Below are 72,089 nucleotides of genomic sequence, written 5' to 3' on the forward strand. Positions count from 1 at the left end.
AGTGCTGACGTCATCCACCTATTCCTATGGAAAACGCATGAGGCCGGAAATATTTTAATTTGAAGCGTGCCATATTCCTGAATGGGGCTGTTGACTCCATGCTCTCATCTGGGTTATGTATGATGTTTTAAATATATGTATTTCAGTCCTTGACTAATAATGTTCTGTATTATGTCATGTTTCATGTGCACCCCAGGAAGAGTAGCTGACGCTTTTGCTGGGTCTACTGGGGATCCTAATAAATACCAAATAGCACACCACACCCCCTTTAGGTGCATGTGCAAAGAGGGAGCCTCCTCGTAGCCTGCCGGTCTGTGATTGGTCTATGTCAGCACGTGGTCCTGTGTGACGACAAAAATTTGTCAGAATGGATCAAATAAATATCTCAATTTGTATCGAACATTAAAATAATTTACTGTGGGGATCGAAGTTAATCATAATAAACACATTTTAAAGCCCAAAACAGTCATCTAAATGTTTGTGTTGATCGGAATTTACTTAGGCTTTCTAGGACAGGCCATGGCTTTTGGCACCGCTAGGTTGCTACGCACTAGCCGACTTCACGCTCCAGACCGGACACTGGGGGCCTTTTTTAATGTACCATACCTACAAGCCCTTTATATGTTCTGATGCAATTACAGTGAGGAAGTCTGACTTTCAATTTGATTTTGTTTGTCCCACTGTCCCCCACTATATGTTTGTAAACTATATTTCAAACCAGGCTTTTTCTCTCACTCAAAACCTTGCCCTCAAGCACAGATAATTTACCAAACAACACAAACACGCACAGCCTCACACAAACATCCAGACATTGAAAAAAAACATCTCCCATTCTGATCTATGCCTGCCTGCACAAACACACAACTCCTGTCTCATGCAGGTTGAAGCCCGACAGCAGCCTCTGAGAGACACTCACACACACACTCGTGTTCCTCAAACACACACACACTCTCTCGCACACACACACAGAGATGTTTTCTCTCACATACAAACAAACACACTATGTCTCTCACAAACACACACTCACACACTCACACCCTCACCCTCACAGCCTCACCCCTCATCTGATCACTCTTCTTTTTTTCGGTGCTGAGAGTCGGTGCTCTCTCCACCCCCCCACCCCTCTCTCTTTAACAGCGCAGAGGAGAGGTCAAAGGTCAGATTAATATTTATTTTGCGTGTTGCCTCGGAGAGCGCCAGGCGGCACACCTTTGAAGGGGTGGGGTCCAGCCAAGTGGCCCTGTAGCGGGTACAGTAAAACCTGCTTTTGGGGTAAACTGAAATTTTTCTCTTCCGTCTTGGTCGGTCTACATTCTCGGCACAGTCCCACTCTGTGCGCTGCACGGTGCACCAGTCTGTCAAAACACAGCGACCAGGTGGGGCTGTGGGAATTCAATTTGTGTTTTCCATTCCCTTTGTGGTTTCGCTCAGCGTTAACATAACAAAAGAGAGTCGACACAAACATCTCTCCAAATGGCACATGCTCATTTCCTGGTGATGATGATCAGCTCATTTGAAATCCTGCACCTGTAGTTCTCTTTCCTGTCATTCAGTACCTGCTTTCCCTTGTATCCTGTGTCTCTTCTCACCCCGTCTGTGTTTCAGTCTGCAGACAGAGACGCAGGAACACCACAGTAGTCTGGCTCTGATTCATAGCACTCAGCAGCTCTGCATAATCAGTTATGTTTGCTGCTGTTGACAGGCACAGATAGCATTTACTTAAGCTGTGCCCCTAATGCACCCACCACACAGAGTTAAGGCTTATTCACCACAGGATACTATCACCCACCTACTCTGTCACTCTGTTGTCATCAGCGCATAGAATAGGCCTCCCGATACGCTGTTCTCTCCCCTCTTTACCCCACACTCATCAGTGTTTCCATATCAGGGTGCAAGGGGTTAATAATGGCCCGTCCGGCTCTATGGTGAGTGGGTCCTTGTTATCGTCACTCTGTAAGCCTGTGCTGGGCTGTCAATCAAAGCCCTGGGTGATCAGCGATAAGTCACCTCCTGTTAAGAGGTGCTGGTCTGAGGCCCCATTAGTGGAGCAGCAACTCAGCCAGACTGGTCTCACCGGCCCGGGCCAAAAGCTGATGAGAAACAGGGTTAGAGGAGCAGAGGAGGAGAGGTTAGAGAGAGAGGTGGACGGGGGGATTGAATGGGGGTGTTGGCTGGTTGTTGGGTCCGTTGAGGCAGCTCTGTTTTCTATTTGTGAGGATTAGGCTGACAGATCTGTATTTGGTTTCTTTGGACTAACTTCAGCTAATCCCCCTCACCTGCACTGAGTGCAGCCCCCTCCCTCCCTTGTCTCCCTTTCCTCTAACCTTACAACCCCCCCACATGCTTCCCCCTTCGCCCAATACAAACACTCCTCCTGTGACGAGCACATGACTCACTGCACTCACTGTCTCCTCAGGTTAAGGCCTCACACTCAACACAAATTTCTCGCCAAAGGAACCAGTGGGGGTCCCTGCTTCTCTGGACTAGGGGGAAGAAAGAGGACCCCCACATCTTGTAGGCTTTCACAGATTTCGTTTTTTTAGGGCGGGCGGGTGAGGGGTGGTTGCTTGTCACCTAGAGATAGCAATTACTTTGTGATTAAGAGCCAATATTGCGGAAGCAGGTTGTCACAGGCCCTCAGGAGTGAAAGGTAGACCTCTGCTAAAGCAGCACGTTGAGAGACATTCAGGGTCAGAGACCTCTTCCCTTCCTGGCTCCCACATCTAGAACAGATTACCTGCGGTAACAATACAGTGACATGGATTTCATGCCTCTAATTGGTTGCCAGATGAAGGGATTGGCCCTAGGCAAATATTAGCACATTTTAGCTGCAGACAGACAGAGACAGACAGAGACCAACAGACAGACAGACAGACAGACAGACAGAGAGAGAGAGAGAGAGAGAGAGAGAGAGAGAGAGAGAGAGAGAGAGAGAGAGAGAGAGAGAGAGAGAGAGAGAGAGAGAGAGAGAGAGAGAGAGAGAGAGAGAGTGTGTTATGGGTGTGAGGCTCTCTGTTTAGTGAGAGATTAAAGCTTCCCCCACTCAGCCCTATGGTGTTGTGAGGAAGGAAGGAAGGAATTTGAGGCTCAGGGGGGATTCGCTGTTGGGGTCACAGAGGTACCAAAAAATGTTTGGAGGGTCTTGGTGTGGAGTGCATGCAGTCTGCTGCTGGTGAAGCGATGGCACAGTATAGAGCGACACACACACACACACACACACATCCCTTCTAACACACTCCCAATGGAAAGCAGTCACAGAAAATTACAGCCATTTCCTGATCTGTCAGGCACTGCTGTCGCTTTGTGTTTCACAGAAAACACACATGTTCACTTACTCCAAGACAGCTGTTTAGAGTGTATGTGCTTCTGCTGCACAGCCTTAACACACACAAAGGCAAGCATAAATAAATTATGGATAACACATTCACAATTTAGCACAAGCATATGCCAAAATCAAAGTCCTCAATTTCTCAATTTCAGTCAGACTAGATTAGCCTATGATTTGCATCTGCCCACACACTGTAATAACACACACACACACACACAGAAAGGAAGGATTATTGGTCAATTTGCAGCAGGCCTCATGTCAGGCCCCCATTAAACTCCCAGTTATCAGCTAAATGCAACTGGAGGTGCTAATGAGGTCTAGTGGGGCGCAATGAAGTGCTAACTGGCGCACACACTCACTGGGAAAATTACAAATGAAAATATCATCAATCAACGTACACCTAGGCTACTACAGCAGCTTATTATCGGGGGTTGTTCAACATAATATATAATATCAACACCTTCCTAAAATTGAGCCTCAATTCTTCGGGGCATGTACTCTACAAGGTGTCAAAAGTGTTCCACAGGGATGCTGGCCCATGTTGACTCCAATGCTTCCCACAGTTGGCTGGATGTCCTTCGAGTGCTGGACCATTCCTGATACACATGGGAAACTGTTGAGCGTGAAAAACCCAGCAGCGTTGCAGTTCTTGACACACTCAAACCGGTGCGCCTGGCACCTACTACCATAACCTGTTCAAAGGCACTAAAATATTTTGTCTTGCCCATTCACCCTGTGAATGGCACACATAAACAATTCATATCTCAATTTTCTCAAGGCCTAAAAATCATTCTCTAACTTGTCTTGTCCCCTTCATCTAAACTGATTGAAGTGGATTTAACAGGTGACATCAATAAAGGATCATAGCTTTCACCTGGATTGAAAACAAGGTATACTCAGTGTACAGTGTATACAGAATCATTGTACGATCTAAACAGCTGTGACGAAAAAAATGTAACTTAAGAATAGGAAGCATAGAAATAGCGGACATAGAACATATGTAACGCTTCTTAGACTTGCTTCAATGATAATGACAGATCTATAACTCACATTTCTATGTGAATTTGGTGGGGTCGCCCAAAATGTTACATATTGCAGCTTTAATTAACAAAGAAAGTGTCAACTGTAGCCACTTATTTCCCTTCATAGTTCGTTTCCCTAAGCATGACCATCATCCACATAGGCTACCATTTTTATTTACCAAACATAGCTGTTTTGTGTCAGCAATTGGACATTGTTCTGGACATTGTTCCACTTTACCCTACCATAAGAACAAAAGGGTGCATTTAGGTTACTCACTCCATGGAAGGGAAGACTGCTGCTACCTCGTTCGCTCTCTTTGGTCTCCAACCAAGTTGCATGAATAAATTGATGAGCAAAAAGAAGTGTATAGGACATTCATCTCTTGGAGGACAGTGGAAGTTGATGATCATATAAGTGATTCTTTATTTTGAAAAGTAAAACCAACGCATTTTGGCCCTAGCTTTAGGGTTATACAGAGTAAAAAATGAATAGGAGACTGGTTTAAAAAAATGATCACTTGACTGGGGGCCATAGCCCGGTGCACCAGCTCCTGGTTCAGTATAATCTTACTCTTAACTGTTGAACATTGTGGGCATACTGAGTACTGACACATTTTACCACACATGCTACGAAAGGGAGTCTTTGAGCAGCTCACAGACCCCGCCAATCTTGGGTGCGTTCGTAAATTCGCTCTGGCGAGTGAGGTGTTCTCTCGTTCGTGAACTGGAAGTAGCTAGCAAGCTAGCCAACATTAGCTAGTTAGCTTGAGTGCATGACTCTCGTTGTGGTTCAGAACGCTCGGATCAACCCTACTCACTGGCCAGACCGTCCAGTGTGCGCTCGGAACGCCCCGAGAGCGAAACGCTCTGAATTTATGAATGGACAATCTGACAATGCTCTGAATTTACGAACGCCCAGAGCGCACTCCGATCTCACTCTGGCACTCTAGATTGAATTTACGAACACACCCCTTGTGTGTGGATTTGATTTCGCGCCAAACAACATTATTCCACGCGCGAGTTTGCTCTCGGTAAACATATACTTGTACGGACGTCCTATTCATATTAATTAAATTCCGTTGTAAGTCCCTCCACAAGAATGGAATCAAACATGTCTGAACAGTTCGTTGAAATTGACAATTTCGGCCTTGAGTTGTTGGAAAATGTTGATATGATGATGGAACCTCAACACAGCCATGAGGAAGTCAACAGGTAGGCCTATTTTTCTTTCTACACCGTGTGATTCATAGACAGCCCTTGCGGATGTGTTATCCTTGCCTAGGCTAGGTCTATCTACAGCACAGTTTGATAAGGCTGGTGTGGGCCAGAGCCCATAGCCTAGGCTATTAGGTTACATATAAATATCTTATTATAATCTAGACAATATCAAGCCTAGTGGTTAGAGCGTTGAGCCAGTAATCAAAAGGTTGCTGGATCGAATCCCCGAGTTGACAAGGTAAAAATCTGTCCTTCTGAACAAGGCAATTAACCCACTGGGGCATGTTTGTAAATAACAATTTGTTCCTAACTGACTTGCCTAACGTTAGTGCTTGTAGTTTTTACTATGCCGTAGTCTTTATTTTCATAATTGAGTTGAAACTTTAAAGGATACATTTTATGCTTATGAAAAAATGATAGGATTGTTTGAATTTGTGGTCAACCGATTTTCCCATTAGTTACTGGCTACTACTAATTAGACCTATCACCAAGGTTTATTTCGTCATTTCTTATGTTCAGCCAGGAAGTTTTAATCCTCATTGAAAAGGTGATTCTAGAGATAGTCACCAGTCTGTCCAAAGATGAAGCTCCAGTTTTGGTCCTACCCAACCGATCCAGCTGGGCCAATGTAAGGTAAGCCACTCACTTTGTTACTATAATGTCTAGCTTTTGGGCCATACTCACTCTGTTTGACCTTTAGCAAGATAAACATGTAAATCTGTACAACAGATGTCTTATTTATGTTATGTAAATACAGTATAACCCAGTAACGTTACATTTGAAATAAGTGGTCATGTTGTGTAAACTGAACTTTGCACTCAATTTGATAAGTCAGTTCCTGCAACTGGTCTAAATTGCTGTTAAATGCATTTGGAGAAAATCCTTTAGTTCTTTGATCTCTCATTCTATCTGAATGTGTAAGAGAGCTAAGAAGTCCAAAGGGATTTGTGGGGTAGAAATTGTGTCAATAGAATCACCTAAAGTTTTGAACCGTAATCCTTGAAGCTGAAATAACTTCCTGACTGAATAGGTGTCAGTTTGATTAAATATTTAAAAAGCACCAGCTACACACACAAACACACACACAAATCTGGCAGTTTGTGGAGGTCTTTAATGTGCACAGGCTGTGGAGATTTCATGCTTAGAACAAAGTGAACTGTCTGGTTGAGTCTACATCAAACCTCCTGACAGCTTAAAGCACATTCTGGCTCGGCCCTTTCAAATGTGAGAATCCCACAGATAGGGAGGCAAAGGTTTCACAGAGGAAATGCAGTCGAGGTATGGGGGAGGCCTATCACAGGTAGCCCCAGGGTTTGGGATTCTTCTAGGAAGGATCATAAAGGTAGCGGGCTCCTTTACAAAGCTGATCAAAGATAGGAGACCAAATGTTCAGATTTTGTAAATAATGAATCATTTGTTTGTCTTCATTCCCAACTTTGAGTTTTGACAACGCCGTTGGCCTTCAAATGACTTCAGGAAGTTCTGTCACCACAGTTCGGAGCAACTGTTCCTCGTCTGTCACTAAATTTGGTGAGAAGAAAGACACACCACTGCCCCCCCTCTCTCTCTCACTTCCCCCTTCCCTCAGCTGTGCACAGAACAAGTTACATTATTTAAATTCACAAACTTTAAACTACTCTAAGGAATTTAATCAGCCCTACTTCATGTGGCTTTCATTCTTATCCTATCTGGGCTTACATGAACTAATTGCAAAAACTGCAACGACATGGTATGTCTTATGCCGCTAACAGAGAGAAATATTATGGTCAGAGAAGCTTTCCTGGATCAGTGTTATTCACTATGGATTTCATTATCCATCCTAAAGAAAATCCTGAATTGACTACTTTGATGATGAAATTACCTATCATCAGATATCATAGGGGATTGATTGAAAGGTTTCCTAGACTGTACTGGTATATTACAATATACTGGTAGCCTATAATACAGATGTTTAAGTGGGTTTTCTATGCAGGGCACATTCTCAAGGTTCTATCCACCATCTACAAACTTGTGCAGAGCAACGTATATGCCACAAAAAGGTAATGTCTTGTCAGATAGCCAATGCATAAAAAAATACTTTCTTGCCTTAACACCAGTACTTTGAGAAGTAGTTCTCTTGTTTCCACAGGGACATCTATTACAACGACACACAGCTTTTTGGTTCACAGAGGACTGTCGATTCCATTGTGGATGACATCTCCTGCATGCTCAAGGTTCCACGCAGAAGACTACATGTGGTGTGTATATAGTATGTGAGTGTGTGTGTGCGTTTGTGAGAGTACAATTTCAGTTCAAGAGGAGGCAACAATGGCCTGATATTGAATAGAATCATACTAAAACATTTGGAAATACCTTTTGATACGACATGTTATGATTAGTTCAGGGCTAACACATGAAAGCACTCAGTTATTTTCATATTTTTTGCCTATTTTCTGCCTTGTACAGGAAGCAACTGTGTATAAATTTTCCATGATTTCCATGATCAAAGAGCAATGAAATTCAACTTGACTCAAAAGCATTGTCGTTTGTGTGTGCACGTGTGTGTGAGTTTATTAACGGTCTCCAGCTAGCTACGTCCAAGGGCTTCATCTCAGGTGATCTGTGTTACCTGGAGGAGGACAGCACCAAGGTGGACTGCCACTCCAACTCCACTGTAAATCCCACTAACACTAAATATATTCCCCCAACATCTCAGCATCGTCACAGTAACAGGTCATATGCCTGTTGAATATGCATGTCAGGGAAAGGGAAAGGGGGTTACCTAGTCAGTTGTACAACTGAAATGTGTCTTCCGCATTTAACCCAAACCTTCTGAATCAGAGAGGTGTGGGGGGCTATTTTAATCGACATCCACGCCTTCGGCACCCGGGGAACAGTGGGTTAACTGCCTTGTTCAGGGGTTAGATACCTATAATGTTACAATATACAGTATCATCATTCGCCATGAATGTTTAACAGTGCTAAACCTCTCCCATTTCAATTACATAACAGAGGTCTCTAGTCTCAGCCAAACGTAATAAATCCTGTGTTCACCTCTTTCTGCCCACAATTTCCAGGTTCAACCAATGAACTAATCACTCTGTTTATAGAATAATTGTTCAGAAAACCCAAAAAACTCACTGTTTACTTGTATTCTATGTACTGTTTGTGGGTTGCATAAATCAACTGACACCCAAACAGCTAGATTCATTTCTCATTATATTTTTTGTTGTTGTTTGAAAGCTAACAGTAATTTGCTATGTTGATAATTGTGTCTCTTAATTGTGTTCTCAGGCTACTCCAGTCTCTTCTAATGTTGGCGGAATCAGGAGTATCCTTTATAATCATGCCAGAACTCATATTTCAGCAATATTGTAAAGAGTTTGTAAGACTTCCTTCCTCTTTTAACTAACTCCTCCCACTCTCATCTATTGGTGAGGAAGAGTCCATCAGTCATGTTCATGTTCACCTTGACCTGTTCTCCAGACATTGTGTCATCTGCTAAGTTTGTTTTGATAGTGGAGAAGGACGCTACCTTCCAGAAACTGCTCGATTATGACTTTTGCACCAAGTTATGTCCTTGCATCATGATCACAGTATGTCCTACTTAGGGTTTTCTTTTGAGCTTTTGCTTTAAATGTAATGTGTTAATCATGTGACTTATTGTAAATCTGTTATGTGTTTGTGTCAGGGTAAAGGTGTCCCAGATGTGAACAGCAGGCTGATGGTGAGAAAGCTTTGGGATACTCTGCACATCCCTATATTTGCTCTGGTGGATGCTGACCCTTACGGTAATACTCTCCACTCTTTTATCCTATCAAAGACACACACACACACACACACACACACACACACACACACACACACACACACACACACACACACACACAGGGGTTGCGTGTCCTGCTTAGCCAACAGGCCTCTCTGATGTGTCAGGGTGGTTAGAATGGGGATTGTGTTGGCATGCTCTAGCCCAGTGGAATCATCACACTGGGGCCCCTGGACTCACTGACACTGACTGTCCCTCTCCACACAGCACCTCTCTGCTCCCCTCCGCTCTCCTCACATCACATTGCGAGTCACATGTGTAACACTTTACTTTGTTCTCTGTCCCCTTAGCTACATATCTCAGGGGATAATTGCTCTGGTATGGTGGTGATTGTATCGTGTCTCTTTCTCTCATTTTCCCAGGCATTGAGATCATGTGCATCTACAAGTACGGATCAGTGGTGAGTCCTGCCATGCCTGTGTATTTCTGTACATTATCCAACGTGGCTTGTGCAGTGTCTCGGTGCAAGAAATATGTAATTATTCTGGTCTTTAAGTTGAAAAGGGGGAGCAGTCAACCATATCTGAGCATTTGAAGTGGCATGAAGGGTAAAAGTAAAGTTATTGCGTGGGATCTCATTTGTGTGAGGTTTTTGTGTGTGAGTGCATTTATGATCATGTGTGTTTCTGGTTTATATGATTATACCCCAGGTGGACTTGTGTGTCTGAATGTGTGTGTGATTTTAGGTACGATATGCTTGTCAGTGGCTTTCAAAAGTATTCACACCCCTTGGCCCTTGGATGTTTTGGGGGTTGTATCATTTGATTTACATAACATGCCTACCACTTTGAAGATGCAAAATATATTTTTTGGTGAAACAAACAAGAAATAAGACAAAAAAACTGAAAACTTGAGCATGCATAACTATTCACCCCCCCCCCCCCCACTTGCAGCTGTAAGTCAATTACAGCTGCAAGTCTCTTGGCGTATGTCTCTATAAGCTTGGCACATCTAGCCACTGGGATTTTTGCCCATTCTTCAAGGCAAAACTGCTCCAGCTCCTTCAAGTTGGATTGGTTCCGCTGGTGTACAGCAATCTTTAAGTCATACCACAGACTCTCAATTGGATAAAGGCCTGGTCTTTGACTAGGCCATTCCAAGACATTTAAATGTTTCCCGTTAAACCACTTGAGTGTTGCTTTAGCAGTGTGCTTAGCGTCATTGTCCTGCTGGAAGGTGAACCTCCGTCCCAGTCTCAAATCTCTGGAAGACTGAAACAGGTTTCCCTCAAGAATTTCCCTGTATTTAGCGTCATCCATCATTCCTTCAATTCTGACCAGTTTCCCAGTCCCTGCTGATAAAAAACATCCCCACAGCATGATTCTGCCACTGTCACGTTCTGACCTTAGTTCCTTTGTTATGTCTTTGTTTTAGGTTGGTCAGGGCGTGAGTTGGGGTGGGTAGTCTATGTTGTATTTCTGTGTTTGGCCTGGAATGGTTCTCAATCAGAGGCAGCTGTCGACCGTTGTCTCTGATTGAGAATCATACTTAGGTAGCCTGTTTTCCCCATTTTGGTAGTGGGTGATTGTTTTCTGTTTAGGTTGTTTTCTGTTTAGGTTGTTTTCCCAGACAGGACTGTTTCGTTGTCGTTTCATTCTTTCACTTTGTTGTTTTGTTATTCAGTGTTCAGTTGATTTATTAAATATTAACATGGACACATACCACGCTGCACATTGGTCTGATCTAGACTACTCCTCGTCAGAGGAGGCTGAATTACGTTACAGCCACCACCATGCTTCACTGTGGTGTTCTCAGGTGATCAGAGGTTTTGGGTTTGCGCCAGACATAGTGTTTTCCTTGCCAAAAAGCTCAATTTTAGTCTCATCTGACCAGAGTACCTTCTTCTATATGTTTGGGGAGTCTCCCACATGCCATTTGGCAAACACCAAACGTGTTTGCAAATTTTTTTCTTTAATCAATGTTTTTTTCTGTCCACTCTTCTGTAAAGCCCAGCTCTGTGGATTGTAAGGCTTAAAGTGGTCCTGTGGACAGATACTCCAATCTCCGCTGTGGAGCTTTGCATCTCCTTCAGGATTATCTTTGGTGTCTTTGTTGCCTCTCTGATTAATGCCCCCTTTGCCTGGTCCGTGAGTTTTGGTGGGCGGCCCGCTCTCGGCAGGTTTGTTGTGGTGCCATATTCTTTCGTTTAAAAAAAATAATGGATTTAATGGTGCTCCGTGGGATGTTCAAAGTTTCGGATATTTTTTTATAACCCAACCCTGATCTGTACTTCTCCACAACTTTGTTCCTGACCTGTTTGGAGAGCCCCTTGGTCTTCATGGTGCCGCTTGCTTGGTGGTGCCCCTTGCTTAGTGGTGTTGCAGACTCTGGGGCCTTTCAGAACAGGTGTATATAAAGAGAGATCATGTGATACTTAGATTGCACACAGGTTGACTTTATTTAACTAATTATGTGACTTCTGAAGGTAATTGTTTGCACCAGATCTTATTTAGGGGCTTCATAGCAAAGGGGGTGAATACATATGCACGCACCACTTTCCATTTTAGTTTAAAATTGAAACAAGTTATTTTTTTCATTTCACTTCCAGTTTGAATTATTTTGTGTATGTCCATTACATGAAATCCAAATAAAAATCAATTTAAATTACAGGTTGTAATGCAACAAAATAGGAAGAACTACCAAGGGGCATGAATACTTTTGCAAGGCACTGTATATTGTTGTATGTATTCACATAAGTGTGTTTTATGCACAGTTTGTCAACCTGTCAATCTGTCTGGTTGTATATTGACATGTTTCTGTGTGTGTATCTTTCCCCTCAGGCCATGTCATTTGAGGCCCACAGTCTGACCGTCCCCAGCGTTATGTGGCTAGGCCTCCTCCCCTCTGACCTCCATAGGTTTGGAGACAACCACTCGCTACTTCCTCCTTCCTCCTCCCTACCTCTAATTGGGATTATATTCTGGGGATTTGGAGATTGTTTGTTTTGATTTCTGTTGCTGTTGCCTTTGCTTGTTTCTTTCTCCCTGAGGAGCTGTTTTAGAGTGTATATTGAGTTTTAAGTATATGCCAGCTAGAGCAGTCTTCGCCTGAAAAGGGTTTTTTGACATAAATCAAGTTTAATTGTAGTCTGCAAGCCTGCTCCTCCTAAGACTCTAACTGTACAGTACATAATCAAAAGCATCCACATTTTATACAGTTTGGACAGAAATGGAGAGAGCTGTAACTTTGTGTCAGGATATTTCCTTTGCTTCAGTTGTAGCAACATAATTATTATTTCTATCTTAATATGGTCATTCAGAAGACCATCATCCAAAGCTATTTACAGTTAAGATATTTTTATATATGTCTAATAATATGACTGTTCATCTCTTGAACTAACTGAATTGAAAACTTACTGATCATAACCCTTCTGTATTTTAGATTGAGAGTACCTGAGGATGCTCTGATCCCCCTCACACAGAGAGACCAGAATAAACTGACCAGCCTGCTGAAGAGACCCTACCTGGCCTGCCAACCTGCCTGGCAGAGAGAGGTCAGAAGGGGAGGGCTTCCTTTTATGAGTGGTTTACATACAATACAAATATGGAAAGGGAGAATGTGTGCAGTCAGTCTGTTATTAGAGATAAGGGGGAAGAAAGTTAAAGAAAATAATGTGTGCAGTCAATAAAATGTATTTATAAAGCCCTTCTTACATCAGCTGATGTCACAAAGTGCTGTACCTAAACCCAGCCTAAAACCCCAAACAGCAAGCAATGCAGGTGTAGAAGCACGATGGCTAGGCAAAACTCCCTAGAAAGGCTTGAACCTAGGAAGAAACCTAGAGAGGAACCAGGCTATGAGGGGTGGAGATTATAACAGAACATGGCCAAAATGTTCAAATATTCATAGATGACCAGCAGGGTCAAATAATAATAATCACAGTGGTTGTAGAGGGTGCAACAAGTCAGCACCTCGGGAGTAAATTTCAGTTGGCTTTTCATAGCCGCTCATTCAGAGTATCTCTACCGCTCCTGCAGTCTCTAGAGAGTTGAAAACAGCAGGTCTGGGACAAGGTAGCATGTCCGGTGAACAGGTCAGGGTTCCATAGCCGCAGACAGAACAGTTGAAACTGGAGCAGCAGCACGACTAGGTGGACTGGGGACAGCAAGGCCAGGTTTATTTAGTGCTTTGTCCTTGTACCCGGAAAGTAGAGCATTGCAGTAGCCTAACCTCGAAGTGACAAAAGCATGGATAAATGTTTCTGTATCATTTTTGGACAAAGTTTCAGATTTTTGCAATGTTTCGTAGATGGAAAAAAGCAGTCCTTGAAACAGTCTTGATATGTTCGTCAAAAGAGATCAGGGTCAGTAACGCCGAGGTCCTTCAGTTTTTTTTTAGACTGTACAACCAACCATCAAGCTTAATTGTCAGATTCAACAGAAGATCTCTTTGTTTCTTGGGACCTAGAACTATCTCTGTTTTTTCTGAGTTTAAAAGTAGAAAATTTGCCTCCATCCACTTCCTCATGTCTGAAACACAGGCTTCCAGGGAGGGCAATTATGGGGCTTCACCATGTTTCATCGGAATGTACAGCTGTGTGTCATCCGCATAGCAGTGAAAGTTAACATTATGTTTCCGATTGACATCACCAAGAGGTCAAATATATAGTCAAAACAATAGTGGTCTTAAAACGGAGCCTTGAGGAACACCAGAATTTACAGTTGATTTGTCAGAGGACAATCCATCTACAGAGACAAACTGATATCTTTCCAACAGATAAGATCTAAACCAGGCCAGAACTTGTCTGTGTAGACCAATTTGGGTTTCCAATCTCTCCAAAAGAATGTGGTGATCGATTGTGTCAAAATCAGTACTGAGGTCTAGGAGCACGAGGACAGATGCAGAGACTGCAGTCAGTCTGTTATTAGAGATAAGGGAGAAGAAAGTTTTAGAAGATATTTCAGCTTATGAAACATGGGACCAACACTTTACATGTTGTATTTATATTTTTGTTCTGTGGTAGATAAGATCACACCTGGTGGTCCAGGATGAACTCTGTTTGCTCATCTTACTCTTGCACATCTCTTAAGACATGTTTTGTTCTTGTTGCAGATGGAAATGATGCAACGGAGCAAGGTGAAAGCTGAGATCCAGTCCCTGGCCTCCATAGCCCCTGATTTCCTCAGCCGCGTCTACCTGCCAAACAAGCTGCGTTACGGGGGCTGGATATGATCACACACTGCCCCTCTGTGGATGGTGGGATGTGGGATTTGATATGCCTGGATTCAAGCATGTATGGATGTGGTACAGTTGCAGTGTGTCTGTCTGTGCATATGTCAGTTACTCAAGTCTGTCACATAGTGACCTGATACAACATTGTACATCACATGTTTATATTATTGACTATTTTAGGTCATTATATTATATGACCTAAAAATTGTACTAAATTATTCCAGATTAGAGTATCAGTCCACCTTAAGTGGCCGATTGACTGTCCTTGATGGTAATGTATCTGTGGATACAAAAAATGTACATTTTCTGCCACTTGTTGTTAATCAAGTAAAATAAAATGTTATTTGTCACATGGTTCATAAATAACAGGTGTAGCAGTGAAATGGTTACTTGCATCAACAGTGAAGAGATGACTCGGGGATGCTGGCCATCTAGGCAGAGTTCCTCTGTCCAGTCTCATTGTTCTTCTTCCCATCTTAATCTTTTCTTTTTATTGGCCAGTCTGAGATATAGATTTTTCTTTGCAACTCTGCCTAGAAGGCCAGCATCCCGGAGTCACCTTTCATTGTTCACATTGAGACTGGTGTTTTGCGGGTACTATTTAATGAAGCTGCCAGTTGAGGACTTGTGAGGCATCTGTTTCTCAAATTAGACCCTCTAATGTAGTCTTGCTCAGTTGTGCACCGAGGCCTCCCAATCCTCTTTCTATTTGGGTTAGAGCCAGTTTGCTCTGTTCTGTGAAGGGAGTAGTACACAGCTTTGTAGATCTTGGCAATTTCTCACATGGAAAAAGCCTTAATTTCTCAGAACAAGAATAGACTGAGTTTCAGAAGAAAGTTATTTGTTTCTGGCCATTTTGAGCCTGTAATCGAACCAACAGATGCTGATGCTCCAGATACTCAACGAGTCTAAAGGCCAGTTAATGCCACTAATCAGAATAACAGTTTTCAGCTGTACTAACATAATTGCAAAAGGATTTTCTAATGATCAATTAGCCTTTTAAAATTATAAACTTGGATTAGCTAACACAACGTGCCATTGGAACACAGGAATGATGGTTGCTGATAATGGGCCTCTGTACACCTATGTAGATATTCCTTTTTTTTTTTATCAGCTGTTTCCAGCTATAATAGTCATTTACAACATTAACAATGTCTACACTGTTTTTCTGATCAATTTGATGTTATTTTAATCAACAAAGTGCTTTTCATTCAAAAACAAGGACATTTCTAAGTGACCCCGAACTTTTAAAAGGTAGTGTACATATACAGTTGAAGTCGGAAGTTTCCATACACCTTAGCCAAATACATTTAAACTCAGTTTGTCACAATTCATGCCATTTAATCCTAGTAAAAAATCTGTCTATGGTCAGTTAGGATCACCACTTTTTATTTTAAGAATGTAAAATGTGAGAATGATTCATTTCAGCTTTTAATTCTTTCATCACACTCCCAGTGGGTCAGAAGTTTACACACACTCAATTAGTATTTTGTAGCATTGCCTTTAAATTGTTTAACTTGGGTCAAACATTTTGGGTAGCCTTCCACAAGCTTCCCACAAGTTGGGTGAATTTTGGCCCATTCCTCCTGACAGAGCTGGTGTAACAGAGTCAGGTTTGTTGGCCTCCTTGCTCGCACACGCTTATTCAGTTCTGCCCACAAATGTTCTATGGAATTGAGATCAGGGCTTTGTGATGGCCACTCCAATACCTTAACTTTGTTGTTCTTAAGCCATTTTGCCACAACTTTGGAAGGGGGGCCATTGTCCATTTGGAAGACCCATTTGCGACCAAGCTTTAACTTCCTGACTGATGTCTTGAGATGATGCTTCAATATATCCACATAATTTTCCATCCTCATGATGCAATATATTTTGTGACGTGCACCAGTTCCTCCTGCAGCAAAGTACCCCCACAACATGATGCTGCCACACCCATGCTTCACTGTTGGGATGGTGTCCTTCGGCTTGCGAACCTCCCCCTTTTCCCTCCAAATATAACGATGGTCATTATAGCCAAACAGTTCTATTTTTGTTTCATCAGACCAGAGGACATTTCTCCAAAAAGTATTATCTTTGTCCCCTTGTGCAGTTGCAAACCGTAGTCTGGCTTTTTTTCTGGCAGTTTTGGAGCAGTGGCTTCTTCCTTGCTGAGCGGCCTTTCAGGTTTTGTCGATATAGGACTCGTTTTACTGTGGAAATAGATACTTTTGTACCGGTTTCCTCCAGCATCTTCACAGGGTCATTTGCTGCTGTTCTGGGATTGATATGCACTTTTCGCACCAAAGTACGTTCATCTCTAGGAGACAGAACGCGTCTCCTTCCTGAGCGGTATAACGGCTGAGTGGTCCCATGGTGTTTATACTTGCGTACTATTGTTTGTACAGATGAACGTGGTACCTTCAGGCGTTTGGAAATTGCTCCCAAGGATGAACCAGACTTGTGGAGTTCTACAATTTGTTTTCTGGGGCCTTGGCTGATTTCCTTTGATTTTCACATGATGTCAAGCAGAGGCACTGAGTTTGAAGGTAGGCCTTGAAATACTTCTACAGGTACACCTACAATTGACTCAAATGATGTCAATTAACTCAATTAGCCTATCAAAAGCTTCTAAAGCCATGACATAATTTTCTGGAATTTTCCAAGCTGAAGGCACAGTCAACTTAGTGCATGTTAACTTCTGACCCACTGGAATTGTGATACAGTGAGTTATAAGTGAAATAATCTGTAAACAATTGTTGGAAAAATACCATGTGTCATGCACAAAGTAGATGTCCTAACCGACTTGCAAAAACTATAGTTTGTTATCAAGACATTTGTGGAGTGGTTGAAGAATGAGTTTTAATGACTCCAACCTAAGTGTATGTAATCTTCTGACTTCAACTGTAGGTTGGGGTGAAGTATTGTCTAATGTTGTTTTGGTCTCATGGAAGTATTGACTGGTCCAGTTCTAGGGAGGCGTTGCAGACTTTACTTTCCATAGAGGACAATGCTATGACATCATCAAACAAATCCTGTCGGTGTATTTAGGCACTGTGATATACAGACATTAGCTGCTAGTAATTGTGCACCCAGCTTCTTGTGGCCACTAGTCAAAGGTAATGCCTCCACCCGTTTCCTTCTGTGAGTACCATTTTTCTATACCATTTTTGCTATTGTCATGTGGTCATGAAAAAGTTTTTAAGCAATAATATGTAACACCATATAATGACTAGTATGTGCCACCAGATGGAGACCGTGATCATTGTTGCTTATGAAACATCATTTTCATTATGAAACACTCAACTACAAAGTCAGATTTCAGAGTTACAAAGTCAAAATTGGCACCCAAACAAAAAAACGTTTGCTTTTTGGTATTCATTTAAGGTTAGGTATACGGTTGGCAGTGTGGTTAGGGTTAGGTTTAAAATAAAATGTTAAAAAGATAAATTGAAATGCGCGGGGTTTATGACTTAATGGCAATAGCAGCTATTGACGACTGTTTGGCAGGCGTGGCTCCTTGCGTGTAAAACAGCGCCGACGTCATCGGACAGAGTGTTGTTGAAACCCAGGCAGAGAACGAGAACGAGACCAGAGAAACTTCAATTGGTAAACAAACGATATTTGAAAACCAATAACTGCACGGAATGTGCACCGTTTAACTAGGTAGCTAGCTAGCCAGCTTGCTTATGCCAGGTAGTGGCTTCACTGGACTGTTGTAGCATGCGCATCCTCCATCAGTTATCCACAACTAACGTTAGCTGGTTAGCTAGCCACAGACAGTCTGGATAATAATCAGACACGTTTGACCTTGATCTCTTTTCGCTGCTAATCAGAGAGAAAGTAGAGACGTTATCACGTTGTGGACGCTGCCAAATATAAGGGAGAAGTAAAAGTAGAGCATGGCTCCGATTTTTGTTTGTGTGTAAATGTTCTATCTGCTCTGAGTATGGTGACGATTGGTTCTAGCTACCTTCTAGTGTTCGATCAGAAAGTTGTCTAACCACAAAATTGCATTGCTTTTTGAAGGAAGCCTGCAAACTGTTGCAGTAAGTATTGTAGAAAGTAAGTTAGCTATAGTTTTGTCAATTAAATCATGGGGGGGTAGTAGAGGTACCTCACCTGACTTGTTGCTAGATAGTCAGACCATAGTTACTATTTAACAAAGACTGGCTGTGGCTGTGCATACAGTGTCAGTGGGTCTTTGCATTACATGAGCTGTGATGCAACATGGACCCACCCTCAGCCCCTGGTTTGATAAAGAGGGACGGTTTGATAAAGAGGGACAATATAGATGGGATGGTAGTCCTAGGTTATATTACAATGATTCACTTGAACAGACAGATGGTTGTGCTGTCTTTTTGTTTGGTAAGTATCCTCTCAGCTGTTGTAGTCTTATGTGTTGTTGTCCATGGTTTCAGGCAGGCTCTTGAGTGGCCCTCCTGTTTTTCCTCATGTCAAGGGCAGCTGACTACAAGCTGAACGAAAGTGATGCCTCGGGCTATGAGCATTTTACATCTACTCTTCTCTGTATGTTGGTTAGCTTAGTATCTGTTCAGTCATGTTTAGAAAGTTATTTTCCTTCTGTTCGGTCAAAGTGGAATGGGATGTTTTCAGGTAAGGAATGTTTGTTCGTTTATAATGGCTGAGACTATTTGGACTTTTATGAATTTCAACATCTTGGCATTGATCTTTATGCTCATGATGGGCTATATTTTGGGTTTATAATACAATATAGCCTTGTCTTGTCTAAATGTCTGGTCTCTTTGGACTAATTGTTTTTGGACAAAGTTTTTGTTTCATTAGAATATACATTTTATTAATAACTAGAGATGAAAGCCTGGTGACTCTAATTTGACCTCATGTGGGGTGGCAGGTAGCCTAGTGGTTAGAACGTTGGACTAGTAACGGAAAGTTTGCAAGATCGAATCCCCGAGCTGACAAGGTAAAAATCTGTTGTTCTGCCCATGAACAAGGCAGTTAACCCACTGTTCCTAGGCCGTGATTGAAAAAAAGAAATTGTTCTTAACTGACCTGCCTAATTAAATAAAGGTGAAAAAATAAAAACTGTGATGATAGTCAAAAGTAGCCTACACAGACAGAGCTTAGTGTGGTAGCCCTCTCTGACCCCCCCCCCCCCCCCCCAGCTTATATAAATAGATCTCCGCTGATCATATTTCACCGCCTCACCAAATGCACCAAGCTCTACCATCCATCCGATCCGCTGTCAATCTGGGACCAGAAAGGAAATATTTTTTGATTCCGGTGATAGGCTAGACCAACATCTCTTCCTTTCTCCTTCCCAGATTCAGAGGGTCTAAGATGGACACTGTTATCCGCCGATGCCCCTTCCTGACTATGGTGCCCCGGGTGTTCCTGCAGCTGGCAGGGAAGTCATCCCTGGTTGGCTATGCCCTGAAGTGCCCTGTGATGATGGACCTGGCCTCACGCCCTCTGGCCAGAGCTCTCTCCTCTTCAGTCTCAGTGTCCACACCAACAAACGATGGTGAGCACATTAGTTCCCTATAGTCACTTATTATAAATGGTTTTAGATGGGCTACGTTATGGATTTATTGCATAGAGATGCAATGTTGTGCTATTTTACTAATCTTGCTTGAGGCTTGCTTATGGTAGAGCTCAATGCTTCTTTGTAAAATATTGTTCTTAATCAAATTACTGTGCAAATGTGACTGGTAATTCACCCATACAAATAGTCATAAATGTAACCTATTAGGGCTGTGAAGAATCTTACACAACAGCATTTATGCTCAACAGCATTTATTTTATTTTCATATTTTCCTCAGTGCCCAAATAGGCCTAAATAATTCAATAAAAGATAAATTCATGTATTTAAGTTATTCAAATATAAATCCTCCTCTTGTTGTCACTGTAGAGTCAGAGAAGGGGGTCCAGCTGCCCCCGGGCCACCCCATGCCCCTTGCTGGCCAGCCTGTGGGCTCCAAATGCCCCTTCCTGGCGGCTGAGATGGTGCAGAAGAACACCAGCGTGGTGAGGGAGGCCTGCATCGAGCTGTCGGAGGACGTACAGGACAGGAGCACCGTCCACACAGGTAAACATGTGACCTGTCTTTGACCTTCTCCACTCAGTTGTGTAAGCAGAGGTCAGTGTGTTAATAAAGCTTGTTATGGATAGTCACCTTTCAAGGAATTTGTCATAGTGAAAATGTGTCATAGACGGAGTCTAGTTGATCACTCTTTAACAGTGTTTATCCCCCTTTATTGATACAGAGAAGTCCCAATTGGATCCCACTGTGGTGGACCTGATCAACGCTGACAGGGCTGACCTAGGCACCCTGAAAAACATGCTGAAACAGCGCATCCCCAAGGTTTCTCACTTACTGCAAGACAACCTACCCAAAGGTAAGCACCTGCTCACATGTATCCTCTTACACTTGGGGAAAATGTTTCTTCTAAGCTGCGTGCGTAGAGAAGCACGAGATTCTACTTCCCTCAACTTTCTAGCATTTTCCCTGTTACTTAACACTGTCAACTTTCCCTTTACTGTGGGAATTGTGATGGAATCAACACAATATTAGCTACTTTCAATGCAACATACTGAAAGAAAACAAACTATACAAGACTTAGTATGCAAAACTAACTGCAAGATATTTTGTTGTAGGCAGAATGCAGCGGAGACTATGATTCTATTGCATTGACAGGCACTACTCAGGCCCATACTCTACACAAAACGCTTCGCCATAACCAATCAGAGCTGCAGTACGCCTATATGCAAATAGACCATTGCCAACAAATGTTGGCCATTCACTTTGAACTGGACTGTTTTACAGCATGAGCGGTTGTGCTTGTTTTGAGATCAAAGCGAAAGCTGCATGTACTGTAGCCACAAGTGCACATTTCTTCATATTCTTTGCTAGTTAGTGAGTTATTAGCCCAATTAAAGCTAATTTGTAGTCCGCAATGTGGGAGTTACTGCTTCCTACAAGAGCACAAAACATGTACATTTCTAGCTGTCTTTGAAAAGCGAGTCATGTAAAGATATTTTTTTATGTCTTAAAGGGGAAGTGTTGTATTTTGAGACAGATTTGAATAAGCTACGTAGCCAATAGGCAGAGGGTGGCATAATTTGTCTGATTCTTTGTAATAATGGCATGGGAATAATAATTCATTTTATTTTGTAAAGTTGTTTCTTGAATCAAACAACACAACAAAATGTTCAGTCACCTCCTTGTCTCAAGGACAAGTGGAGAAACAGGTTAATGTCAAGCCCTACTTCTTTAAACACCACACATTGGCTGTTACTGTAGGCTGAATGATAGAACTGCTATTTTCATGTTCAAATGTTATGTGATGCATTTTCGCCATCGTTTTTTTTGTTAGGCCACTCTGGTAAGCCTACATTATGATCAAATAGCCACGGTAGCCTACTTCGTCACTTAAAACTGTAACTTAAAGCTGGCACACCCTCCAGTGTTAACAGTAAACATGCGCCGGAAGTTGTGAAAATTCTGTGCAACGTTGAAGTTTGCGCTCAGCAGAATTAGAGGGAACATTTCTTGGGGCTACATATTATATTTTTGTGTAACAATTGTTTGGGTACCCCTGATTTTAGAAAGAGGCTGCATCCAAACTACAGTCACAAAACCTTACACATCGTATTTATTTTGCAGCATCTGCCAACTTCCACTACGACAAGTTCTTTGAGAAGAAGATCGATGCCAGGAAGAAGGATCACAGCTACCGGGTGTTTAAGACAGTGAACCGGCGCGCCACGTCCTTTCCCATGGCAGACGACTACTCTGAGTCGCTCCTCATCAAGAGAGACGTTTCTGTGTGGTGCAGCAACGACTACCTGGGCATGAGCCGACACCCCCGCGTCAACCAAGCCATCATGTGTGTGGGTCATGCAGGTCACAGGAAATGTAGATGGTTGTTTAAGATGGATGGAGGTTGACTAGATGGGCGTAGATCCTAGCCATAGGCATGCAGTTATAACACCATCTTAGAAATGTGGAGTTCCACTTGTAGTTTTCCAAAGAAGACAATTTCTTATCAAAGGCCTCTTCTCTTTCTTTAGGGATACATTACAGAAGCACGGGGCAGGAGCTGGAGGAACACGGAACATCTCAGGGACCAGTAAGTTCCATGTGGACCTTGAGTACGAGCTGGCCGACCTGCATGGCAAAGACGCTGCGCTGCTCTTCACTTCCTGCTTCGTGGCCAATGACTCCACGCTATTCACTCTGGCTAAGATTCTCCCAGGTACTGATACGGATTCTGAAACAACGGACTCCAACCTAGTCGTTTTTCATACACTTCTTCATTCCATGTTCTATAGTAGCTAAAAAATGACTGATTCTCCACTTTACATTACATTACATGCTAATGGACAAAATGATCTGTATAAAAACAACAAATGTTCCTGTTCCCAGGTTGTGAGATCTACTCCGATGCAGGGAACCATGCATCGATGATCCAGGGTATAAGGAACAGCGGGGCCAAGAAGTACATCTTCCGTCACAACGATGTCAACCATTTACGAGAGCTGCTGCAGAAGTCTGACCCTGCCACCCCCAAGATTGTGGCCTTTGAGACCGTGCACTCCATGGATGGTGGGTTTACGATTTGTTGCATTTAAAAAAAAAGATATTATTATTTTTATTTTAAACAAATCATAAAGACTGTATTAGAACCAAAGATACGTAAAGAAAGCACTTTTCCCGATGTGTACTGCATTGCCTGTTATCCAATCTGATTGTGGGAATCTAAAGGAGGTTGTATTGTGGATGTTTTCTAGGCGCTGTGTGTCCTCTGGATGAGATGTGTGACGTGTCCCATGAGTTTGGGGCCATTACGTTTGTGGACGAGGTACATGCTGTTGGCTTGTATGGGGCCAGGGGAGGCGGCATCGGCGACAGGGACGGCGTCATGCACAAAATGGACATAATCTCAGGAACTCTCGGTAAGATGACTTGGGGCTATCTTATAAATGATAAGATGTCATTGCTATAGCACCTTTGTAGGTAATTGTCTTACACTCCCCCCACCCCCTTCAAATTAATATTGTTATGATCAAATATTTAACTCACCCAGACCATCAGATCAATTTAAAACATCTTTACTTGGTTTATACCTTACCTCGTATATTCATTCCCCCATCCAGGTAAGGCATTTGGCTGTGTCGGCGGCTACATCGCTGGTACCAACGCCCTGGTGGACACGGTGCGCTCCTACGCAGCAGGCTTCATTTTCACTACCTCCCTGCCACCCATGCTGCTGGCTGGGGCCCGGGAGTCCATCCACACCCTGAAGGGGGAGGAGGGCCGTGTGCTGCGCAGGAAACACCAGAGGAACGTCAAGCTGCTTCGCCAGATGCTGATGGACTCTGGCCTGCCAGTTGTCTACTGCCCCAGCCACATCATCCCTGTCCGTGTAAGACAGGCCTGTTAACCTCTCTGGGATATGTGGGACGGCATACCACAAACCACAAACGATTGTTAGGTCACCACCAACTCACAGAAAAACAGCCATTTTTCTAGCCAAAGAGAGGAGTCACAAAAAGCACAAATAGAGAGAAAATGAATCACTAACCTTTGATCTTCATCAGATGACACTCATAGGACTTCATGTTACACAATACATGTATGTTTTGTTCGATAAAGTGCATATTTATATAAAAAAAATCTCATTTTACATTGGCACGTTATGTTCAGTAGTTCTAAAACATGCGGTGATTGTGCAGAGAGCCACATCTATTTACAGAAATACTCATTATAGGTGTTGATGAAAATACACATGTTATACATTGAATTAGAGATATACTTAACCATAACCTTTCTAGCGCAGGTGTTCCGCTAGTGGAACCGATCGACAACATTCCGCTGAAAAGGCAGTGCGCGAAATTCAAAAATATATTTTTTTGAAATATGTAACTTTCACACATTAACCTCTAGCGTCGAGCAATCCCGTATCCGGGAGCGTAATTATAGCCTCAAGCTCATTACCATAACGCAACGTTAACTATTCATGAAAATCGCAAATGAAATGAAAAAATATATTGGCTCACAAGCTTAGCCTTTTGTTAACAACACTGTCATCTCAGATTTTCAAAATATGCTTTTCAACCATAGCTACACAAGCATTTGTGTAAGAGTATTGATAGCTAGCATAGCATTAAGCCTAGCATTCAGCAGGCAACATTTTCACAAAAACAAGAAAAGCATTCAAATAAAATAATTTACCTTTGAAGAACTTCGGATGTTTTCAATGAGGAGACTCTCAGTTAGATAGCAAATGTTCAGTTTTTCCAAAAAGATTATTTGTGTAGGAGAAATCGCTCCGTTTTGTTCATCACGTTTGGCTAAGAAAAAAACCCGCCAAACTCCAAATTAACTCCATAATATCGACAGAAACATGGCAAACGTTGTTTAGAATCAATCCTCAAGGTGTTTTTCACATATCTATTCGATGATAAATCATTCGTGGCAGTTTGGTTTCTCCTCTGAACCAAATGGAGAATTGCACGCAGCTGGAGATTACGCAATAATTTCGACGGAGGACACCAAGCGGGCACCTGGTAAATGTAGTCTTATGGTCAATCTTCCAATGATATGCCTACAAATAAGTCACAATGCTGCAGACACCTTGGGGAAACGACAGAAAGTGTAGGCTCATTCCTGGCGCATTCACAGCCATATAAGGAGACATTGGAACAAAGCGCCTTCAGAATCTGGGGCATTTCCTGTTTGAAATGTCATCTTGGTTTCGCCTGTAGCATCAGTTCTGTGGCACTCACAGATAATATCTTTGCAGTTTTGGAAACGTCAGTGTTTTCTTTCCAAAGCTGTCAATTATATGCATAGTCGAGCATCTTTTCGTGACAAAATATCTTGTTTAAAACAGGAACGTTTTTTTTATCCAAAAATTAAAAGAGCGCCCCCTATATTGAAGAAGTTAACAAGTCCAATACAGCAAATGAAAGATAAACATCTTGTTAATCTACCCATCGTGTCGGATTTCAAAAATGCTTTACAGCGAAAGCAGAACATATGATTATGTTAAGTCATCGCCAAGTCAGAGAAACTTGATAGGAGTCACAAAGCAGAAATATAGATAAAATGAATCACTAACCTTTGATCTTCATCAGATGACACTCATAGGACATCATTTTACACAATACATGTATGTTTTGTTTGATAATGTGATATTTATATCCAAAAATCTCAGTTTACATTGGTGCATTATGTGCAGTAATGTTTTGATTCCAAAACATCCAGTGATTTTGCAGAAATACTCATAATAAACATTGATAAAAGATACAATTGTTATCCACAGAATTAAAGATAGACTTCTCCTTAATGCAACCGCTGTGTCAGATTTCAAAAAAACTTTACGGAAAAAGCATAATCTGAGAACGGCGCTCAGAGCACGATCCAGCCAGAGAAATATCCACCATTTTGGAGTCAACAGAAGTTAGAGAACACCATAAATATTAACTTGCCTTTGATCTTCATCAGAAGGCACTCCCAGGAATCCCAGTTCGACAATAAATGACTGATTTGTTCCATAAAGTCCATAATTTATGTCCAAATAGCCACTTGTTAGCATGTTCAGCCCAGTAATCCATCTTCATGAGGCGCAAGCACTTCGACCAGGCAAAACCTCGAAAAGTTCCGTTACAGGTCGTAGAAACAAGTCAAACGATGTATGGAATCAATCTTTAGGGTGTTTTTAACACAAAACATCAATACGCTTCCAACCGGAGAATTCCTATGTCTGAAGAAAAGCACTGGAACAAGAGGTAACTCTGTCGGGAGCTAAAGACTGTTGACATCTAGTGGAAGCCTTAGGAAGTGCAACTTGACCCCATAGACACTGTGTATTCGGTAGGCCAAGCTTTGAAAAACTACAAACTTCAGATTTCCCACTTCCTGGTTGGATTTTTCTCAGGTTTTTGCCTGCCATATGAGTTATGTTATACTCACAGACATCATTCAAACAGTTTTAGAAATTTCAGAGCGTTTTCTATCCAATACTAATAATAATATGCATATATTAGCATCTGGGACAGAGTAGGAGGCAGTTCACTCTGGGCACGCTATTCATCCAAAAGTGAAAATGCTGCCCCCTATCCTAAAAAGGTTCATGCAACCGCTGTGTCAGATTTTAAAAAAACTTTACGGAAAAAGCAAACTATGCAATAATCTGAGTACAGCGTTTAGACAACAAAGCAGCCAAAAAGATATCCGCCATATTGGGTAGTCAACATTAGTCAGAAATAGCATTAAATATTCACTTACCTTTGATCTTCATCAGAATGCACTCCCAGGAATCGCAGTTCCACAATAAATGTTTGTTTTGTTCGATAATGTCAATTTATGCCCAAATAGCTTCTTTTGTTAAGGCGTTTGGTAAACAAATCCAAAAGCGCGTTCAGGTCGCGCTGAACGTCGGACGAAAAGTTCAAAATGTTCCGTTACAGCCCGTAGAAACTTGTCAAACTAAGTATAGAATCAATCTTTAGGATGTTTTTATCATAAATCTTCAATAATGTTCCAACCGGAGAATTCCTGTGTCTGTAGAAAAGCAATGGAACAAGAGCTAACTCTCCCGTGACCGCGCCTTAGAGCCTGTGGCACTCTGCCAGACACCTGGCTCATTCCTCTCATTCGGTGCCACGTCACAGTAGAAGCCTCAAACAAAGTTCTAAAGACTGTCGACATCTAGTGGAAGCCTTAAGAAGTGCAACATAACCAATATCCCACTGTATCTACAATAGTGGCTGAGTTAAACTACAAGCCTCAGATTTCCCACTTCCTGGTTGGATTTTTGCCTGCCATATGAGTTCTGTTATACTCATGTTATACTCCGACATCATTCTAACAGTTTTAGAAACTTCAGTGTTTTCTATCCAATACTACTAATAATATGCATATATTAGCATCTGGGACAGAGTAGCAGGCAGTTTACTCTGGGCACCTTATTCATCCAAGCTACTCAATACTGCCCCCCTGTCACCAAGAAGTTAATCAAGTTTTAAACCATGGAAACAAGAGAAGGGACATTCTATCAACAGTGGCTGTTATATTTCAAGCTTAAAGAAAATGTTTTCTAATTTATCAACTGAGGATTCATCTTTTACCCCTTGTTGCAGGTGGCGGACGCAGCCAAGAACACAGAGGTGTGTGACATCATGATGTCTCGCTACTACATCTATGTGCAGGCCATCAACTACCCCACTGTGGCTCAGGGAGAGGAGGTCCTCCGCATCGCCCCCACCCCACACCACACTCCCCAGATGATGCAGTACTTTGTCGGTAAGCACACGCCCCAATGAGTTTTTGTGGTTTTTAGCATGTAATAGTTTTGGATTTGTATGATTTTAACTTATTCAATGTTGCTAAAATGGCCTCCATTTGGTGGGATAAATCTGTCCATGCTGACTGCATTCAGAACTCAAGTAAGAATCTCCTATAGTGTTTCTTGTATGTTTTTTAAATTTTAAATAAAGTACAACTAAAATGTGATCCATTACATGTGAATGTGTTCCTGGCCACAGAACGTCTGGTGAAGGCCTGGAAGGAGGTGGGTCTGGAGCTAAAACCTCACTCGTCAGGGGAGTGTAACTTCTGCCAGCAGCCTCTCCACTTTGAGCTGATGACTGAGAGAGAGCGGTCTTTCTTCACCGGCATGAGTCACATGATATCAGCCAGAGCCTAAAAGTTAATTATATACCCCTTCCCCATATCAAATCTCTATTTAAGATATTTATTCTCTTATCAATGTACAACTCCATCACCATGTATGAAATATTATTAATTACAAATAAATGTTTCCGGAAAGTTATACTTTTGCTATTGTATTTCTTGAGCAACTGTTCTGTTACTACAATTAATTTTTTGAAAAGATAAGGTCAGGGTTGACAGGGAAAATTATCTTTATTATCACTTTGGCAACGTGGAAATGATGTAACATTGTCTCTCAACCAAATGTCAGCCTTGACAAACGTTAAACATGCCCTTTGCTCTAACACACACATCACCAGAGTGATTGAGCAAATCTGAAACCACTGTCAGAACACACTTTTGAGAACTATTTTCTCTATGCATTTTAGTCAGAAATGGATGACATCCAATGTTTTTCAGAAGTTGCTAGTTAGTCCTGGCCGACGCTAACCATGGGGTGTTCCTATTCCCCCAATAATTCCATTGAGCCAATACTCAAATTTGAGTACGATTGCCGCCTTAACTGTGTTTTAACATGCTGAAAAATGTGGCATTGTGCCCCCTCACACTCATTCTGCTTTGTGCCTTCAATATTTGCTCATTTAGCATAAGCTAAAGGCTCCCAGACGGAGCAGAACATTTACTATACATTTCCTATGCTTGGATTTACTATACATTTACTAGGCTTGGATTTACTATACATTTACTATGCTTGGATTTACTATACTCTGTTTGAACTGTTTTCATTCTAACTAATCTGGGTTTAGATGGCTTCAAATGGAGAGTCAACACTCCAGAACATTACACATCATTCACTGTTTAATGTCTTCTTTCAAACGGTAAACGTGACATTATGAAATATTGATTTGTTCCTTAGTACTTTTGCACCTCATATTCATAAGGCAACTTGTTCATGAGTCCCTTTTATCACGAAGACTGTGAGGCCGATACGTAAGCTTATTAAATATCAGTGATCCTACCAAGAGCAGTGTGGGGTTTCCTTTTTCCTTCATCTTGTTCAACTGTTGCCATGCACCTGCAAAGAGATTGCTCAGATGTGTGAGTGCCTTTTGAATTTTGTATTACTTGGGTCCTATTTGACATGCTATCAAAGTTTGAATACCATTGTGAAAGTAGTAGCATATTACTATTGCCTTGTAGGTCAGTCATTGAGGTGTATAACTAACTGATCAGTACCTTCAACATGCCTTTCTTTCCACCAGAGGGAATAGCAGTGCATCTCATTTCCTAGAGTTGTGTTGTCTCATACTACAATCATTCCTCTCATCTACTGTGTGTGCAGAAACTGCAATGTGCCACTAGATGGGGTAATACAACAGGATATTATGACTTTTCTTAACTTGGTTTTGAAGCTATGTCAATGTTTTGAAGGCATACCATAACATATAGACTGTTTTCTTCTCAATAGTTCCAAATTGATCATGTCAGGATATAAATGTTAAAGAAATAATGCGTTTCATCAGGTGACCACATTTTCTAGTGTATGGTGGAAGCTGTTTAACAACGTGATGGTTAACTGGTAGGCACCATGAGCCAAAGGCCTTAATAATTTCCAATATGTTACATTTATGAGGAGAAAAAAACATCTGTTATTTACGAGGGTTAGCTACACACTTAACATCTGCACAAGAAAAGAGTTTGTGCACGAATGAGGTGTGTGAGATGGTTCAAAGCAGCGATCTCAAACATGCAAAGTCAGTATCCAGGCAAATCAAAGATATATCCTGCTGTTCCTAAGAAAGCGAGAGAGCGACAGAGTATTACCATGAGCTCACGTTCTGAGAGTGTTATGTAATTGAAATGCTTCTCCGAGTGCACTAGTCCGGTGACCAGCACCACTCATGCAAAGCCAGGCCTAATTGATCATAGTGAGAGTCTCATGCCACTGCAGCATTGAGAGACTGTTTATACCCTCTTTTTAAGTCATTTTGAGTTCATATTTGTTCGTATAATATATTATTGTTTCTTGTATGTAGTTGGATGCAAGAGAGCAGTCATCTGGCAAAGGTACACAGAATTATTCAGAGTGCATTTAATTAGCACTTGCAGTTGACCCCCGATGGCTACATTATTGAGGAAAACTATACTTTATATGCCTGTGATATGTGGTTGTCCCACCAAATGTAAATGTAATTATGATATGCATTTAAAATGAAAACGTATGCATGTGGCTGCTAATGTTGTGTGGTGGAACAATGTTTTTAAATGGGGTTACTTTGAAATATGCATGTATGGCATTTCCCTAGTAATTACCAGGTTTTTTTATGATATGGGCTCAAAAGCTGGTGAATCAAAGCTGCCGAATCAAGTAAATGTCTCAATCCCAAAACGCAAACCCAATCCCAGGCTCTAATTTCGTCCTCCAGAATGTCATTCGCAAACGAAACTTTCCACCTTTGTGCACTTGGCAGAGCTTTCTGTACACTACGTTCTGTATTGTATTTGACCTCATTTTCTTACACTCACATCATTCATCATAGTGTAAATGCACACCCTGCAGTTCCTTATCAGGGAATATCAGCGGCCCACGCTCTGCACTGCACTCTGAGGAGAGAACTCCGTGTCTCTCCCACTCCCGTGCACATACACACGCTCGTTATCTCAAGCACAAGTACACACTCATCAGTGGTGGTCCTGGGGATTCGTTTCACTGCAATCATCATCTTTGTAATCCTCTGTGATTATAACAAAACACATCCTGTGCTTCCTTCTCAGAAAGAAAGAGAGCCAGAGATGTCTTCTGGCAGGACAAACATGTTGGCCAGGCCAGTGTTTCTGAAAAGGTTAGTGGCTAAGATAATCAGGGCCTTAGCATTATATGAATGTAACATTCACTACACTATGTCTCTGATCACAGATGATGAATGCCATAATGACGGGGTAAAATCAGAGTGTAGGGGACGGGTGGGTACAGGCTATGTTCGAGGGAGAGCGAGAGGAAGGAACATCCGCAAGACCGCATACTGCACACAGATAATTGGGTGGAAATCTATTAAAAATGATCAAAGGAAAGCAGCCAATTTAGGGGATTTTTCCCCCACCAACGACCCCTTTTCAGAACCCGCATGGGTCACACTTTATTTGAATATTCCCATATAGATGATCTACAGATGGTTATACTATCAACAAACTAAATCAAATCAAATCAAATCAAATTTATTTATATAGCCCTTCGTACATCAGCTGATATCTCAAAGTGCTGTACAGAAACCCAGCCTAAAACCCCAAACAGCAAGCAATGCAGGTGTAGAAGCACGGTGGCTAGGAAAAACTCCCTAGAAAGGCCAATACCTAGGAAGAAACCTAGAGAGGAACCAGGCTATGTGGGGTGGCCAGTCCTCTTCTGGCTGTGCCGGGTGGAGATTATAACAGAACATGGCCAAGATGTTCAAATGTTCATAAATGACCAGCATGGTCGAATAATAATAAGGCAGAACAGTTGAAACTAGAGCAGCAGCACAGTCAGGTGGAAGTTGAAACTGGAGCAGCAGCATGGCCAGGTGGACTGGGGACAGCAAGGAGTCATCATGTCAGGTAGTCCTGGGGCATGGTCCTAGGGCTCAGGTCCTCCGAGAGAGAGAAAGAAAGAGAGAAGGAGAGAATTAGAGAACGCACACTTAGATTCACACAGGACACCGAATAGGACAGGAGAAGTACTCCAGATATAACAAACTGACCCCAGCCCCCCGACACATAAACTACTGCAGCATAAATACTGGAGGCTGAGACAGGAGGGGTCAGGAGACACTGTGGCCCCATCCGAGGACACCCCCGGACAGGGCCAAACAGGAAGGATATAACCCCACCCACTTTGCCAAAGCACAGCCCCCACACCACTAGAGGGATATCTTCAACCACCAACTTACCATCCTGAGACAAGGCTGAGTATAGCCGACAAAGATCTCCGCCACGGCACAACCCAAGGGGGGGGGGCGCCAACCCAGACAGGATGACCACAACAGTGAATCAACCCACTCAGGTGACGCACCCCCTCCAGGGACGGCATGAGAGAGCCCCAGCAAGCCAGTGACTCAGCCCCTGTAATAGGGTTAGAGGCAGAGAATCCCAGTGGAAAGAGGGGAACACTATTTGGATAGTCCCAAGTAGATGTTCTGTAAATGTTCGATAACTGTCAACAACATTTCAACTATCCACTAAAACTAAACCCCCTAACCTTAGCCCTGATCCTAACCATAACCCTTCGCTTATTCTAAACCGCTATATGTTGATAAGCAACTGCTTACTAAGTTAGGTTTAGAATAAGCGAAGGGTTATGGTTAGGATCAGGGCTAAGGTTAGGGGGTTTAGTTTTAGTGGATAGTTGAAATGTTGTTGACAGTTATCGAACATTTACAGAACATCTACTTGGGACTATCCAAATAGTGTTACCCCAGCATGCCATGCTATGAGACTGGAGAGGATGAGGTTCAATGGTGTTACAGGATGATAGCATCTCAAATATTGTGTTTTGGCCAGCATCCATGTAAAAAGGTCAATAGGCTAACCTGTGGTCCTCAGTGTTTATTATCATATGCAAATATTTACAATGATATGACCACACATGACCAAAAAAAACATCACTGCATACAAATAAGAAAAGAGCAGGTTTATGTTGCATAGCCTACATATTAAACATAATTAACGAGTGAAAAAAAAATATTTTGATCATTCAAAGATTGATAGAATAATGCATTTTCTGTATACCTAATTTAATAATAAAATAACATTAAAATAATAATACAATTATAATACACTTTCAAATCGGTTATTTATTACACAGTAATAGCCTAGAGGAGGGATTACAAACCAAATGTTGCTATCTCCATCTATGTCTTTAAATCCTGAAGCAAGCACCTCCCTCTCTTGAGTTGCTCCACTGTCAAGTACATTTCCTCTGCATCGGAATGGCAAAGGGAGAACGTGCTCCAAGTAGTGCGACTGTCAGTGTCGAATAGTTCGTGTTAATGCCTGGTGTTATTATTGCATAGGAACAAATGCAGGAGTTGCTTACCTGGGCGTGTATATGTGTTTAGAGGGAAATCAACGCTCCCGCTCAAACCGGTAATTTGATACATGTTTTAAAAACATTTGAGCTTTGATGTTTGAGTTTACATGTTCCCGTGTTTCTCCTCGAAATAGTCATCCGTCTCTTGGTGTACAATGTAGCGTCATTTGTGTATTAGCCTACCTGCATGAATGTAACATGATATTTAGTTCGATATGACTAATGTGACTGAAAGTAAAAGCGTAGAATGGCTTCAACTCGAGTTGGAATCCGGGGGAAGTTCGCTGCTTTTGTTGGACTGCCGATCGCACGAGCTTTACGAATCATCCCACATAGAAACGGCGATCAATTTGGCAATTCCAGCATTGATGCTGCGAAGGTTTAAGAAGGGCAACATACCCATCCGAACTATCATACCGAACCACGAAAACAAGGAGAAATTCGTTAGACGTTGCAATACAGATACAGTGATTCTGTACGATGAGTGCACTGTGGACTGGCAGGATGGGGCCACTGGCTCGGTTCTGGGACTACTTCTTCAGAAACTATGGGACGACGGATGTAAAGCATATTACCTGGAAGGCAAGTTACAATTTTGCCTTTATATTGTTTTTTAATAGGATATGTAGATTATTCCTTGTCTAACTTTCCGTGCACTGTATATAAAGTAGGGTTAAAATATACTTTAGACAAACAACTCAAATCAATCAATTTTAATTATATAGATAGTATATACAATACAGCATAGTTTTGAAGGTAGCCCACATCTATTGTGCCTCAAACTTTGAGAAGTAGTGTGACTGAGAATCTCAATTAAAATTCCAAAATGGCTACGCCATGTTTTGCTACTGTTTGAAAAGGGCATGCATTTCATGAATGTTCTGCTGTGTAGGAAATAACTATTGCCCATACAGTTTTCAGTAATGGTATAGATAGCATACAATTGTTATTGAGTCAGTCCTATTCACATGTTATTAACATGTTATTCATAGTAAACAAAACGTAGTACACAGCCTATTACTTAATTTGACCATTTGTCAGTCATTATATTTAAACTAGAACAAATAATATTTGACCTCAATCTCTGTTCTGTTGTTACAGTTTTAATAATAATTATAATTATATGAATATAATGCTTGGCTGTGATACACAGGACAACACATACACAATTTTAAAACTCCTTGGTTATTTTGATCTCAGGGGGATTTGGGAAGTTTCAGACCGAGTACCCAGAGCACTGTGAAACCCTCCTGGACAGCTCCTGTCCCAGCTCCTCTCCCCCTCTCTCTGTCCTAGGCTTCGGAAGTCTCCGGATCAGTTCCGACCTCTCAGATGGTGAATCGGACCGTGAGCCGAGCAGCGCCACAGAGTCTGAGGAGAGCCCCCTTCCCAACATCCAACCTGCCTTCCCAGTCCAGATCCTCCCCTTCCTTTACCTGGGCTGTGCCAAAGACTCCACCAACCTGGACGTGCTGGGCCAGTACAACATCAAGTACATCCTGAACGTCACGCCCAATCTCCCCAACATGTTTGAACATGACGGCCTCTTCACGTACAAGCAGATCCCCATCTCGGACCACTGGAGTCAGAACTTGTCCCAGTTCTTTCCAGAGGCCATATCCTTCATCGGTGAGTAGCTGACTTACTGTGCGGGGGAGAACATGATAGATCACATTGTGTTCCAAAAGTTACTATCTGTGGAGAACGAAGCCTGTAGGAAAAGACACACGGGCATACCTAGTATATGATACACCTCTGTGAATTACAGTGAGAAAGAGGAAGTGGTTTGCTGTCCACCTAATGTTCTTGGTGTATTTTAGTCATATTTGTATTATGATTTGAATCATTGTTACCGCTAAGTTCCTGTTCTACCCAGTGGTATTGCTCATCACTGAAACCCCCTTGTGTGATGAAGCTATGGCTTTTACTTTCACATCTGGTTACAGATGTCACAAGTCAACATAACTGCCTATTGGTGTCTTCTTTTTTATTGTTTTTCTCTCTATAACAAAAAAATCGATATATTGGTCCATCCACCACCTCTCTTCGGGTATGTATTGGTCAAAAAGAGAGCTGGACTGAAGTCGCAGTTGCTCGGCACAAGGGACAATACCTGTGCTGCTGATGAACTTCCTGGATCATTTTTAGTGTCATACAGTATGTCTGTTATTTAAGGATGGAAAAATTGAATTGAGATATTTTGTCGCAGGCCTACAGACAATACCCCATATTGTCAAAGTGGAATTATGTTTTTCTAAATTTGTACTAATTAATTAAAAATTAAAAGCTGAAATGCCTTGAGTCAATATGTATTCAACCCCTATGTTATAGCAAGCCTAAATAAGTTCAGGAGTAAAATGTTCTTCACAAGTTGCATGGGCTCACTCTGGGCTCACTCTGTGTGCAATGATAGTGTTTAACATGACTTTTGAATGACTACCTCATCTCTACCCCAAACACAAAATTATCTGTAAGGTCCCTCAGCCAAGCAGTGAATTTCAAACACTGATTCAACCACAAAGACCAGGAAGGTTTTCCAATGCCTCACATTATTTAAATGGTATAAATAAATAAAAAAAGCAGATACTGAATATCCCTTTGAGCATGGTGAAGTTGGTAATGACACTTTTCATGGTGTATCAATACACCCAGTCACTACAAAGATAGAGGCGTCCTTCGTAACTCAGTTGCCGGAGAGGAAGGAAACCGCTCAGGTATTTCACCATGAGGCCAATGGTGACTTTACAGATTTTAATGGCTGTGATAGGAGAAGACTGTGGATGGATCAACAACATTGTAGTTACTCCACATTACTAATGAAAAGAAGGAAGTCTGTACAGAATAAAGATATTCCAAAACATGCATCTTGTTTGCAACAAGGCTCTAAAGTAATTGTAAAAAATGTGGCAAAGCAATTACATTTTATTTTCCTGAATATAAAGTGTTATGTTGGGGCAAATCCAAACAACACATTACTGAGTACCACACTCCATATTTTCAAGCATAGCGGGGGCTGCATCATGTTATGGGTATGCTTGCTTGTAATTTTGATGGGTATGCTTGCTTGTAATCATTAAGGACAGGGGAGTTTTCAGGATAAAAAAATAAACAGAATGTAACTAAGAACAGGCAAAATCCTAGAGGAAAACCTTGTTGAGTCTGCTTTCCACCAGACACTGGGAAATTAATTCACCCAGCAGGACAATAACCTAAAACACAAGGCCAAATCTACACGAGTTGCTTATTAAGAAGACAGTGAATGTTCCTGAGTGACCGAGTTACAGTTTTGACTTAAATCTATTTGAAAATCTATTGCATGACCTGAAAATGGTTGTCTAGCAATCATCAACAACCAATTTCACAGAGCTTGAATAAGTTTTGAAAAGAAAAATAGTGGAAAAGTTCTTACCAAATAATATTCACATCTGTAATCGCTGCCGAAGGTACTTCTACTAAGTATTGACTCAGGGGTGTGAATACTTCCATTTTTAATACATTTGCAACATTATGGGGTATTGTGTGTAGATGGGTGAGGTAAAAAATCTTATTTCATCCAATATGAATACAGGCTGTTACACAACAGAATGTGGAATAAGTCAAGGGGTATGAATACTTGCTGAAGGTATAACGTAATGTCACTCTTGTACATCGCCTTGGTCCGTACAATTGACCTTATTTTAGTGCCCCAAAAACGTAATACTTCCAGATCAACTGTAATATCAATACCATTGTAAAGCACAATTTCTCCCCTTTCCAACAGAATCAATGACATGACCTAAACGCTGTCCGTTTCTGCACGATTCAAGAAGGCAATGGGCTCCGTCGGGTCTTTTTAAAAATGGCGGGTGGGGATGCAAAACTAAAACGTCATAGTGAGAAGGAGAGATGTCGTGTGGGAAAATTGCATTCTTTCACTCGATCTGTCCAACTTATCACCTATTCACCTCTAGAATGTAAATAAAACACTATAAAGAGTTTATATAATGTGTCATTACATACCTATTTGAAGGTTTGTGTCGAATTTGAATCGTGTTTTTAGGGCGGTGTTAAAGTGATCTTAGAAGTAAACAGCAGCTTTGAGAGTCATGATCGCTTGCAGTGACAACGCAAAAAATGACTAGGTATCCCCCTTACCCCCGTCACTGTCCATTTCTTGTTTTTAAACGATGAGAGAAGTGCTACACCTGGTGGAGAGAGATTGTAAGACAGAAATAGTTGCTTTACGCGGGCTGTACGTTACGGCATGACACGTCACGATTTAATGGAGGGTCCGTTTTTTCAACTTTCTCCAATACTATAGAGCCATGTCGCTCAACCATGGCGTTCTTTGCATCCTCGTTTGAATGTCGCGGTTGTGCACATTTGTACAGAATGGGGTGAGTTTACGTTATCTCTTTATTATGCATGCAAATACTTTTGAGCAGATTTCCAACATTAAACCTGGAGCTGATTTGCTGGTGTTTTTAGTCTTTTATGTCCCCCCAAAATGTAAATAATAACTACTTTTTTTGCTCAGATAACTTGGGAGGGCCAAGTTGGGGAACCCTAACTTACAGAAACCCACAACAGCACCGGAAACCTTCTAGGTTATGTATGTTTGTACAAGTGGTGATTCCAGGCTTGTTGTGCACCAGTTTGTCGATGGGGTTAGTGGTAGAGGAATGAAACATGGCTTCCACTCTCTATGGCTGCCTGTGTTTGGTTATCAGGTCATGAGTCTAACTCTAATGTATCCTGGTTGTGGTGGAGTCCAGGGCGTTTCACCCTGCTGGGATTAACTCACTATAAATGATATTTCCTTTGACAAATGGAGATGTCATTCAACAAAGATAAAGGTCTACTTACTGTCTCCCTTGATCCTCATGAGAAAACAATAAGAAGCAGGCCTACATGTTAGCTATTGTGTTGAACCTTATGAACACACTATCAAGCCCTGATAGTCTGAAGTTTATGTGATCATAAAAACAGTCTTATTTGACTCATGTTGACCTTCTTCCTCACTTGTACATGTAGATGAGGCTCGGTCCAAGCAGTGTGGCGTCCTGGTACACTGTCTGGCTGGTATCAGCCGCTCTGTGACCGTGACGGTGGCCTACTTGATGCAGAGGCTCAACCTGTCCCTCAATGACGCCTATGACTTTGTCAAGAGGAAGAAGTCCAACATCTCCCCCAACTTCAACTTCATGGGCCAACTGCTGGACTTCGAGAGGACACTGGGGCTGCACAGCCTGTGTGACAACCACTCCTCCTCCAATGAGCAGCTCTACTTCACCACGCCGACCAATCACAACATGTTCCAGTTGGACACTCTGGAGTCGACGTGAGGAGACGGAGAAGGCAGGGTTTAGCGGCCATGTTGCTTCATCAGTGTCTACATGGTCTTTTGTAGCCTGTCAGGAAAAGGAAAAGAGTCCTGGAACTGCAGCTGGTAGTGAGAGACTGAGGAGGCTCACCTGTCGTGCAAGTGATTTAAGTATGGATTTTTATAGCCCACGGTGCTCCCCAGTATGCTTTAAAAAAGTACATACTTTGTTTGGTCCACGCTCTGATGCCTTATCGTCTGTAATAGTGAATAATGGTATGGTTATTGCAGGAAATGTCATTATTATGAGCTAACTCTGAGATAGTTTAACTGTTATTTCATATTCTCGAGCTGTAATGTGGATGTGTCAGTTGTTTTCCTAACAAATGTGGCTAATGCGTTGGTCTGAAGGAAGAGGTTGGCCATGGAGAATGTGAATCAATGTTTTCTGGGACCAAACAGTTTCTTTTGAATGCTACTTTTGCTGAGGAGATGGGGCTACTTTAAGTTGGCCTTGAATGACTGTAATGTTCCTTTTGATGACTGTAACGTTCCTGTTGATGACTGTAACGTTCCTGTTGATGACTGTAACTTTCCTTTTGATGACTGTAACGTTCCTTTTGATGACTGTAATGTTCCTTTTGATGGCTGTAACGTTCCTGTTGATGACTAACATTCCTGTTGATGACTGTAACGTTCCCGTTGATGACTGTAACGTTCCTGTTGATGACTGTAACGTTCCTTTTGATGGCTGTAACGTTCCCGTTGATGGCTGTAACGTTCCTGTTGATGGCTGTAACGTTCCTGTTGATGACTGTAACGTTCCCGTTGATGATTGTAACGTTCCCGTTGATGACTGTAACGTTCCTGTTGATGACTGTAACGTTCCCGTTGATGACTGTAATGTTCCTTTTGATGGCTGTAATGTTCCCGTTGATGACTGTAACGTTCCTGTTGATGACTGTAACGTTCCCGTTGATGACTGTAACGTTCCCGTTGATGACTGTAACGTTCTTGTTGATGGATGTAACGTTCCTTTTGATGACTGTAACGTTCCCGTTGATGACTAACATTCCCGTTAATGACTGTAATGTTCTTGTTGATGGCTGTAACGTTCCTTTTGATGGCTGTAACGTTCCCGTTGATGACTGTAACGTTCCCGTTGATGACTGTAACGTTCCCGTTGATGACTGTAACGTTCTTGTTGATGGCTGTAACGTTCCCGTTGATGACTGTAACGTTCTTGTTGATGACTGTAACGTTCCTGTTGATGATTGTAACGTTCTTGTTGATGACTGTAACGTTCCCGTTGATGACTGTAACGTTCTTGTTGATGACTGTAACGTTCCCGTTGATGACTGTAACGTTCTTGTTGATGACTGTAACGTTCCCGTTGATGACTGTAACGTTCCTTTTGATGGCTGTAACGTTCCCGTTGATGACTGTAACGTTCCCGTTGATGACTGTAACGTTCCCGTTGATGACTGTAACGTTCTTGTTGATGGCTGTAACGTTCCTTTTGATGGCTGTAACGTTCCCGTTGATGACTGTAACGTTCCCGTTGATGACTGTAACGTTCTCGTTGATGGCTGTAACGTTCCTGTTGATGGCTGTAACGTTCCTGTTGATGGCTGTAACGTTCCTGTTGATGGCTGTAACGTTCCTGTTGATGGCTGTAACGTTCCCGTTGATGACTGTAACGTTCCCGTTGATGACTGTAACGTTTCCGTTGATGACTGTAACGTTCCCGTTGATGACTAACGTTCCCGTTGATGACTGTAACGTTCCTGGTGATGACTGTAACGTTCCTGGTGATGACTGTAACGTTCTTGTTGATGGCTGTAACGTTCCTTTTGATGACTGTAACGTTCCCGTTGATGACTGTAACATTCCCGTTGATGACTGTAACGTTCCCGTTGATGACTGTAACGTTCCCGTTGATGACTGTAATGTTCTTGTTGATGGCTGTAACGTTCCTTTTGATGGCTGTAACGTTCCTGTTGATGACTAATGTTCCTTTAGATGACTGTTCTAAACGTCTTCATTTGCAGCTCTCTCTCTCTTAACATCAGAATGGAGTGATCTTGGAAAACAGTAGTTGACAAGTGCTATGCTATTTTCCCTACTTTTCTGTCTTCAGAGTAAACATTTGATCATGTAGGAATGCAATACAGTATGTCAGAGCATTACCCTTTTATCTTTGTTGAACTGAGACAGGTCACCCTCTGCAAAATGTTAAAGATGAAACACCTAGAGTTTTGTAAAACTCTTGTAAATTGTAATAATTATAATAGCATTTCATTGTCTGCATGTAATCAAGTTGAATTTATGTTCTGTACCTCTTCTGCCTGTTGTTCCTGTGGCCTTTATCACACCTTCTAAGTTAACATAACACTTAACTGTCTTAACCTGGGTTATAGTATAGGATTGTCATATGCCGTGCTTGAAATTCACGACTTGTAGTTATGATCCATAATGGACATTTGAACCTTGTTTATTAAGTCATGTATAAGTCATGTATAGACACAATCTTCAGCCTGCAGCTACTCTTCCTTTAGCAGAACCATGTTAAGGGAAACATGCAGTGTGTTTTGATCCGTTCTGTTTTTGACAGTAATGTCTCGGAACGAGTCGGCTCAAAGTTGAATGGTTTAGTGAATGAGAGAGAGGGAATGAAATGAAACGAGTGAAGATGATGCTAAATGTGTTCTTACCTCATAGAGAGACATTTTCAGGGATTATATATAACATATCTGTATTTTGTTACAGCCTCTGAAATACATCAAAGGGCTGTGTTTATTTGGCATGTGTTTGTAAAATATGTACATAAGATTCGCTTGGTAACGGGGGACCTTTTCTCTGAATCATGAAGGATGTGAAGTTAAATTGACCCAATTACAGTATGTATGGTGTATGTAAAACTAAATGTACAATACATTTATGTACAAGTTTATACAACAAATATATTGTATATTTTTTACCTTTAAATGTGCTATGTATTCTTGTGTTATTATTACTGTCTTATTGTTATTCAGGTCTACTGCCGTGCTAAAGCTTAGGCTACTTTCAGTCAACACTCAATGACTCAACATCCACAATGAAGAATATCAAGTCCAGTGCAGAGTCAGCCAGGTGCTTTATTTCAGTAGGCTGTGGGATAGCCTCTGTCTATCTGTGTTGTGTTGTGTAGCACAATGCCCAAGGCTGTAGGTGTGGTGAGATATTCACACTGTCCACGCTGATGCCTGCCTTCCTGTCTGTTGTGGCCATGCAGGACGTCAGATGCAGAGATGGACGGGTCTCTGAAACCACAACACAGTCACTTCCTCTCCCAGTCACTCACTCAGAGTCACCCTACTTGGAGAGAATAGGAAGATGAGACAGCATAGAGCTGGAATATGTGCATTTCGTGACAATTAAGGCCCGTTCTACTTGATGACTAATATCCTTGCTAAGAATAACTTTTTTTAATGGATGTTGAGCTGGTGTCTCATTCTCAGACTGAACGTTTCAGTGTTTGTTGGGTAAATTCAGTAATTTCCTGTTTTTCTCATATCCAAAAGCTGCTTTGTCTCATTTGAAAAAAGGAAATGAAAGCTTGCCACTACATCCTCGGTTCCTGTTGGACATTTTGGGAGGGTGATGTGGGGGTCTTGTAACCCACTAGCGAAAGCCCGTTGAGAGTAGGGGTTAGGATATCCATGAAATATGTTGAGAATAGAATGTTCTCAGAGTATGAAATAATGGATATGTTGACATTAGGCCACACAGAAACTCACATCTCATAACAACACATTGAGTAGCATACTTAACTTGATGTTAATTATTGGCAAAAATGATGTCCCCTTATCATAGAAATATCCCTACCTCAGGGGTATCATTACCAATGACCTATGATTAGCCTGAGACTAGCCCTCTGTAAGCCTCACCTCAGCTCCTCCAAACCCTGGCCTGATGCACTTGTTTTAGCAGATTTCTACATTCCTCCCACTGCTGACCTGTGCCAAAACAGACATGATTCTCAGGCACTCTAATCCCTCTATCTAAGAAGAACCGGTTATGAAATGAGGCTTCCAATAATTGTAGCCCGGAGCTAAGCTGAAGAAAATGAAGTGTGAAGAGTCGTGTAGAGGACTGCTGCAGGGCTTAGTTACATTACAGTATAGCCTACTCATGAACTAATGACAGCAGAGTATCAGAGCTTACTATGAATGTGGTTTTAAAATGGAGAAGGCTAGGCATGGGTTGTTTCTTGTCCAGTTCCATTGTAAGTGGAGTACTAAAAAGTTCTTAAAATAACTAAATGAAAGAATTAGTTTCTTTCAAGTTTATTCCCCAATGTCAAGACAGAAATCTACTTCTCCCCCAACACTGTCTTTCTTTGAAAGAAGCACAACAGCGCAAGACCAGACTTGCCTAGCAACACCTTGCAGTTACGACAATAAAACTCCCGGTGTCTGGCAGGTTTCCCAGCATGACTGAACCTGGCTGGCTGCATACCTGCAGGGAAACACCTGTGATTATGTGTCAGAGCCACCCACCCACGGCTAGGGCTAGGCCAGGCAGAGGTCATGGTTTCCTACCTTCAGTCCCGGCCTGCCAAGGCGGCCTTGCGTGCCAGATCAAAGAGCAGAGACGTCTGATGCTCTGGGCTGTTAATGGGACAGACAATGTAGGCTCAATAGACTGGCCAATGAGGTTTAGGACTGAGGCACATCCGGAGTGATATAATGATGATTGAAAATAGCTCCCACGGCAACTTAACACTGCAAGGGAATAAGGGGAAGTACCCGGCCCTGATCAAGAAGAATAGTGGGGCAAAAAATTTGAGTTTTCACCCTTCCAAGTTTGAGGTGATAGAATCTCCCTACAGCAAAACATTCAGTGTTAATTAGTAGATACTATAACACTTCCTATGTGTAAATTCCCAGACCTTTGATGTGTAAAAGCTATGCCTCCATTATAGAATCACATACCACCTTATCTTTTGAGGCAGACCTCATCTGTGGTATCGCATAAGTCCCCTTCAACCCATTGCCTTCTGCTCTTACAGCTGCTATGGAATTCTCCAGAGCATTATGTTCAACCATATGTTTTCAAGGAATTCCTGTTGTATCATTCACGTTCGACTCATATTTGTACAATTGGATTAAACGTGAGAGAACAAAGAGTATGGGAGTGTAATCTGCTAGGGTACTAGCCTTTGTGTGAGAGCATTTAAAGTGAACCTTAGAAAACAAACTTTATTTACTTCTGGGTAACATGACATCATTGATTTATTCATGATCCATCATGGCACATTTAACATTCTTAAGAAGGCATATAGCCTCTTTCCAGCCCTATGTTTCAGTCAATGTACTCTGAAAGAGATTAGTGGAGTATTTTTGTCCTGTTGTTGTAATCACTAGCGAGGGGAAGCAGAGGTTAAGTCACTGCTTGCTCAGCAGTGGTGGCAAGGGAAGCAGATGTTCCCTGAGACTGACAGGGTTGTAGGGAGCGAGCGGGAGGGTGGAGAGGGAGGGAGGGAGGGAGGGGGTAGGAGAGGCAATGTTTTTGTGTGTTTGTTTGAAAGAAAAAGAGACAGAGAGAAGAAGCTGCTCCACACCTGCTGTGGTTAAGCACATCCACAGGCCTCACATTCAGCACATTTCATGACAGTAAGATAATCTCACAGCTACCACTGACTCAATGGCACAAATATGTCTGGAATAATTTACTTATTTATTTATCCTTCATTGAACCTGGAGAGTTTCTGAGAGATTAATCACATTTTAAAGAGAGGTCTGACTTAATGGGATAATAGTATGTGTTAACTTACTGTATAACTTTCAATCAGTTCCTCCAAGGCTGACATTATAAAGTACTCCTAAAGCCCATTCATTTTAGAAATAACAACTCTACAATAGTACAACAATGATCCGATATTCACTTCAATCATGAAAATAAATTAGATTACAATATTGAATGAATGGCTCTGTTCTTTCCCAGTGATTTGTCAGACCATTGAGCTTTTCCAGTGTGAAAGAGAATCTCATCTGAATCAATATTATCATCGCTGGGAGGATTTTTCCCTGGTCACGCTTTGTCTGTGGAAGGGAGATGTTCTCATCGATGGCCGTGTAGAATAATCCTAATCTCACAATTTGGCAAAACGTGCAGGAATGACATCATGTTGTTTTTCCCTGCCTCATGTTGATTTGTCCTACCTTAGTTAGCCAGCATAGAGAGATAGAGGCTGAATTAGGCCTCATAGCTGGATGTGATCTGGATGTAATCTTATTTACATACGATACGTGATGAACTGGGTCTTGTTGATCTGAACCAATCCGCATGTACTAGATACCAGGGAATTTGTTGTAATCTGTTTTACGCTAGTGAGGACATGGTGGTGTCAGACAATACAAATAATGCTCATCAATTGCCTCTGCACTGCCAGTGAGGAAATAATGATAGTGGTCAAACAAGATAAAAGCAACAAGGAGTTGAAGTCACCTTTCTGCTGCCACTGAGGTCACATCGTTTATATGGACATCATGTTTACATTCTTTAGCGATCATTTCACAGAATTATACATGCACCACATTGGAATGTAATGCACTGTCTTCACTGTTATTTCCTGTTCTTGGGGTGATTACGAAAATATTTTAAAAAGCCGGGACCATCGCTGGCCCGCGCCTGTGAAAGATTCAGCAGACTACGGGCATTATACACCTGGCTAAAAGACTACTGTAGCTCTGTTGGTGTAACTTTTATAGAGAACTATGACACCTTTGGGAAACAGAAGATGCTCTACAGAAATGAGGGATTCCATCCAAATCGTCTTGGCTCCTGGACCATGTCTGAGCATTTGCATTGAGACAATGATTTATCAGTGACCCAAACCTTGCTTAGATCATCCCTACCATTGTGTCGCTGAGTTGTTGTAGTGCTGCTGCAAATGTACATTATCCTGGGAGCTTTGACAATCATAATGTAAGTAATATATAATTAATGTCCCTCTAACTTCCCTGAACGCCTCTGTCAATCCTACAGCTATTGTATGCAGTAATTATGCGCCAATGAACCTGAGTTATACTGTTAGCACTTAGGCGGTTTGCCCTAGTAGAAAGTCTACTGTGTGCAGCTCACCTTGCAACGATCACTGTCATGCCTACCTCTGATAAGCCTCCCAGTAAAGCAATAAAAACAATCAAGAATCTCAGAAAAGTGCTTAAAAATGGCCCACTTTTACATATGTAGCCTAAGAAACATGAAATCGTTCATTATTACTTTCTAGTAGCAGAGAACATTCATTAACTGACAATATCTGAAGCCCCGATAAAACCTTAAATGATACAGTGGTAGCAATACTTAGTTTCAAAAACAGAGGAATGCCAAAGGTGGATGTGTTGACATTTATGTTCAGAGTCATATTCCTGTAAAGTTTAGAGAGGATCTCATGTCAAATTCTGTTTACGTATTATGGCTACAGTTTCACCAGCCTCACCTAAAGCCCATTCTTGTGGGAAGCTGCTATAGACCACCAAGTGATACGTCATTATTTGAATAATACACTACATGATCAAAAGTAAATGGACTGCTTGTCAAACATATCATTCCAATATGGAGTTGTTCCCCCCTTTGCTGCTGTACCAGCCTCCACTTTTCTGGGAAGACTTTCCACTAGATGTTGGAACATTGTTGCGGGGACTTGCTTCCATTCAGCCACAAGAGAATTAGTGAGGTCGGGCACTGATGTTGGACGAATAGGCCTGGCTTGCAGTCGATGTTTCAATTCGTCCCAAAGGTGTTCGATGGGGTTGAGTATAGGGCTTTGTGCAGGCCAGTCAAGTTCTTCCACACCGATCTCGACAAACCATTTCTGTTCACTTTGTGCAAAGAATGTCATTGCATGCTGTATCGTTGAGATTTCCCTTCCCTGGAACTAAGGGATCTAGCCCGAACCATGAAAAACAGCTCCAGACCATTATTCCTCCTCCACCAAACTTTACAGTTGGCACTATGCATTGGGGCAGGTAGTGTTATCCTGGCATCCACCAAACCCAGATTTGTCCGTCGGACTGCCAGACGGTGAAGCGTGATTCATCACTCCAGAAAACCCATTTCAACTGCTCCAATTGCTTCAACTGAGTCCAATGGCCACTCCAGCCGACACTTGGCATTGCGCATGGGATCTTAGGCTTGTGTGCGGCTGCTCGACCATGAAGCTCCCGACGAACATTCTTGTGCTGATGTTGCTTCCAGAGGGGGTTTGGAACTCGGTAGTGAGTGTTGCTACCGATGACAGATGATTTTTACGCGCTACGCGTTTCAGCACTCGACGGTCCCATTATATGAGCTTGTGTGGCCTACCACTTCGCCGCTGAGCTGTTGTTGCTCCTCAAGGTTTCCACTTCACAATAACAGCACTTACAGTTGACCGGGGTAGCTGTAGCAGGGCATACATTTGACGAACTGACTCATTCAAAAGTGGCATTGCGGTGCCACGTTGAAAGTCACTGAGCTCTTTAGTAAGGTCATTCTACTGTCAATGTTTGTCTATGGAGATTGCATAGCTGCGTGCTTTGATATACCTGTCAGCAGTGGCTGTGGCTGAAATTGCCGAATCCATACATTTGAAGGGATGTCCACACACTTTTGTATATATAGTGTCTGGCTGTAATGCTTGATAATGTGCGGTACCAGTCAAATGTTTGGACACACCTACTCATTCAAGAGTGTGCAAAGCTTTCATCAAGGCAAAGCGTGGCTACTTTGAAAAATATAAAATAGATTTGTATTTGTTTAACACTTTTGGTTACTACATGAGTCCATATGTTCTATTTCATAGTTTTGATGTCTTCACTATTATTCTACAATGTATAAAATAGTACAAATAAAGAATAACTGTTGAATGAGTAGGTGTGTCCAAACTGGTACTGACTTGAAATGAACAAAGGTGACCTAAATATTGACCGACTTTTATCAAGATGCCCACTCAAGAAAAAGCATAGAACTGTAACCAGCGCCTGCAACCTGGTTCAGGTTATCAGTCAACCTCAGGGCATTTACAAACAGCACAGGAATGAAATCTTCCAAACGTATTGATCACATCTTTACTAATGCTGCTGAAATCTGCTCTAAAGCAGTTTCTAAATCCATCGGATATGTTGATCATAATATAATAGCCATATCTAGGAAAACCAAAGCTCCATAGGCTGGGCCTAATATAGTGTATAAGAGCTCATACAATAAGTTTTGTAGTGACTCCTATGTTGAATATTTGCTGGTCTGTGGTGTGTAATGAGGAGTCACCGGACACTGCACTTGACACATTTATGAAATAGTTTATTCCAGTTGCTAATAAGCATGCACCCATTAAGAAAATGACTGTAAAAACAGTTAAATCCCCATGGATTGATGAGGAATTTAAAAATGGTATGGTTGAGAGGGATGAGGCAAAAGGATTGGCAAGTATATTTTAATAGGGTCTGAATCCTTATGTAAATAAAGTATTTATGTTTTATATTTTTTATACATTTGCAAACACTTCTGAAAACCTGTTTTCACTTTGACATTATGGGGTGTTGTGTGTCAATTGATGAAGAAATACATACATTGAATCCATATTAGAATAAGGCTGATATGTTAAAACATTTGGGGGAAAGGAAGGGTACAAAACAGTGCCACAATTTAGATCATTTCAAATGTATTCAATATACTTCAATGCTAGTCAAATACAAAATTAAATTGACATTAAATGTATTTATAATTGTTCCAATTTAGACCATTATGAATATGCTTAAGTATATTTATCACAGATATACTTAAATATGTTAATGAAGTATAATTTAAGTATATATATATTTGTATTATTATCCTCTTTGGAAGTCTGGCTGCACACCAAACTGAACGAAGAGAAGAAGAACTGTATTATGAAACAAAGATAAACTATTGGAATAATTATAGTAAAAAGCTTTGAAGAACCTTAAATTAAACTTGGCTCCATCATTCATTGAATCAGATGGCTCATTCATCACAAAACCCACAGATATTGCCAACTACATAAATAATTTTTTTATTGGCTAGATTAGCAAACTTAGTCATGACAAGCCAACAACTAATTCTGAATCTACACATCCAGGCAAACTGACCAAATAATGAAAGACAAGCATTATAATTTTGAATTCTGTGAAGTGAGTGTGGAAGAGGTGAGTTTTTTGTTGTTGTCTATCAACAGTGACAAGCCACCTGGGTCTGACAACTTGGATGGAAAATTACTGAGGATGATAGCGGACGATATTGCCACTCCTATTTGCCCTCACAGGAGGTTGGTGGCACCTTAATTGGGGAGGACGGGTTCGTGGTAACGGATGGAGCGGAATCAGTGGAATGGTATCTAATACATCAAACACATGGTTTGATGCCATTCCATTTGTTCCGTTAAAGCCATTATTATGAGCCGTTCTCCCCTCAGCAGCCTCCACTGTTTTCCATCTCTTCAACCTAAGCATACAGGAAGGTGTGTGACCTCAGGCTTGTTTGACCAGATACAATGCTATTTCACAGTAAACAAATGAACAACAGATGTTCAACATGCTTAAAGGGAAGGGCATTCAACATGTACTGCACTTATACAAATGACTGATGAGTGGCAGAGAGAATTTGATAATAAAAACATTGTGGGAGTGGATTTGTTAGACTTCAGTGCAGTTTTGAGAAAAAACCAAGCCATGAGGTCAAAGAAATTGTCCATAAAGCTCAGAGGCACAGATCTGGGGAAGGGTACCAAAACAATTCTGCAGCATTGAAGGTCCCCAAGATCCCAGTGGCCTACATCATTCTTAAAAGGACGAAGTTTGGAACCACCAAGACTCTCTAGAGCTGGCCTCCCAGCTCTCCCTAGAGAGGCAGGGAGGTGACCAAGAATCTGATGGTCACTCTGACAGAGCTTCAGAGTTCCTCTGTGGAGATGGGACAACCTTCCTGAAGGACAACCATCTCTGCAGCATCAATCAGGCCTTTATGGTACAGTGACCAGATGGAAGCCACTCCTCAGTAAAAGGCACATGACAGCCCACTTGGAGTTTGCCAAAAGGCACCTAAAGGACTCAGACCATGAGAAACAAGATTCTCTGGTCTGATGAAACCAAGATTTAACTCTTCGGCCTGAATGCCAAGTGTCACTTCTGCAGGAAACCTGGCACGATCCCTACGGTGAAGCATGGTGGAGGCAGCATCATGCTGTGGGGATGTTTTTCAGCAGCAGGGACTGGGAGACTCGTCAGGATCTAGGGAAAGATGAACAGAGAAAAGTACATGGAGATCCTTGATGAAAACCTGCTCCAGTGCTCAGGACCTCAGACTGGGGCGAAGGTTAATCTTCCAACAGGACAACGACCAGAAGCACACAGCCAAGAAAACGCAGGAGTGGCTTCGGGACAAGTCTCTGAATGTCCTTGAGAGGCCAAGCCAGAGCTCGGACTTGAACCCAATCAAATAACTCTGGAGACACCTGAAAATAGCTGTGCAGTGACGCTCCCCATCCAACCTGACAGAGCGTGAGAGGATCTGCAGAGAAGAATGGGAGAAACTCCCCATATACAGGTGTGCCAAGCTTGTAGCGTCATACCCAAGAAGACTCGATGCTGTAATCGCTGCCAAAGGTGCATCAACAAAGTACTGAGTAATGGGTCTGAATACTTATGTAAATGTGATATTTCAGTTTTTTACTTTGTCATTATGGGGTATTGTGTATAGATTGATGAGTAAAAAAAAAAACATAATAATTTTTTGGTTAAGGCTGTAACATAACAAAATGTGGAAAAACGGGTCTGAATACTTTCCGAATGCACTGTAACTGCCTACGTTTTGCTGGACCCCAGGATGAGGATCTGCTGCCAATGGGGATCCTTAATAAATACAACCCCTGAATCACATTTAAGGCAATTAGCATTGCTTTCTCCACCCTCAACTCTGTAATGGAATGATCTCTAGATGTAACGTTAGCATGGACTCTCCCACACAGAGATGGAGGAGTGTGTTTGAAAAAGGGGATGGTAGAAGTAGGGTACATGGACTCTCCCACACAGAGATGGAGGAGTGTGTTTGAAGAAGGGGATGGTAGAAGTAGGGTACATGGATGCCTACACACAGTATCATGCTAGTGTTTTGTGTAACATCCGAGAGCTGTTGAAAAGTTATATAAACATAGATTGTTTCACAAATACTTGTGATAAAAAGTTGTGTAATTCTTGTGAAGACATAATCAACATATTCAGGACTAGTCTGAACTCATTGTGCATATTGGGGTGGCAGGTAGCCTAGTGGGTAGAGCATTGGACTAGTAACTGAAATGGTTGCAAGATCAAATCCCTGAGCTGACAAGGTCAAAATCTGTCTTTCTGCCCCTGAACAAGGCAGTTAACCCACTGTTCCTAGGCCGTCATTGAAAATGAAGAATTTGTTCTTAACTGACTTGCCTAGTAAAATTGTAAAAAATATGCTAAGGTCAATCGCTGTCACATATTTTTATTTTTTTATCTCTATGTTTTTCTAGTAGAATCTCTGAGACACTCTCCATTGATAATCAGCTGATGTATTTTGGAAGCAAGCTTGATAACATTCATAACAAGGACACAATACTTTATAGATGCATCAACAAAAGCCTTCAGTCAAATCAACCCTGGGAAAGTTACTGTATGTGTTTTGATGGTGCAATAATGATATCATGCATATTCTTAGAGCAAGGTATAGTGGTATAAGGTTTTCATCAGCATATGGTGAGATTAAATGGCTTAAATAATGTCATATCTGTACATACAGTTATTCACCTAAAGCTTAGTAACGTAATGAGTCCAGTTTGCATGTTGTTCAGTAGCCTAACAGTTTGAGTTAGACCTACTACTCTATACTTAGCTTGTAGTGTCGTATGATTGTCTTGTTGTCACATCAATGATGTAGCTACTGTATCAACATTGGTGGAAATTCTGTGGCTCTTTCTACCTCCTTATCTAATCGAGAAGTGTCATATGCTTCCAGGACGTGTCTTGAGAAAAGAAAACATCTCCTTTCCAAGAGAGATAACCCCTTATCAATGGACTCATATCTGAGTATACAAAACCCTTATTAATGCCACTTGTTAAATACACTTCAATCAGTGTAGATGAAGGGGAAGAGCCAGGTTAAAGAAGGATTTTTAAGCCTCCAGACAATTGAGACATGGATTGTGTATGTGTGCCATTCAGAGGGTGAATGGGCAAGTCAAAATATTGATGAACATTTGAATGGGGTATGGTAATAAGTTTATTGGTCACATACACATGTTTAGCAGATTTTATTGCAGGTGTAGCGAAATGCTTGTGCTTCTAGCTCCGACAGTGCAGTAATATCTAACAAATTACACAACATATACCCAATACACACAAATCTAAGTAGGAATGAATTAAGACTATATACACATATGGACGAGCGATGTCAGAGCGGAACAGACTAAGATACAGTAGAATAGTATAGAATACAGTATATACATATGAGATGAGTAATGCCAGATATGTCAACATTATTAAGTAACTAAGATACCGTAGAATAGTATAGAATACAGTATATACATATGAGATGTGTAATGCTTGTCGTCTGGGAAAGGAGAGGAGGACCAAGGTGCAGCGTGGTAAGTGTTCATATTTTAAATATTTTAATAAACACTGAAAACAAAACAATAAACAAGCAACGAACAGTTCTGTAAGGTGCAACACAACACTAAACAGAAAATAACCACCCACAAAACACAATGGAAAACAGGCTACCTAAATATGGTTCTCAATCAGGGACAACGATTGACTGCTGCCTCTGATTGAGAACCATACCAGGCCAAACACAGAAATAGAAAATCATAGACAAACTAACATAGACAACCCACCCAACTCACGCCATGACCATACTAAAACAAAAGACAAAACAAAGGAACTAAGGTCAGAACGTGACAAGATGAGTAATGCCAGATATGTAAACATTATTCAAGTGACTAGTATTCCGTTCCTTAAAGTGGCCAGTGATTTATAGTTTATGCCTATAGGCAGCAGTCTCTAATGTGCTAGTGATGGCTGTTTAACAGCCCTCACCTCCTCCCTGTAGGCTGTCTCGTCAACGTTGGTAATCAAGCCTGAAAACTTGATGATTTAGTTGGAGGCGTGCTTGGCCAAGCAGTCATGGGTGAACAGGGAGTACAGGAGTGGGCTGAGCACGCACCTTTGTGGGTTCCCAGTGTTGAGGATCAGCAGAGTGGATGTTTCCTACCTTCACCACCTGGGGGCTGCCCGTCAGGAAGTCCAGGACACAGTTGCACAGGGCGGGGTTCAGACCCAGGGCCTCGAGCTTAATGATGAGCTTGGAGGGTACTATGGTGTTGAATGCTGAGCTATAGTCAATAAACAGCATTCTTACATACTGTAGGTATTCCTCTTGTCCAGATGGGATAGGGCAGTGTGCAGAGTGATGGCGATTGCATCGTCTGTGGATCTATTGGGGTGGTAAGCTAATTGAAGTGGGCCTAGGATGGCAGGTAAGGTAGAGGTAATTTGACCCTTGACTAGTCTCTCAAAGCACTTCATGATGACAGAGGTGAGTACTACGGGGCGATAGTCATTAAGTTCAGTTACTTTTTCCTTCTTGGGTACAGGAACAATGGTGGCCATCTTGAAGCATGTGGGGACAACAGACTGGGATAGCGAGAGATTGAATATGCCCGTAAACACACCAGCCAGCTGGTCTGCGCATGCTCTGAGGACACGGCTAGGGATGCCTTCTGGTCCAGCAGCCCTGCAAGAGTTAACACATTTAAATGTTTTACTCACATCGGCCACGGCGAAGGAGAGCCCACAGTCCTTGGTAGCGGGCCGCGCCTCGTGGCACTGTGTTATCCTCTAAGCGTGTAAAGAAGGTGTTTAGCCTGACTGGAAGCAAGACGTCGGTCTCGGTGACGTGGCTGGTTTTCCTTTTGTAGTCCGTGATTGTCTGTAGTCCCTGCCCCATATGTCTCGCGTCTAAGCCGTTGAATTACGACTCCACTTTATCTCTATACTGACGTTTAGCTTGTTTGATTGCCTTGCAGAGTGAATAACTACACTGTTTATATTCTGCCATATTCCCCATCACCTTGCCATGGTTAAATACGGTGGTTCACGCTTTCAGTTTCGCACGAATGTTACCATCTATCCACGGTTTCTGGTTAGGGTAGGTTTTAATAGTCACAGCGGGTTGTGTCAAGAACTGCATGTTGCTTGGTTTTTCACGCTCAACAGTTTCCTGTGTGTTTTTTATTATTTTTTATTTCACCTTTATTTAACCAGGTAGGCTAGTTGAGAACACCTTTATTTAACCAGGTAGGCTAGTTGAGAACACCTTTATTTAACCAGGTAGGCTAGTTGAGAACAAGTTCTCATTTGCAACTGCGACCTGGCCAAGATAAAGCATAGCAGTGTGAGCATACAACAAAGAGTTACACATGGAGTAAACAATTAACAAGTCAATAACACAGTAGAAAACAAAGGGGGGGTCTATATACAATGTGTGCAAAAGGCATGAGGAGTTAGGCAAATAATTACAATTTTGCAGATTAACACTGGAGTGATAAAAGATCAGATGGTCATGTACAGGTAGAGATATTGGTGTGCAGAAGAGCAGAAAAGTAAATAAATAAAAACAGTATGGGGATGAGGTAGGTGAAAAGGGTGGGCTATTTACCAATAGACTATGTACAGCTGCAGCGATCGGTTAGCTGCTCAGATAGCTGATGTTTGAAGTTGGTGAGGGAGATAAAAGTCTCCAACTTCAGCGATTTTTGCAATTCGTTCCAGTCACAGGCAGCAGAGTACTGGAACGAAAGGCGGCCAAATGAGGTGTTGGCTTTAGGGATGATCAGTGAGATACACCTGCTGGAGCGCGTGCTACGGATGGGTGTTGCCATCGTGACCAGTGAGCTGAGATAAGGCGGAGCTTTACCTAGCATAGACTTGTAGATGACCTGGAGCCAGTGGGTCTGGCGACGAATATGTAGCGAGGGCCAGCCGACTAGAGCATACAAGTCGCAGTGGTGGGTGGTATAAGGTGCTTTAGTGACAAAACGGATGGCACTGTGATAGACTGCATCCAGTTTGCTGAGTAGAGTGTTGGAAGCCATTTTGTAGATGACATCGCCGAAGTCGAGGATCGGTAGGATAGTCAGTTTTACTAGGGTAAGCTTGGCGGCTTGAGTGAAGGAGGCTTTGTTGCGGAATAGAAAGCCGACTCTTGATTTGATTTTCGATTGGAGATGTTTGATATGAGTCTGGAAGGAGAGTTTGCAGTCTAGCCAGACACCTAGGTACTTATAGACGTCCACATATTCTAGGTCGGAACCATCCAGGGTGGTGATGCTAGTCGGGCATGCAGGTGCAGGCAGCGACCGGTTGAAAAGCATGCATTTGGTTTTACTAGCGTTTAAGAGCAGTTGGAGGCCACGGAAGGAGTGTTGTATGGCATTGAAGCTTGTTTGGAGGTTAGATAGCACAGTGTCCAAAGACGGGCCGAAAGTATATAGAATGGTGTCGTCTGCGTAGAGGTGGATCAGGGAATCGTGTATCAAGAATGGTCCACCACCAAAAAGATATCCAGCCAACTTGACACAATTGTGGGAAGCATTGGAGTCAACATGGGCCAGCATCCCTTTGGGGGGGGGGGTGCAAGTCAATATTAGGAAGGTGTTCTTAATGTTTTGTACACTCAATGTATTATCTGCCAACGCAAACACTAACTTGTTTCTGAGAAGTACGTATCAATGTAGAAGGAATAGGAGTCTGAGTGTTGGCACTGAGAATAGTGGGTCATGTGTAAAGTAGAGCCACATGGAGTACGAGGGGCAGGGAGATGATGCCATCTGCTAAGACCAGAAGCCACTGTTTCCTTGGCCAACTCCACCATCCGGCTTGGGACATGTACACTAACTCTGTACTCATAAAGAGGGGCAAAACTGAGTTATCTAGTCAAATGAAAGTGGCAAATTTCAGTGGGACAGTGGAGACTCCTTGAAAAGCGAGTTTACAAGGCAGGGTAGGTCCGTACAGCGTAAGGGGGCATTCCTCAGTCATAGACAGACCTGACACAAAACACTATCTCTCCTGTATGTAAACCCAGACCACAGAGAAGGATCTTTCATGGGAATGGAACACTGTCTCTCTGGCTGGTATCCCACTCATGCGAGGCCATATGGTGCTTACAGTATGGAATAGCTGGCTAAGCCAATCAGAGCCATGCTTCGGGCCTTGGAATCCCAGCACACAGGTTACCATAACAATTATATCACTGGATGTGAGTGGGTTCTTTGAGTGTTAATCCTCGGACAGGGCGTTCTGTTTTTGTCACTTTGTCTCTATCCCTACACTATAGAGATTACATTAATAGCACATACATCAGGAGAGTTGTCAGTTTCATGTGTGATTTACAGGTTTCCCTAACATGGTTGCATTTAGAACAGTGTTGTGAGCGAGAAATTACAAACACTATAATAATGCTATATTTGTTTTTATAATGTAAAAATAGACAAAGCGTTTTATTTAATGTAACGATACATAAAAACAAAAACAATTGCTCTCATTGATGTGAATGCATGAATAGAACAGTGGAATCTGGAGATTTCTGTTTCTCGAATCCTTACTCTTCCATGGCCCATTGTGGTTAGTTCAGTCAAACAGTACTTCAGTGTTCTCTAGAGAAGAGAAGTGGGATGGAGCATCATAATACAATATTCTGTCTGTTCCAGTCTGATTTACAGTCTTTCCACTCTCTCTTTGTGTCAGCTTTCCACTCCTTCATTGTGCATTTACAGTAACAAGGACCAAACTACTAATTTCATTTCCTCATGAAAAAAAAAAATGGTTTGAGATGCCACATACTATTTGGGATCTGTTATGCATCTTCTTCCTAGGAGTAAATTGTTTGGCTTTTAGATCATCTGCAATAATGATCTTCTTCTGCCTCTTAATCTTTTTAGGGTATTATTCTCAACTTTCTGCATGACATTATTTTCGCAACCTAAGGTGTTCTTACTTGATTATTAATAGTGTGTGCTCACATCAAAGACAGACAATGATTGTCATATTACAGAAATTGTCCTACCTTTACCTAAAAAGAATCACCTCACCAACATTTTTTGAATATCCAGACATGATACCCTTATATTTTTGTGCCTTTGTCCTTTGGAACACTTCCAAGACAATACCATGTGGTCGAGAGGGTAAAACAGGACTCCTATAATCCCAAAGGCCTGCTACTTTCAACTAAGCTCCATTTCCATGTGGGAGGTAGTGACATTGTATGATTAGTTATCTCCTCAGAAGTACACTATAAACAACTGAACTACAGTTGAAGTCGGAAGTTTACATACACTTAGGTTGGAGTCATTAAAACTTGTTTTTCAACCACTCCACAAATGTCTTGTTAACAAGCTATAGTTTTGGCAAGTCGGTTAGGGCATCTATTGTGTGCATGACACAAGTCATTTTTCCAACAATTGTTAACAGACAGATTATTTCACTTATATTTCACTGTATCACAATTCCAGTGGGTCAGAAGTTTACATACACTAAGTTGACTGTGCCTTTAAACAGCTTGGAATATTCCAGAAAATCATGTGGCTTGAGAAGCTTCTGATAGGCAAAGTGACATAATTTGAGTCAATTGGAGGTATACCTGTGGATGTCCTTCAAGGCCTACCTTCAAACTCAGTGCCTCTTTGCTTGACATCATGGGAAAATCCAAAGAATTCAACTAAGACCTCAGAAAAACAATTGTAGATGAACCAACACAAGTCTGGTTCATCCTTGGGAGCAATTTCCAATTGCCTGAAGGTACCACGTTCATCTGTAACAAACAACAGTACCAAGTATAAACACCATGGGACCATGCAGCCGTCATACCGCTCAGGAAGGAAACGCGTTCTGTCTCCTAGAGATGAACGTACTTTGGTGCGAAAAGTGCAAATCAATCCCAGAACAACAGCAAAAGACCTTGTGAAGATGCTGGAGGAAACAGGTACAAAAGTATCTATATCCATAGTAAAACGAGTCCTATATCGACACAACCTGAAAGAAGAAGCCACTGCTCCAAAACCACCACAATATTACAGTTTGCAACTACACATGGGGACAAAGATCATACTTTTTGGAGAAATGTCCTATGGTCTGATGAAACAAAAATAGAACTGTTTGGCTATAATGACCATCGTTATGTTTGGAGGAAAAAGGGGAATGCTTGCAAGCCAAATAACACCATCCCAACTGTGAAGCACGGGGGTGGCAGCATCATGTTGTGGGGGTCCTTTCCTACAGGAGGAACTGGTGCACTTCACAAAATAGGTGGCATCATGAGGATGGAAAATTATGTGGATATATTGAAGCAACATCCCAAGATATCAGTTAGGAGGTTAAAGCTTGGTCACAAATGGGTCTTCCAAATGGACAATGGCCCCAAGCATACTTCCAAAGTTGTGGCAAAATGGCTTAAGGACAACAAAGTCAAGGTATTGGAGTGGCCATCATATAGCCCTGACCTCAATCCTATAGAAATTTGTGGGCAGAACTGAAGAAGCATGTGGAGCAAGGAGGCCTACAAACCTGACTCAGTTACACCAGCTCTGTCAGGAGGAATGGGCCAAAATTCACCCAACTTATTGTGGGAAGCTTGTGGAAGGCTACCCAAAACATTTGACCCAAGTTAAACAATTTAAAGGCAATGCTACACAATCCTAATTGAGTGTATTTAAACTTCTGACCCACTGGGGATGTGATGAAAAAAATAAAAGCTGAAATAAATTATTCTCTCTACTATTATTCTGAAATTTCACATTCTTAAAATAAAGTGGTGATCCTAACTGACCTAAGACAGGATTTGTTTTACTAGGATTAAATGTCATAAATTGTGAAAAACTGAGTTTAAATGTATTTGGCTAAGGTGTATGTAAACTTCTGATTTCAACTGTACATGTAAATGCCAAGTCATCAGAGAAATGAAAATGAATTCATTCATTGTGAAATAAATCATAAAATATACAACTTGAGCCAGTTTTGATACACCAGGGAAAAAAATGCTCCAACAGGAAATTTGAATTATTATATGGATTATAATTAATTGACATTTATGTAGGGATTGATACATTTTTCATTAGGGAAAATTAAGTCTAACATTTCAAGGAGGAAATTACAAACCTTAGAAGACTTTTTAAAACTAAAATACACAACAAGTTTGCATTTCCTGCTTTGCAAGAACATTTTTAGCAATAAAAAGCAATCTGTATAAAACAGTTGTTATATCTTGTCATGTGGATTGCTTTCATAGATCCATCATTTAGTTACCCTTTCCCTAGATCGTACGTGCCATGTAATGACGTGCATCATCATCATTGATATTGGATCAATCAGTGGATCAATGGTGTGCACACACTCTGGACACAACCACTGTCAGTCTCTAGCTCCATGACAGCCAATTGGATAACAGCATTCCACGCACACACATTACATAATGTTGATCGATCATTGTCAGAGGTCATTGTTACAGGGGTGTAAGCATCAGGCACAGCATACACAATAGAAAAACAGGTCATACACATCCTCTGTGTCTCTGAAACACAGATATATTACCCAACATGGCTCTTTAAGACATATAACCACACTGCAGTGTGTCTCAATGAGTCATCGGGCCTGTCTGAGTCACTCCCCAACCCTGCCAACTGCCTCTACACCACACCCAGACCCATTCATTTACAGTCACACATGACCAGCATGGCCAAGGGTCCTCAGATACAAATGCTGTGTTTCTATAAATTGCAAAATCTGTGAAAAAGCAGAGCTTTTAAAAACAAATTGCAACGGAAATGTATTTCACATATTCCTCCCGCTTTGATGAGTTTTATTGTACTCTAAACACACACACACACACAAACAAACACACACACACCCTGACTTACTCACAGGCCTTGTATAAATACTCCACAGTTCCAGTAATATCAGAAAGAAAATGTCCCCAGTGGTTACTGCTGCCAAACAGCTTTCTTAGGGCCTTTCATTCATCCAGCCTTCAAGTCAATGTAAGATCTTAGTAATTTAGACCTATTGTAAGAGTGTGTCTGTCTCTATGACTTCCTTCTGTCTGTCGGACTCGCCATCCAATCATTCTTCACATTCTCTATCTTATTGACTTCAGTCTGACCTGAGTCTGGCTTTGTTTTAATCTTCTCTTCTCTTTAAACAGATTGATCATTTTATATAATTTTTTTGTCGTTAATATTCTATTAAAGTGTTTGAAATTACTATCCTTTTCTTTGAAAGTAGGGCCTACACCTTGACTACATCGTAGCTCATATGTTCGTGTCTGAGGTTTGTATTACAGTTCTAGAGCGGTTACACTTGTTTTTAACAAAGTCAAATAACATAATTGTGTATTATGATATAGTAATTGGATATCATTACACTCGGGGACTGACATGCCGTCTTCCATCAATGATGATTATGGCCTCTCAGTGATTGAATGTCTTTCTACTGACACTTAGTGGTAAGAAAGATAACTGCACAATGTTGATCTTCTGAGCATTTAAAAAGCATGTCTGTCGCATGTGTATTCACCAGGACAGGTTTGAGTTTGAGTTTATTTTGAGTTTTAGCCAACCGGCTAATTTTCAACCGCAGTCCCTTGGCAGGTTATTAAAAACAATTACAATATAGACAATAGCAACATAGAACAAGCAAGACATAGCATACAGACAGAGCAGCATAAAACAAAAAGCAGCAAGACAAAATTCATAAAAGCAACAAAGTGTTTCCACACCTCACAAGCTACAGACAACAGACAACATGGAGTGGCAACACACAGCTAGGGACCATGTTCACAAATCTGATTGACCTTTAGCCATGTCTTCAAGCATTTTGTGAAAGTGTGATATGTGGTGCAGTTATGTGTGTCTGATGGCAGTGTATTCCAGACATGGGAAGCTCTCACAGAGAATGCAGATTTACTAAAGGTGCTTTTCCTTAGGGGAACTATACAGTCACCTCTCATGGCAGACCTTGTGGATCTGCTGCCATATGTCTGGGTTTTCTGTTTAACAAAAATATTGAGTGGAGGGGGAGCCAGGCCATTGAGGATCTTGAATACAAGACATGCGTCGGTGTATTGCACAAGATTTTCCCAACTCAAGAGCTCATGCTTTCTAAGGATGTGACAATGATGATGGCTATTGGGCTTCCTATCAAGCACTTTGAGAGCCTGTTTGTAGACAGACTGAATAGGTTTTAATGTTGTACAGCAAGCTTGGGCCCAACTAGTCAAGCAGTATGTTAAGTGGGGGAGTATCATAGATTTGAAGTACAGTTTTGCTACCTCTGTAGTCAAACAATTTCGTATAAATCGGAAATTAGCTAGGTTGAATTTGGTTATTTGAATTACCTTTTTCACATGCTTTTTAAAAGAGAGGTTGGAATCAAGTATGATGCCAAGGTACTTAAAATCGGATACCACCTGGAGCTTCTCCCCTGACACATAGACATCTGGCTCAGTAGCATCTGTTGCCCTCTTTGTGAAGAACATGCAAACAGTTTTTTTCACATTGAGATGCAAACACGAGTCACTGAGCCACTTTGTAACCTGGACCATTACAGTAGTGAGTTCTTGTGCAGCTTGTTGTTTGCTCTTTGCATGCACATATATCACTGTATCATCTGCATACATTTGAACTTCAGACCCAGTACAGACAGAAGGCAGATCATTAATGTACAGGCTGAACAGGAGGGGCCCCAGTATTGACCCTTGGGGCACGCCCACATCATAGCTACGAGTGGGCGACAGCTCATTGCTCACTCTGACACACTGAGTTCTGCCTTCAAGGTATGATTTCATCCATCTCAAGGCATCAGGGGAAAAGTTGAACTTGGACAATTTTGTGATGAGAATCTCATGGTTAACAGTATCAAAAGCCTTCCTTAGGTCCAGAAACACAGCCCCAACAGTTTAATCCACAATTAATACAAATTAGAGAGGCAATATCTGTAGATGAATTTGAAGTTAGTGCATGTCAATGATTGTGACTACAGCAATTTGAAAATCTATTTATAGTTATTCAGTTAGTAGGGTCTTACATTTTCTGAAAAGGAAATTCCTTGCTCCTTAAACAGTACCCCAATATTTTCAACACTCCATTGAACTGAAATATCCATTCCAAGACAATGAGAACACTTGTCAGTATAGTACACTAACACAATGTCTCACAGGCTTAAGTATAGAGCATCTTCTTCTCTGGACTGGTCCTCTGCCTCATAAGGGCTAAAGGCATTTGATTGTCAACTTGATAGTCAAGTGATTGCCATCATCTGTGTTAATTGTCGGCACACACCTGGTTTCTATGCCAATGATAATTGCATGTGTCACATGATCGGGCAAGAAAATACATCAGAAAATATATACCTAGTACAATTGTCGTTTTCGTTTAGTTTATTGTTAGTTTATTTAGTTAATTACAACCTGTAATTTAAATTGATTTTTACTTGGATTTCATGTATTGGACATACACAAAATATTCCAAATTGGTGAAGTGAAATGAAAAAAATAGCTTATTTCAAAAACAACAAACAAATTTAAATCTGAAAACACGGACTTTCAACTCCCTTCAAAGATTTTCTATGGGGTTGAGATCTGGAGACTGGTTAGGCCACTCCAGGACCTTGAAATGCTTCTTACGAAGCCACTCCTTCGTCGCCCGGGCGGTGTGTTTGGGATCATTGTCATGCTGAAAGACCCAGCCACGTTTCATCTTCAATGCCCTTGCTAATGGAAGGAGGTTTTCACTCAAAATCTCACAATACATGGCCCCATTCATTCTTTCCTTTACACGGATCAGTCGTCCTGGTCCCTTTGCAGAAAAACAGCCCCAAAGCATGATGTTTCCACCCCCATGCTTCACAGTAGGTATGGTGTTCTTTGGATGCAACGCAGCATTCTTTGTCCTCCAAACACGACGAGTTGAGTTTTTACCAAAAAGTTATATCTTGGTTTCATCTGACCATATGACATTCTCCCAATCTTCTTCTGGATCATCCAAATGCTCTCTAGCAAACTTCAGATGGGCCTGGACATGTACTGGCTTAAGCAGGGGAACACGTCTGGCACTACAGGATTTGAGTCCCTGACGGCGTAGTGTGTTACTGATGGTAGGCTTTGTTACTTTGGTCCCAGCTCTCTGCAGGTCATTCACGAGGTCCCCCCGTGTGGTTCTGGGATTTTTGCTCACCGTTCTTGTGATCATTTTGACCCCACGGGGTGAGATCTTGCATGGAGCCCCAGATCGAGGGAGATTATCAGTGGTCTTGTATGTCTTCCATTTCCTAATAATTGCTCCCACAGTTGATTTATTCAAACCAAGCTGCTTACCTATTGCAGATTCAGTCTTCCCAGCCTGGTGCAGGTCTACAATTTTGTTTCTGGTGTCCTTTGACAGCTCTTTGGTCTTGGCCATAGTGGAGTTTGGAGTGTGACTGTTTGAGGTTGTGGACAGGTGTCTTTTATACTGATAACAAGTTCAAACAGGTGCCATTAATACAGGTAACGAGTGGAGGACAGAGGAGCCTCTTAAAGAAAAGTTACAGGTCTGTGAGAGCCAGAAATCTTGCATGTTTGTAGGTGACCAAATACTTATTTTCCACCATAATTTGCAAATAAATGTATTAAAAATCCTACAATGTGATTTTCTGGATTTTTTTTCTCATTTTGTCTGGTATAGTTGAAGTGTACCTATGATGAAAATTACAGGCCTCTCTCATCTTTTTAAGTGGGAGAACTTGCACAATTGGTGGCTGACTAATTACTTTTTCGCCCCACTGTATATACACATGTTCTGAAAGGCCCCAGAGTCTGCAACACCACTAAGCAAGGGGCACCACCAAGCAAGCGGAAGACCAAGGAGCTCTCCAAACAGGTCAGGGACAAAGTTGTGGATAAGTACAGATCAGGGTTGAGTTATAAAACAATATATCCGAAACTTTGAACATCCCACGGAGCACCATTAAATCCATTATAAAAAAAATGGAAAGAATATGGCACCACAACAAACCTGTCAAGCGAGGGCCGTCCCACCAAAACTCATGGACCAGGCAAGGAGGGCATTAATCAGAGAGGCAACAAAGAGACCAAAGATAACCTTAACGGAGCTGCAAACCTCCACAGCGGAGATTGGAGTATCTGTCCATAGGACCACTTTAAGCCTTACAATCCACAGAGCTGGGCTTTACGGAAGAGTGTCCAGAAAAAAGCCATTGCTTAAAGAAAAAAATAAGCAAACACATTTGGTGTTCACCAAAAGCCATGTGGGAGACTCCCCAAACATATGGAAGAAGGTACTCTGTTCAGATGAGACTAAAATTGAGCTTTTTGGCCATCAGGGAAAACGCTATGTCTGGTGCAAACTCAACACCTCCCATCACCCTGAGAATACCATCCCCACAGTGAAGCATGGTGGTGGCAGCATCATGCTGTGGACAATGACCCTAAGAATACTGCTAAAGCAACACTCAAGTGGTTTAAGGGGAAACATTTAATTGTCTTGGAATGGCCTAGTCAAAGACCAGACCTCAATCCAATTGAGAATACGTGGTATGACTTAAAGATTGCTGTACACCAGTAGAACCCATTCAACTTGAAGGAGCTGGAACAGTTTTGCCTTGAATAATGGGCAAAAATCCCAGTGGCTAGATGTGCCAAGCTTATAGAGACATACCCCAGACTTGCAGCTGTAATTGCTGCAAAAGGTGGCTCTACAAATTATTATTATTATTTTATTGACTCTGGGGGGGGATAGTTATGCACGCTCCAGTTCTGTTTTGTGTCTTATTTCTTGTTTGTTTCACAAGAAAAAATATTTAGCATCTTCAAAGTGGTAAGCATGTTGTGTAAATCAAATGATACAAACCCCCCAAAAATCTATTTAAATTTTGTAAGGCAACAAAATAGGAGAATGCCAAGGTGGGTGAATACTTTCGCAAGCCACTGTAAGTAGACATGCACTCGTAATTAACTGTAGTAAATATAAAGCACCCACAAGCTATGGGTGTCTGAAAACACAATCATCGCAGGATGAATGAGTGACGAATTTCCGGCTAAGCGTGGTCCACAATCATTCCTTCCTTCCTCGTCCCTTGCCCTGCAAGTTTATACTCGTCAGACATCATGATACGTCATCAGAAGTGCCCACTTAATTTGATGGCTGAGGGGATAGGGTGTGTCTTTTAAGTGTTTGGACCGCAGCCTGGGACTTATTTACATTGTGGTCTTCTTGAAATAAGATGGCTAGGCAAGATCGAACACGGAGAAGACAGTAATGACAGCGAGGTCATAAAACACAAACATAGAAGAAGAACATATATCTCATCATTGTGGTTCCATCATAGGGGACATTCATATGGGCACAGCAGTTTTTTCTTTATTTTAAAGCTACCCAGAGAGGACGTTGTTTTTATAGGCAGAGGCAACTCATTCCACTCTGAGGCTCCAGTATACAAGATACCTTTCCCAGTATTAGTCCTGAACCTGTATAAGCACACAATTAGCTACACCTGAACTGGTGCTGTGATTGTGTGCATCCCTAACATGGGGAAAGTAATCCGTTAGATGTCTTTGCGCAGAACCGTAAATACTCCTGTAAACCAAACCCAGTCTAATCTGGGACACACTAGCCTCAACAGGCAGAACCATAAATACTCCTGTAAACCAAACCTAGTCTAATCTGGGACACCCTAGCCTCAACAGGCAGGACCATAAATACTCCTGTAAACCAAACCTAGTCTAATCTGGGACACCCTAGCCTCAACAGGCAGAACCATAAATACTCCTGTAAACCAAACCTAGTCTAATCTGGGACACACTAGCCTCAACAGGCAGAACCATAAATACTCCTGTAAACCAAACCTAGTCTAATCTGGGATACACTAGCCTCAACAGGCAGAACCATAAATACTCCTGTAAACCAAACCCAGTCTAATCTGGGACACCCTAGCCTCAACAGGCAGGACCATAAATACTCCTGTAAACCAAACCTAGTCTAATCTGGGACACCCTAGGCTCAACAGGCAGGACCATAAATACTCCTGTAAACCAAACCTAGTCTAATCTGGGACACCCTAGCCTCAACAGGCAGGACCATAAATACTCCTGTAAACCAAACCCAGTCTAATCTGGGACACCCTAGCCTCAACAGGCAGGACCATAAATACTCCTGTAAACCAAACCTAGTCTAATCTGGGACACCCTAGGCTCAACAGGCAGGACCATAAATACTCCTGTAAACCAAACCTAGTCTAATCTGGGACACCCTAGGCTCAACAGGCAGGACCATAAATACTCCTGTAAACCAAACCTAGTCTAATCTGGGACACCCTAGCCTCAACAGGCAGGACCATAAATACTCCTGTAAACCAAACCCAGTCTAATCTGGGACACACTAGCCTCAACAGGCAGAACCATAAATACTCCTGTAAACCAAACCTAGTCTAATCTGGGACACACTAGCCTCAACAGGCAGAACCATAAATACTCCTGTAAACCAAACCCAGTCTAATCTGGGACACCCTAGCCTCAACAGGCAGGACCATAAATACTCCTGTAAACCAAACCTAGTCTAATCTGGGACACCCTAGGCTCAACAGGCAAGACCATAAATACTCCTGTAAACCAAACCCAGTCTAATCTGGGACACCCTAGCCTCAACAGGCAGGACCATAAATACTCCTGTAAACCAAACCTAGTCTAATCTGGGACACCCTAGGCTCAACAGGCAGGACCATAAATACTCCTGTAAACCAAACCTAGTCTAATCTGGGACACCCTAGGCTCAACAGGCAGGACCATAAATACTCCTGTAAACCAAACCTAGTCTAATCTGGGACACCCTAGCCTCAACAGGCAGGACCATAAATACTCCTGTAAACCAAACCCAGTCTAATCTGGGACACACTAGCCTCAACAGGCAGAACCATAAATACTCCTGTAAACCAAACCTAGTCTAATCTGGGACACACTAGCCTCAACAGGCAGAACCATAAATACTCCTGTAAACCAAACCCAGTCTAATCTGGGACACCCTAGCCTCAACAGGCAGGACCATAAATACTCCTGTAAACCAAACCTAGTCTAATCTGGGACACCCTAGGCTCAACAGGCAGGACCATAAATACTCCTGTAAACCAAACCCAGTCTAATCTGGGACACCCTAGCCTCAACAGGCAGGACCATAAATACTCCTGTAAACCAAACCTAGTCTAATCTGGGACACCCTAGGCTCAACAGGCAGGACCATAAATACTCCTGTAAACCAAACCTAGTCTAATCTGGGACACCCTAGGCTCAACAGGCAGGACCATAAATACTCCTGTAAACCAAACCTAGTCTAATCTGGGACACCCTAGGCTCAACAGGCAGGACCATAAATACTCCTGTAAACCAAACCTAGTCTAATCTGGGACACCCTAGCCTCAACAGGCAAGATCATAAATACTCCTGTAAACCAAACCTAGTCTAATCTGGGACACCCTAGCCTCAACAGGCAGAACCATAAATACTCCTGTAAACCAAACCTAGTCTAATCTGGGACACACTAGCCTCAACAGGCAGAACCATAAATACTCCTGTAAACCAAACCTAGTCTAATCTGGGACACACTAGCCTCAACAGGCAGAACCATAAATACTCCTGTAAACCAAACCCAGTCTAATCTGGGACACCCTAGCCTCAACAGGCAGGACCATAAATACTCCTGTAAACCAAACCTAGTCTAATCTGGGACACCCTAGGCTCAACAGGCAGGACCATAAATACTCCTGTAAACCAAACCTAGTCTAATCTGGGACACCCTAGCCTCAACAGGCAGGACCATAAATACTCCTGTAAACCAAACCCAGTCTAATCTGGGACACCCTATCCTCAACAGGCAGGACCATAAATACTCCTGTAAACCAAACCTAGTCTAATCTGGGACACCCTAGGCTCAACAGGCAGGACCATAAATACTCCTGTAAACCAAACCTAGTCTAATCTGGGACACCCTAGGCTCAACAGGCAGGACCATAAATACTCCTGTAAACCAAACCTAGTCTAATCTGGGACACCCTAGCCTCAACAGGCAGAACCATAAATACTCCTGTAAACCAAACCTAGTCTAATCTGGGACACCCTAGCCTCAACAGGCAGGACCATAAATACTCCTGTAAACCAAACCTAGTCTAATCTGGGACACCCTAGGCTCAACAGGCAGGACCATAAATACTCCTGTAAACCAAACCTAGTCTAATCTGGGACACCCTAGCCTCAACAGGCAGAACCATAAATACTCCTGTAACCCAAACCCAGTCTAATCTGGGACACCCTAGGCTCAACAGGCAGGACCATAAATACTCCTGTAAACCAAACCTAGTCTAATCTGGGACACCCTAGGCTCAACAGGCAGGACCATAAATACTCCTGTAAACCAAACCTAGTCTAATCTGGGACACCCTAGGCTCAACAGGCAGGACCATAAATACTCCTGTAAACCATCCCCAGTCTAATCTGGGACACCCTAGCCTCAACAGGCAGGACCATAAATACTCCTGTAAACCAAACCTAGTCTAATCTGGGACACCCTAGCCTCAACAGGCAGGACCATAAATACTCCTGTAAACCAAACCCAGTCTAATCTGGGACACACTAGCCTCAACAGGCAGAACCATAAATACTCCTGTAAACCAAACCCAGTCTAATCTGGGACACCCTAGCCTCAACAGGCAGGACCATAAATACTCCTGTAAACCAAACCTAGTCTAATCTGGGACACCCTAGGCTCAACAGGCAGGACCATAAATACTCCTGTAAACCAAACCTAGTCTAATCTGGGACACCCTAGGCTCAACAGGCAGGACCATAAATACTCCTGTAAACCAAACCCAGTCTAATCTGGGACACCCTAGCCTCAACAGGCAGGACCATAAATACTCCTGTAAACCAAACCCAGTCTAATCTGGGACACACTAGCCTCAACAGGCAGAACCATAAATACTCCTGTAAACCAAACCTAGTCTAATCTGGGACACCCTAGCCTCAACAGGCAGGACCATAAATACTCCTGTAAACCAAACCCAGTCTAATCTGGGACACCCTAGCCTCAACAGGCAGAACCATAAATACTCCTGTAAACCAAACCTAGTCTAATCTGGGACACCCTAGGCTCAACAGGCAGGACCATAAATACTCCTGTAAACCAAACCTAGTCTAATCTAGGACACCCTAGGCTCAACAGGCAGGACCATAAATACTCCTGTAAACCAAACCTAGTCTAATCTGGGACACCCTAGGCTCAACAGGCAGGACCATAAATACTCCTGTAAACCAAACCTAGTCTAATCTGGGACACCCTAGGCTCAACAGGCAGGACCATAAATACTCCTGTAAACCAAACCTAGTCTAATCTGGGACACCCTAGGCTCAACAGGCAGGACCATAAATACTCCTGTAAACCAAACCTAGTCTAATCTGGGACACCCTAGGCTCAACAGGCAGGACCATAAATACTCCTGTAAACCAAACCCAGTCTAATCTGGGACACCCTAGCCTCAACAGGCAGGACCATAAATACTCCTGTAAACCAAACCCAGTCTAATCTGGGACACACTAGCCTCAACAGGCAGAACCATAAATACTCCTGTAAACCAAACCTAGTCTAATCTGGGACACCCTAGCCTCAACAGGCAGGACCATAAATACTCCTGTAAACCAAACCCAGTCTAATCTGGGACACCCTAGCCTCAACAGGCAGAACCATAAATACTCCTGTAAACCAAACCTAGTCTAATCTGGGACACCCTAGGCTCAACAGGCAGGACCATAAATACTCCTGTAAACCAAACCTAGTCTAATCTAGGACACCCTAGGCTCAACAGGCAGGACCATAAATACTCCTGTAAACCAAACCTAGTCTAATCTGGGACACCCTAGCCTCAACAGGCAGAACCATAAATACTCCTGTAACCCAAACCCAGTCTAATCTGGGACACCCTAGGCTCAACAGGCAGGACCATAAATACTCCTGTAAACCAAACCTAGTCTAATCTGGGACACCCTAGGCTCAACAGGCAGGACCATAAATACTCCTGTAAACCAAACCCAGTCTAATCTGGGACACCCTAGGCTCAACAGGCAGGACCATAAATACTCCTGTAAACCAAACCTAGTCTAATCTGGGACACCCTAGGCTCAACAGGCAGGACCATAAATACTCCTGTAAACCAAACCCAGTCTAATCTGGGACACCCTAGGCTCAACAGGCAGGACCATAAATACTCCTGTAAACCAAACCTAGTCTAATCTGGGACACCCTAGGCTCAACAGGCAGGACCATAAATACTCCTGTAAACCAAACCTAGTCTAATCTGGGACACCCTAGGCTCAACAGGCAGGACCATAAATACTCCTGTAAACCATCCCCAGTCTAATCTGGGACACCCTAGCCTCAACAGGCAGGACCATAAATACTCCTGTAAACCAAACCTAGTCTAATCTGGGACACCCTAGCCTCAACAGGCAGGACCATAAATACTCCTGTAAACCAAACCTAGTCTAATCTGGGACACCCTAGGCTCAACAGGCAGGACCATAAATACTCCTGTAAACCAAACCTAGTCTAATCTGGGACACCCTAGGCTTAACAGGCAGGACCATAAATACTCCTGTAAACCAAACCCAGTCTAATCTGGGACACCCTAGCCTCAACAGGCAGGACCATAAATACTCCTGTAAACCAAACCCAGTCTAATCTGGGACACACTAGCCTCAACAGGCAGAACCATAAATACTCCTGTAAACCAAACCTAGTCTAATCTGGGACACCCTAGCCTCAACAGGCAGGACCATAAATACTCCTGTAAACCAAACCTAGTCTAATCTGGGACACCCTAGCCTCAACAGGCAGGACCATAAATACTCCTGTAAACCAAACCTAGTCTAATCTGGGACACCCTAGGCTCAACAGGCAGGACCATAAATACTCCTGTAAACCAAACCTAGTCTAATCTGGGACACCCTAGGCTTAACAGGCAGGACCATAAATACTCCTGTAAACCAAACCCAGTCTAATCTGGGACACCCTAGCCTCAACAGGCAGGACCATAAATACTCCTGTAAACCAAACCCAGTCTAATCTGGGACACACTAGCCTCAACAGGCAGAACCATAAATACTCCTGTAAACCAAACCTAGTCTAATCTGGGACACCCTAGCCTCAACAGGCAGGACCATAAATACTCCTGTAAACCAAACCTAGTCTAATCTGGGACACCCTAGCCTCAACAGGCAGAACCATAAATACTCCTGTAAACCAAACCTAGTCTAATCTGGGACACACTAGCCTCAACAGGCAGAACCATAAATACTCCTGTAAACCAAACCTAGTCTAATCTGGGACACACTAGCCTCAACAGGCAGAACCATAAATACTCCTGTAAACCAAACCTAGTCTAATCTGGGACACCCTAGGCTCAACAGGCAGGACCATAAATACTCCTGTAAACCAAACCTAGTCTAATCTGGGACACCCTAGCCTCAACAGGCAGGACCATAAATACTCCTGTAAACCAAACCCAGTCTAATCTGGGACACCCTAGCCTCAACAGGCAGGACCATAAATACTCCTGTAAACCAAACCTAGTCTAATCTGGGACACCCTAGGCTCAACAGGCAGGACCATAAATACTCCTGTAAACCAAACCTAGTCTAATCTGGGACACCCTAGGCTCAACAGGCAGGACCATAAATACTCCTGTAAACCAAACCTAGTCAAATCTGGGACACCCTAGCCTCAACAGGCAGAACCATAAATACTCCTGTAACCCAAACCCAGTCTGATCTGGGACACCCTAGGCTCAACAGGCAGGACCATAAATACTCCTGTAAACCAAACCTAGTCTAATCTGGGACACCCTAGGCTCAACAGGCAGGACCATAAATACTCCTGTAAACCAAACCCAGTCTAATCTGGGACACCCTAGGCTCAACAGGCAGGACCATAAATACTCCTGTAAACCAAACCTAGTCTAATCTGGGACACCCTATGCTCAACAGGCAGGACCATAAATACTCCTGTAAACCAAACCCAGTCTAATCTGGGACACCCTAGGCTCAACAGGCAGGACCATAAATACTCCTGTAAACCAAACCTAGTCTAATCTGGGACACCCTAGGCTCAACAGGCAGGACCATAAATACTCCTGTAAACCAAACCTAGTCTAATCTGGGACACCCTAGGCTCAACAGGCAGGACCATAAATACTCCTGTAAACCATACCCAGTCTAATCTGGGACACCCTAGCCTCAACAGGCAGGACCATAAATACTCCTGTAAACCAAACCTAGTCTAATCTGGGACACCCTATGCTCAACAGGCAGGACCATAAATACTCCTGTAAACCAAACCCAGTCTAATCTGGGACACCCTAGGCTCAACAGGCAGGACCATAAATACTCC

The 72,089-nt window shown here is 42.2% G+C and overlaps 3 protein-coding genes across 8 annotated transcripts; all 3 read left to right on the plus strand.

The window, feature by feature from the left end:
- The first annotated feature begins 5,348 nt into the window (after positions 1-5,348).
- On the plus strand, positions 5,349-14,898 carry spo11 (SPO11 initiator of meiotic double stranded breaks). The gene is made up of 13 exons (XM_020459839.2): positions 5,349-5,562; positions 6,088-6,201; positions 7,010-7,098; positions 7,541-7,607; positions 7,697-7,805; positions 8,135-8,221; positions 8,842-8,878; positions 9,034-9,143; positions 9,239-9,338; positions 9,739-9,776; positions 12,157-12,233; positions 12,758-12,869; positions 14,429-14,898. Exons 1-13 carry the CDS (start codon positions 5,450-5,452, stop codon positions 14,546-14,548), a joined length of 1,173 nt encoding a protein of 390 aa, XP_020315428.1. The 5' UTR covers positions 5,349-5,449; the 3' UTR covers positions 14,549-14,898.
- A 2,285-nt stretch (positions 14,899-17,183) lies between these two features.
- Positions 17,184-28,349, plus strand: LOC109869358 (5-aminolevulinate synthase, nonspecific, mitochondrial). Of its 6 annotated transcripts, none has more exons than XM_031803723.1 (11): positions 17,184-17,249; positions 19,831-20,030; positions 20,418-20,594; positions 20,773-20,904; positions 22,173-22,395; positions 22,580-22,764; positions 22,935-23,114; positions 23,300-23,464; positions 23,666-23,934; positions 27,656-27,818; positions 28,061-28,345. In XM_031803723.1, exons 2-11 carry the CDS (start codon positions 19,847-19,849, stop codon positions 28,219-28,221), a joined length of 1,839 nt encoding a protein of 612 aa, XP_031659583.1. In that variant the 5' UTR covers positions 17,184-17,249; positions 19,831-19,846; the 3' UTR covers positions 28,222-28,345. The 6 variants fall into 6 exon arrangements, with proteins under 6 accessions (XP_031659583.1, XP_031659585.1, XP_020315031.1 ...); XM_031803725.1 differs by lacking the exon at positions 17,184-17,249 and adding an exon at positions 17,596-17,668; XM_020459442.2 differs by lacking the exon at positions 17,184-17,249 and adding an exon at positions 18,004-18,133 and having other exon boundaries at positions 28,061-28,349.
- A 4,775-nt stretch (positions 28,350-33,124) lies between these two features.
- Positions 33,125-41,546, plus strand: LOC109869221 (dual specificity protein phosphatase 7). Its single transcript, XM_020459205.2, has 3 exons — positions 33,125-33,834; positions 34,453-34,881; positions 38,266-41,546. Exons 1-3 carry the CDS (start codon positions 33,468-33,470, stop codon positions 38,574-38,576), a joined length of 1,107 nt encoding a protein of 368 aa, XP_020314794.1. The 5' UTR covers positions 33,125-33,467; the 3' UTR covers positions 38,577-41,546.
- Positions 41,547-72,089: the final 30,543 nt, after the last annotated feature.

Source organism: Oncorhynchus kisutch, linkage group LG24 (assembly GCF_002021735.2).
Source record: "Oncorhynchus kisutch isolate 150728-3 linkage group LG24, Okis_V2, whole genome shotgun sequence".
Taxonomy (NCBI): domain Eukaryota; kingdom Metazoa; phylum Chordata; class Actinopteri; order Salmoniformes; family Salmonidae; genus Oncorhynchus; species Oncorhynchus kisutch.

Bases quoted from the DNA above. Each gene is read 5' to 3' on its own strand.
- spo11 (XM_020459839.2), top strand. From the start codon at position 5,450: ATGGAATCAAACATGTCTGAACAGTTCGTTGAAATTGACAATTTCGGC. The intron at 9,144-9,238 runs GTATGTCCTACT...TGTTTGTGTCAG, and splicing joins GTCCTTGCATCATGATCACA to GGTAAAGGTGTCCCAGATGT. The intron at 9,777-12,156 runs GTGAGTCCTGCC...CTTTCCCCTCAG, and splicing joins TCTACAAGTACGGATCAGTG to GCCATGTCATTTGAGGCCCA.
- LOC109869221 (XM_020459205.2), top strand. From the start codon at position 33,468: ATGACTAATGTGACTGAAAGTAAAAGCGTAGAATGGCTTCAACTCGAG. The intron at 33,835-34,452 runs GCAAGTTACAAT...TTTTGATCTCAG, and splicing joins TAAAGCATATTACCTGGAAG to GGGGATTTGGGAAGTTTCAG. The intron at 34,882-38,265 runs GTGAGTAGCTGA...TTGTACATGTAG, and splicing joins AGAGGCCATATCCTTCATCG to ATGAGGCTCGGTCCAAGCAG.
- LOC109869358 (XM_020459441.2), top strand. From the start codon at position 19,086: ATGTTTAGAAAGTTATTTTCCTTCTGTTCGGTCAAAGTGGAATGGGAT. The intron at 23,115-23,299 runs GTGGGTTTACGA...GATGTTTTCTAG, and splicing joins GACCGTGCACTCCATGGATG to GCGCTGTGTGTCCTCTGGAT. The intron at 23,935-27,655 runs GTAAGACAGGCC...CCCTTGTTGCAG, and splicing joins GCCACATCATCCCTGTCCGT to GTGGCGGACGCAGCCAAGAA.